Source organism: Balaenoptera musculus, chromosome 18, assembly GCF_009873245.2.
Source record: "Balaenoptera musculus isolate JJ_BM4_2016_0621 chromosome 18, mBalMus1.pri.v3, whole genome shotgun sequence".
NCBI classification, from domain to species: domain Eukaryota; kingdom Metazoa; phylum Chordata; class Mammalia; order Artiodactyla; family Balaenopteridae; genus Balaenoptera; species Balaenoptera musculus.
Window position 1 is genome coordinate 17,225,221 of NC_045802.1, and position 72,089 is coordinate 17,297,309.

The 72,089-nt window shown below is 40.5% G+C and overlaps 1 protein-coding gene across 1 annotated transcript; it reads left to right on the forward strand.

Annotated features, from left to right (window-relative positions):
* Positions 1 to 574: 574 nt before the first annotated feature.
* On the forward strand, positions 575 to 17,436 carry DLEU7 (deleted in lymphocytic leukemia 7). The gene is made up of 2 exons (XM_036831777.1): positions 575 to 1,071; positions 16,126 to 17,436. The coding sequence occupies exons 1-2, from the start codon at positions 613 to 615 to the stop codon at positions 16,330 to 16,332; spliced, it is 666 nt and encodes a 221-aa protein (XP_036687672.1). The 5' UTR covers positions 575 to 612; the 3' UTR covers positions 16,333 to 17,436.
* Positions 17,437 to 72,089: the final 54,653 nt, after the last annotated feature.

A 72,089-nucleotide genomic window follows, 5' to 3' on the forward strand; every position in this document is an offset into this window, starting at 1 on the left:
CAAAGCAGAGAAGATACCCAAGTCCCCTTCTTTCGTATGGGGGACAGGAGCCTTGAAGGCTACTCCACGAAGTTCCTGAAAATTCCCCTACGGTTGGGAAAGGGAGGGAGGAGAATCAAGCACAGTTTTCGTTTTGTGAGCTTTTCTCTGGCACTTCACACTTTCCGATTCCTGGTGGGTCTTTGACCCGTGCACCCCCATTCCCAGTCCTCAAGGCGTGAACGGTCAGCGGTAGGCATCCTTCAGAGGAGATGGGGGCGGGGTATCCCTGCGGATAGACGCATCCACACAGAGCGGCAATGCCAGCGTAAGCCCTGGAGAGGAGGAGGAACCAGCGCTCAGCATTTGGCTGATTTTCAGGTGTACGGGAAGCAGCACTTCAGGCAGCCTTGATTCCGAGCAAGCCTATTCGGACTTGAAGCGAACGCAGCGGCCAGCGTAGGTCACCGACAGCGGGCGGGGGCGGGACCGGCCCCACGCGCAGAGAGGCGAGGAGGCGGAGGAGCGGCGGCTTAGGAAGAGTGACCCCGGCGACCCCAAACGCCCCGCCTCCTTCGCTCGCTGCTGCACCTGCCCGCGGAGCGCGCCGAGCCGCGGGCGGAGGCGGAGGCGATGGCTAGCCCCGCGCCCTTAGTGGCCTCCATCAGCCACCAAATGGTGGCTCTGCACACCCTGCAGCTTCTGCAGCAGGAGTGGGGCTGGGGGGATGGTCCGGGCGCCCCCGGGAGCCCACGCGACGTGGACCACGTGTCCGCCGCCCCAGAGCGTCGCTCAGACCCACGGCTGGCCCGTGCCAGGCAGGGGCGCGGGGAGGAAGGCGGGGGCAAGGGGGCCAGGAATGTGGGGTCCGGGGCGCGGGCGAGCTCCCCCGAGGTGGAAGTGGTGCGAGGCGCCGAGGGGGGCGCGGAACTGCTGCCCTTACCCCGGGGTCGCGGGCCCTGCACCCTGGCCCAGATGGCGATGCGCAGCGCGCTGGCCCGCGTGGTGGACTCGACCTCGGAGCTGGTCAGCGTGGAGCAGACGCTGCTGGGCCCCCTCCAGCAGGAGCGGTCCATCCCCATCCACCTGAAGGTGAGTCTGGCCTCCAGCATCCATCCCCCTGCGCAGGTTCCCCCTGGGGCGGGGCAGCGCACCGGGATGGAGACGAGGCTGAGTCGCAGGATCCAAAGTCGAGCTTCCCCCAGAGATTCAGCACCTCGGAGTGGGAAGGAGGGAGGTGACATTCCGGGGATTAGGTACTTGGGACAGGGAACTCAGGGCCCACTGGGGGCACACCTGACTGCAGAACGGAGATGCAGAAAGGCTTTGCCAAAACCTTCCTCTGGCCCTTTCCACATGTGCAGCTTCTAGGGATGGAGGACAGCTCCACCTACTCCCCTTTCAAATTAAAAACCGTTTCTCCAGAGCCTTAAATATACGTATTAAGTTCCCTCTGCCTTTTGTATGACGAAATCACCTACAGTTATTTGAAGTTCCTTCACACTTATGAATCGCAGTTACTTTTGCATAAATCCAATTCCGCACAGAGCTCGGGGGCCTCACAGAGTCAACCTAAATTCTCATAAAGTAGCGTGAGAGCGGGCTGGGTCCCGGGTGTTGAGGCAGGAATACTCATGCTAAACTCCTGCTAAGTCACGCAGCTCATATTTGTAGGGCACAGTTTCCTCTTAAGGTACCAAACTGTGTTAGCCGATTTAGCCAGGGAACAGAGCAGCTGCCTCCCAGGCTGAGTGGGTTTGTGGAAATCTGGGGTTCTGGAATCCAGTCTTGGCCTTGCCATTAACCTAATTGGCTTAAGGTCACAGATCTCTCTGAGACCTTCTGGTCTTCCAATTTTGATCTGGAACATTGCTTCATTCATTCCCTGGGGAGTCTAGTGGAAGGAAATGGGGGAGGGGTAATGAAAAAAGAGCATTTCTCAAGACTTGCTATTCTTGCTCTACAAGCCAAAGTTTGGAAAACATTGATATATATTAGGTTGCACTATATACTGTAAAAGATTGATTTAAAATAAAAAAAAATAAAGCATAGCATACACCTGAATAAATATTGTTACTCTAAACTAGGGTTTCTCAACCTCCACAATATTGACATTTTTGTCTGGATGATTGCTGTGGGGTTGTCCTATGTACTGTAGGATGTTTAGGAGTATCCCTGGCCTCTACCCAGTAGATGCCAGCAGCATACCCTCCCCACCAACTGACAGAACCAAATACTGCTAAATGTGTGTGGTGGGAGGGGAAATAAGATCGCCTCCAGATGTGAAGCACTGCTTCATTCTGAAAAGTTTAAAAAACGAAGCTGCATTTCACCAGTGCTCTTGACTGTAAGAGGTACCTTATTTTGTATCACCAAGAAATTTAAAAAATCCTGCCAATTAAGCTGTGATACACATGAAGTGCGCTGTGATGCTAGGAACATATACAGGGCACAGGTAGGTTGGCAAAAGGAGAGACTGAGTGATCAGTTTTACCTTGGGTGATCCTGGAAGGCATCTTGGAGGAGGTAACCTTTAAAAAAAAAAAAGAATGTTTACTCTCCAGGCATTAAAGGGAAAAAGCATTTCAGAGGAGCTGTGGGATCCAAGGCCAAGAAGCAGTGAAAGGGCCTAGGGCTTTGGGGGAACTAAAATTAGTTCAATATGGCAGAAGGCAAAAAAAGGATGCTGGAGAGTTAGGTGGGGTCAGGTGGGAAAAGGCCTGTGGGTCATGCTGAGGACCTGGACTGTCTTGCAGGCAAAAGGCAGCCATTGATATGACTGAAGGAAGGACCCTGATAAATCACAGAGGCAAGGTCAGGTCAGAAGACCGTTGTCAGAGGGCCTGACCCAGTTGAGGAGCAATGACGCCCTCTGCTCTGGACTATAAATCATGCCACTTGAGGTTAATGCAGCTGCCACTTCTACTTGGTAATCCTTTTAACCCTCTCTACTTGACTTTTTTTTTTTTTTTTTTTTTAAATTTTATTTATTTATTTATTTATTTATGGCTGTGTTGGGTCTTCGTTTCTGTGCGAGGGCTTTCTCTAGTTGCGGCAAGTGGGGGCCACTCTTCATCGCGGTGCGCAGGCCTCTCACTATCGTGGCCTCTCCCGTTGCGGAGCACAGGCTCCAGACGCGCAGGCTCAGCAATTGTGGCTCACGGGCTTAGTCGCTCCGCGGCATGTGGGATCTTCCCAGACCAGGGCTCGAACCCGTGTCCCCTGCATTGGCAGGCAGATTCTCAACCACTGCGCCACCAGGGAAGCCCTCTACTTGACTTTTTGTCCTAAACATTTTCTACTCTCCTCAAACTTTCTTCATCCAAACCTCAACCCTCTCACTCCTTTACTGAGAAAATTGAGGCCATCTGACACAAATATCTTCCATCCTACCTAAAAAAATCTCATTTCCAATCATCTTCTTTCTTGTCTCTAATAAAGAAATACTGTTTGGTTCCCACCCCCTCTGCCTCCCAAATAAATTCTTTCTCTTAAGTGCTGCAGCAAATCTTTCATCTGCCCCTGGACTTTTTCTCTCAATTCCTTCCTCTCTCTTTGTATTTTCTAGTGCTTCCACTCTGCCAATTCCTCTTAATCTATAAATATGCTCAAATCTTCCTTCACCTACCCAGCCCCTTGAGTCTTGGTCCCCTTCTTCTCCATCACGAGCAAACGTGCAGATGTCTGGATGTATTGCTGCCAGTGTTTCTAGAGGCACCCAGAGTCCCCATTAAGAACAGGGATCTCCACGGGGAGCTCAGCTCGGTGCTCTGTGATGACCTAGGTGGGTGGGATGGGGGGTGAGGGAGGTCCAAGAGGGAGGGGATATATGTATACATATAGCTGATTCACTTCATTGTACAGCAGAAACTAACACAACATTGTAAAGCAATTATACTCCCCCCCACCAAAAGAAAAGAATATAGACAACAACAACGACAACAAAAAAAGAACAGGGATCTCAACATTCTTGCTACTGGAGTCTGCTATTCACCTACAGGGGAGTAATGAGTTTCAGGGCTCCTGAGAACAGCCAGTGCTTTCAGAATGGAGAGAAGCAGGGAGAGGTTTCTCTGGATGATTTGCCTCCTTGCCAGCATCTTGAAATTCTGCTTGGTTTGCTGTTTGGAGAAAAGGCACTATCTCCATTGGGTCTGTAAGGTAATGCTTACAAAGCATTTAGACTCAAGGACACAGCAGTCTGTCTCTCCAGGGAGGCTGGTTATACAGACTTGGCATCATCATTACTGGTGTTAATTCAAATGATTTGGATGAGTGTTCTCCATATTTTTAAATTAAGAACATGCAGATTGATTTTATACATGAGAATGGTTTCAGGAGGTTTTGTGCTAAAGGAAATAATGCTTGCATGTCACTTGGAAGTGTGTGGAAATTTCCCTAACATCAGATCTCTTCCATGGCATTCCTTGCCACAGAGAGGAGGAAGACTCACTTGAACAGCACAGCACAGGACAGCGATCCGGTCCCATGAAGCATTTCAAACCTACTCTGCCACTTCCTGCTGCAGACTCTTGGGCAAGTTATTTAGCCTTCCTGTGCTTCAGTCTCCTCACCTGTAAAGTGGGAACAGTGGTATTTAACGTTATTGAGATAATGCATATGAAGTCTTAGCTACTGGCTGCTCATGGTAAATTGCAATACCTTTGAACTTTATTATTATCATTATTATTATTATTGATTGATGCCTCAATCTTCTTCAATAGTCTTATTGACTATTATTATATTTCATTCTTGATATTGATGGATCTGACTCCTGAACTCTGTATTTACTTTCGAGACTGTTGACAAAAACAGAGTTAGGATGACCCAAAGAGACTTCCAGGAAGCCTCCACTTTCCAGAGGTCAGCTTTAGCCCATGGCTGATGACTGACTTAGAGATGTGACCATTGAGTGACTCGCTGATCAAACCACCAGAATTAAGGGAGTGAAATTTTCAGGCCTGAAGGCAGAGAAACCCTCACCACAATAATAATGCATATCTTTACAGTAGTTTACTATTTTCTTAAAGAAGCCAACACTTGATATTCCTTTTGAGCATTTAGAGATTATTGAACTCATGCAGAAAAAAACAAGCAAACCTGAAATGAGTCTTTTCATGGTGGTTAAAAATGCTTAACAAAACTGAGTCTTGTTAAATTTGGTGGAAAGGATGGAGTTAACCAGCTTGATAAAAATTTATTACGGGAAGAAACTGAGGCTCAGAGGAATTTAGAACTGCTGAAGAGCTTGCAGCTGAGAAGTAGTGGCCCATGATCCAAACATGGTTTTGTCTGACTCTTTCTACCAATCACAGTGCTAGCTCATAGGGGTGTTATGAACATTACACTGAAGTAAAGTACATGAGAGTGCACAGTTGTCAGGGCACGGTCATACATGCCATGCACTGCACACCACTTCGGCTGCAATAGTCATTCTGCACACTGAGTATCATAGTCAGCTTGGGCTGCCATAACAAAATGCCACAGACTTGGGTGGCTTAAACCACAGACATTTATTTTCTCACTGTTGTGGAGGCTGGGAAGTTCAAGAGCAAATTTGGTTTCTGGGAAGGGCTCTCTTCCTGGCTTGTGGACTGTCACCTTCTCACTGTGTCCTCACATGGCCTTTCCTCTGTGCCAGAGAGAAAGAGAGATCTTGGATGTCTCTTCCTCTTCTTGCAGGACACCAATCCTATTGGATTAGGGCCCCACCCTTATGACGTAACTTAACTTTAATTACCTCCTTAAAGATCCTATCTCCAAATACAGTCACACTGCAAGTCAGGTTTTCAACACATGAATTTTGGTGGAACGCAATTCAGTCCCTAACACTGGGTGATTTGTGTCTCCTCTAATGATGGTCACCTTACATAGTGACAAAAAGCCCCAGGTAAACGTAGGAAATCTTTATCAAACTAGTAATACTAGCAAAGATGCTATATAATACTTGCCACCCAAACGGAGCATAGAAATGTGTGGAGCACCAGAAGGAAGAGAGTCTAGGATTTTAAAAACTTCTAAAAATGACCAACCCAAAGAGATCATTAACTAAGCCAATCATGAAGTCACTCTGGTTGAGTTTTGTCTGTCTTCCTCTGATAGTTAAAAACATTTACGGTTTCCAAGAGTTCTGTTCTGAAGCAAGTTTCATGGAAACAATGGCTGATGCCAGCTTTTAGAGGCAGAAGAACTTTCCTGCCATTGCAGATAAAACTTGCCTGTGAGCTCACCCATTGCAATTAACTAATTCTGGTACCAATAATTCTCTCACGTTCAGTGGTCCATGCTGGTTTTCTCATTCCACAGAGCAAGAACAGCGGTTGTAAAACTGTTGGCTTTGGCTTCACAGTCATTGCTAAGGCTTTTTGCAAATTGCAAGTGTGGATATTGAGTTACTCAGAGGCAGACATTGATGATGAGTGCTTTTTTTCCCCATTAACATTGGTTAGTGAAGCCAGTTTCTGCAAATTTGGGATTGTGTCTTTAAAAATTGCTAATATTCTATTGAAGAAATAAATTCTCATGGTTATATTATTAGTAGCCTTAGCCAGGGGATTGCTCTTTGTCTGGGACAAAATTGTGCTTTTATGTTAGGAAAAGGCCAAGTGACAGCTCTAGAAGTAGCTTAGTTATAGCTTTGTCATTCCTTATAAAGCGAATGATATGAAAATCAGGACATAAAAGCTTTCTGAAATGAACATTTAGGGAAAGATATTTCAGGAAGGCCCTAAAACAAACCTACTTATGTTTAATGTCTTGTGGAAATGCTGCCTTGCTTTATTTTACAATTTTGGGGTTTGCCTTTTGAGCATACCTGAATCAAGTGCTTGTATCCATCACAAAGTGCTTTTCATTAGACTTTTCTGATGAAAATGGTACTGTACCCAAAGCAAATGCATAAGGAACCTTAGTTACTTGTGAGCGTTTACACTGGGTACACCACAAGTAAAAATGTTTAATTTCCTGTGGACGACAGACTTTTTATGGTGACTGGCAGATACTGCGGTTCTTCACTGGGTGTTTTATTAATACGAAGTTGCATATCTATTTGAGATTGACCTAGAGTTTAGGCAATTGGTGATTGATCTGGGCCCTGTGAATTTGTTGTTCAAAGCCAGATGTCAATGAACAAAATGCAGTTGGGGCAATTTGTAGTATACTGTTCCTGATAGTATGGTTTTCATAACGCCACTCTAAAATAGAGAAACGACACTCCCATTTTATGTGCATATCTAGCATGGAGGGTTGTGTTGGGTGTAGGGAAGAAATTTGTGTTCCCTCATAGTTCCCAGCCCTGGGAAACTTTAGTGGAGAGTGGTCTGCTGTCCAGGCCGAAGTTCATTAAGGTCAGACCTCATCACAGAAAGCTGGAGGAAAGCTCTTTCTTCCATTAATACTCTCTGTAGAGTACGTTAGGCATTCAGGGAGAGTGAGAGGGAAAAATGTGAGAAGAAACAAGTTTGTGGAGGCCATTATAAGAGAATATAGCTCAAGACATGACTGTTTTGTAAAGAACCAATTTATTTTAAAGCCAGGGGTAAAGGGAATATGAATTGATTTATAGTTTGTGTAGATCTAGAAGTGATTGTGAAGATGATGTGATAGAAAAAAACCCAAAAAACTTCTTTGTGTATTGTTTAAAATTACGTGCATTATAGAGCCTATAAAGTCATATTATATTTTTGACTTTATTATCTATTGGTGTTGGTTTCAGAAAACAAGCTTTGAAACTGACTCCTAATGCTAGATTGTTTTTGCTTTTAAGCCTTTGGTTTTGATGGGAGTGTTTATTTTCAATAAGAAGCTAAAAATGGGCTTAACTTTTCTTTCCTTTTTGGACTTCGCAGGTGAATTTTCAGTTGTTCAAAGATTCCAGAAGTGCATATTCCTAATAAACACAATGCACCATGCAGAAAAGTACAGGTGGGGTGGATTTTCTGAGACCTCTCTTACACTGGGTAGGAGAGAACAGGCCGGAGGAAGGGAGAGCTCCAACTAGGAGGTCTCTAATTAGCTAGGAGTTGGCTTTACATGGGGCGTGGAAGGTTCCATGCCTTGAATCCCTTCCAGATAACCACACCCTCTCAACTATGTTGCAGGGAAGAGGGCTGGACCAATGGGACAGTCTTCAATTTGGATATGACCATTGCCAATTTGAGCTTTGTAACACTTAGTTAACCTTAAGAAAAATAGCATGAATATAGCCAGAAAACACACATGAAACAATTCACATACAGACATTTTTGTTTCTCCCTCAAAGCTAGTTGGGTGCCTCCCAGCTTGCTTCCATGGTGTCCCTGTTCACCCCATGGTGGCATCTGCAGCTCTGTACTTCCCATTCACTAGTCTGTCCCCAGCACTGGACGGCGAGCGCTGCTCTCTCTCTGTCATCCTGGCATCTGGCCCAGTTTCTGATTTGGGGTGTCTTTGATGAATACTTGAGTTTTGAGAGAGAGAGGTTAATTCCAGCTCTGCCACTTACTTGCTGGGCGATTTAGGGGTGTCATTTAATCTCTCCAAGCAGCATTTCTTTTCATCTCTCATTCACGGACGGTTGTGAGGACTGAGTGAAATAAGGTATATTAGGAGCCTTGCTTGGAGCCTGGCGCCTAGTAGGTGCTCAGGCTCATAGGCCTGACCAGTGTTCTTCAAACACTGGTTTGCCATGTTCCTCCCATGCTCAGAAGTCCCAGGGACTTGACTGTGACATTCAAGGCTTTCTGCACTAGCTTATCCTGATAGGCAACACGAAGCTCTGTTTTTCTCAGACTGGATTCCTCCCAGTCCTAGCCCCTGCTTGGCTCCAAGCCTTTGCTGGTATCATTCATTCTTATTGTGGGGCCATCTCTTTTCCCTATGAGTTAAATACTGCTTTCTCCAACACCACCTCTCTTATAGTGTCTATAACAGTCCTTCTCACCTACCACTTTGCTGATGCCTCATCCAAATTTCCATTCCCTTCTACAAAGGCTGGCACTAATCTGATGGTCTCAACCACTTTTTTTTTAAAATTGTATTAAAAAAATACAAAACAAAATTTACCATTTTAAGGGTAGTGTTAAGTACTTCACATTTTTGGGCAAACAATCTCCATAACTTTCATCTTGCAAATCTGGAAACCCTATACCCATTAAACAAAAAGTCCCCATTTCCCCCCCTCCCTCCAGCTCCTGGAAACCACCATTCTACTTTTTATTTCTATGAGTCTGACTGCTCTAGGTACCACATATAAGAGGAATCATACAGTATTTGTCCTTTTGTGACAGGCCTATTTCATTTAGCATGATGTCCTCAAGGTTCATCCATGTTGTAGCATGTGTTAGAATTTTCTTTCTTTTTAAGGCTCAATAGTATTCCATTGCATATATAGACCACATTTTGTTTATCTATTCATGTGTCCATGGATACTTGAGCTGCTTCCACCTCTCGGCTGTTGTGAATAATGCTGCTATGAACATGGGTATGCAAATATCATTTTGAGATCCTGCTTTCAATTTTTTTGGATATGTACCCAGAAGTGGAATTGTTGGATCCTACGGCAATTCTAGTTTTAATTTTTTTGAGGAAACTCCATACTGTTTTCCAGAGTGTCTGCAGCATTTTTATGTTGCCAGCAGCAGTGCACAAGGGTTCCAATTTCTCCACATCCTCACCCACACTTGTTATTTTCAGTTTTTTTGATGGTAGACATTCTGTTGGATCTGAGGTGAACTTGGCTACTCTTTTTGAGCCTTAATCTTATTTTGTGTCACATCTCCACTGAAGGGTTTTAATAGGTTTTATCTCACCAGTTAGATTCCAAGTTTCTGTAGAGAATATTTTTCTTTTCTCTTCTACACTTCCTTCCTCTCCTCCTCTTCTTACTGACCTCCCATTTAGTGGAGTACTTTATTCACAACTTTAGATTGATGGCATGCTTTATAAATACAAAGAGCTTTCATACTCATGAGCTAATTTGACTTCTCATGGTAGCTATTATTGTTCCCATTTTACAGATGAGAAAACTGAATATTCCATAGATAAAATGACTTGTGCACGGATGGCAAACCTAAAGGATAGAACCAGGGCTCTGATGGCTATTCCGGTACTTGTGAAGGATTGAGCTTGCATTCCCAGGGGCCTTTGAAGCTGCCTGGAGTGCTGCCCTTCCTAACTGACATCTAGAAAGTCCCTTTTGCCATGTAACGTAACATACTCACAGGTCTGGGAAGAGGCCACAATTCTGCCTACCACAGGGCAGATTTCAGCTAAAAATTAGGAAGAAATGTTCTAAAAGCTAGAGTCATCTCTTCTAATGGGTTGCCTCCTAAGCACATGAGTTTCTCCAGTGTAGCCAAGCAAATTCTGGACAAGTGCACATCAGGTATGCTACTGAAAGGATTCACCCACAGAATGAGCTCTGTATGAACTCTGTGCAATGCTTAGATTGTGAGTCTATAAATGTCTGTTCTTCTATAGGATTGGGCTTTTGTGTTTTTTCCATAGCCCTCATCACATTTCACTGGACATTTGGAGATATGCTGTATGTATCTCATTTCTCCTACTAAGTTATAAGCTCTTTAGAGATCAGGTACCATGTCTTATTGTCTTTTATCTAGTGTAGTAATAAGTCATGTAGCGGAGACTAGGTACATGTTTGAAATAAATTTAACTGATTTATTAACTGAGGCAAATAGGCCGAGGCCATTACCCCAGTAGATTAGTTGAGTCACGAGACGTTATCTCAACACACTTTATTTATTTATTTATTTATTTATTTTTTAAAGTCTGTATTGAATTTGTTACAATATTGCTTCTTTTTTTTTATGTTTTGGTTTTTTGGCCATGAGGCATGTGGGATCTTAGCTCCCCGACCAGGGATCGAACCCGTACCCCCTGCATTGGAAGGCGAAGCCTTAACCACTGGAGCGCCAGGGAAGTCCCTCTACTCACTTTAAAATGTAAATGCTGGCCATCGATTTGGACCCCTGTAGCAATCAATACATTTCATGTCCAAAAATCTGAGATTACACAAGGCTTTAGAAGTTCCAAGACCTGCTTTAAGATTGCCCAGGCACCATCATGTTCTAATTCTGGCAAAGCGCTCAAAGCACAGTGTAAGATATTACATCATTTTTGGAAGCATCTGGGACTTGCTAAATAAAAGCTGCTGGGAGGATATACTCTGTCATTGAGTGGAAAGCACCATAAGTGAAATCATCACCAATATTGATCATGTGAGTTTCCACCGAAAGTCCATGAGCCATTTAATAGGCTGTTGCCTTAAGGCTGTCACTGGTGGCTCCTACCTTCTGCAGTAGAAGCTGGGTTGGAAGCCATGATTACTGGATCCATAGTTGGCTTTCAGACCTTCCAGAAAGGAAGAGAAGTGACCACCTGTTTTATTTTTCCCTTCCTTGGCTTAAGAGTCCCATGGAAAGCCTATTCCTATTAATTTGTTTTCTTTGACTGTTAATATATTTGAGAAAGGATTAAATGGAAATACTGTACTAAAATAGTAAAATAAAGAGGCTTTGCAAAGCTCGCCAGAGATCTGAAGTTTACCCAGGGCCTCAGGGACCAGTACAGCCCAGCAGTGGAATTTTATTGTATGTATAATTTCCCCCAAAGATCCCTTCTTTGCTTCTTTACAGTAAATGTGAAATTGACTTCAGATTTTAGGCCCACAAATATATTTTTAAAGGCATTTTAATCTTCTTTGGGTGATGAATGCCTTTGCAGACTGGCTAATAGGCACACGTCAGCACACATTTCAGTGGTTCCTTCTATTTCAAATTTCCTTTTGCATGTTGTCTTTGATCCTTCCACTTTGTACTTAGAGTTGGATTACTTCTATAAAGCAAGTGGACAATTTCCCTTGATGTGGATCTTGGGAAAGTAGTCCAGAGTCATTTTTTCCCCCTACTTTCTCATTCCCAAGCAACGTGCTGCAGTAATATAGGTGACCCCATAAACTGTGGGACAGATTATCTAAGTAGCCCCTTGATACCGTCTGAACAGACATGAGCAATACTCAAAGGCAGGGAAGCAAGAATGCTTTAAAGAGAAAAAAAACAGGAAGGGTGGTAGCCTGTGAATACTCGAATAAGGGGACTGTACTGTGTTAGCCCACACGGAGTCCTGCTGCTGTTGTTTGCTGAATTGAATGAATGGATATTTGTTTTGTTTCTTGGAGGATGTTTTCTAATAAACATTTTGCCAGAAACCCAGGTCCTTCTTCTTACCCAAGTGAGAGAGTTTTTTATTAGGGAAAAGAATAGCTTCTCTTTCTACACAGAAGTAGGAAGAAAACTAGTTCCTCATCAAACTTTGGTTCAACTTTTAGTTCTTCTTTTTTTTTTTGGATTATCTATTTTTCTTAAGTTTTTGAGTTGAATTCTTAGCTCAGGGATTTTCAGTGTTTAAGTGGTTTTTCTTTACTTATATAAGAATTTAAGTCTATGCTTTTCTCACTGGAGCTACATCCCACAAATTGTGATATAGTAGTTCCATAATTGTTCAGTATAGAGCATTTTAAAATTTCAATTATTTTTTCCACTGACCTATGAATTATTTAGAAGTGGATTAAGTCATACATGTTTTTGGAAGGTTATATACATTACTGATTTCTCATTTATTTGCTTTGTGATTTGAGTGATATAAACTTTGATATTAGTTGAGATTTGTGGCATTATCATAAAGTCATCTTTCATAAGTAATACATAGATGCTTGAGAATAATGTATATTTGCTTATCTCCATTAGACCAAGCTTATGATTAGAAAAGATTTTCAATCCTTTCTCTCTAGGCTGAATGTCCTGTTGTTTGATCAGTTTCTGAGAAAGATGGGTTAAAATCAGTCTTTATGTCTGGGGATTGAATGTAAATTGAGATTATCATATTAGACACACACAAATACAAAACTGTCATATCTTCTTGGGGAATAATAGTTCCTGTTATTAATTGCAGTTTATTTTATCCCTAATAATGATTTTTCTGGATTTATTTTGACTTCTCTTTGCTTGATGTATATTTAGTATATTTACATTTACTTTCCATCTTTAGGTGTTTTTAGTTTTAAACGTGTTGCTCATAAGTAGCATATAGATAGATTTTGAAAATCCAACCTGGCAACCACTGCATTTCAAAAGGTGATTTATTTGGTGCTTTCTATTCATCTGCTTTATGTTTGTATCTTTATTTCTCCATTTTTACCTTCTATCAGTAGAATCAAAAAGGTTTTGATATACCTTTTCCCTCTGCTGATTTTGAAATTTTATTATTTCTATACCTTTTTTTTTTTTTTTTCAAGTCTGTACACCAAGGAAGGTTTCCCATGGATAGAATCTCCCACGCTGTCACCTTCGGATATTCTCGCGGTCCGCTGCAACGAGCGCGGTCTCCGGAGGGTCGCAGGAAAGGGGCATCGAAGCCTGCAGAGCTTTGCTAGGTCCCGGAAGGTGCAGCCGAGCACTTGCGCTCCGTCCTGCTCGGTGCCGCCTCCCGGGCCTCGTATTCCTCTACTTTTAACGATGATCCTTACATTTCTCACATGTATACTTAACAAGCCTGAAATTTATCAGTTTTGCCACTTTTGTCTTCAATAATACAATGCCTTAGAATGCCATTGCATCCTACATGTTACTGCTACTCGGCATTTTAGAACCATCTTGCTTTTTTAAACTCCAAGTTAGTTGTTATAATTTTTGTTTTGATTAATCAAATCTTCAGATTTACACTGTGTTTTTAAGTTTCTTTGTTCACTGTTGCTTCTTACATCCTCTCTTTCTGAGTTGAATCTCCTCTTTATGAATTATATCTTTAAGAAGATCTGATAGTGAGGGTCTATTTGTGGTAATTCCTTTTGTGCTTTTAAATAAAAGTATATTTACTTGTCCCTGATGTTTAAATGGTAGTTTAGTGGGACTAAAAAAAAAAAATCTTGGTTGACAGTTATTTGAGGATATTGTTCTATTCTATTCTATCTTCAATTGTTATTGCTTAGTAGTTGGCTGTCTGGTCATCCAGACCGAACTCTGTCTTTTTCTTTTCTGGTTGCTTTTAAGAGCAGTTTTACCTTAATGAGTTTAGATTTGGATTTCGTTTAACTTTTTCTGCTCAAAGCTTGTTTTGTTTCGTGAATCTAAGGATCAATTTGGGATCATTTGAATCAATTTGGGATAATTTTTATCCAGTATTCTCTTTGACTACTGCTTCTCCCCCATTCTTTTTCTTGTCTCTCCAGGAAATGTATCTGTTGTACCTTGTCATTCTGTCAATCCATGTCACTTAACTTCTCATTCATATTTCCCATGACTTTATTTTGCATTCTGGGTAATTTTCTCAAATTTACCATCCAGTTTACTAATCTTCACTTCATATGTATTTATTCAGGTGTTTAACATTGAGTTTTTAATGTGTCCTGATAGTTGTCATTTCTACAAGTGGTACTGGCTTCTTTTTCAAGCCTGTTTTTTCTTCGGACATTTTTTTTCTGATTTCTTCTTTTATATCTTTAATCATTATAAATATATTTTATAGTTTAAATATGAAATTCTTGGAGTTTAATCCTGCCCTACATTGCATCTACTATATCATGGTGGATTGTCCTTGAAATTTCATATTCTGAGTTTGTCTTCGACAGAGCTTTATGGGACTGCTACTGAGGGCCATGGGTTGTGAACATGTTTCTGTGGAATAGGCTTTTGTTTGCTTTTGCCATGTGTCCATGGATATCTCAGACCAGTTCCAATTTTTCAATTAATTTCTTGGCATGAGTGTTCCAAGAACATGTATATGATATAGAGGACAACTACAAACTTGAACTACTGTGTAGTATAGGTCCACAGTTACAAATTCATAGGGACAACTTTACCTTCCATACCAAACCCAGCTCAAGAGAGACCAACTTTCTTTTCTTGATAGGTATTGGCAGGCAGCTAAAGTAATCTACTTTTCTTTTATACCCGGTCCTTGGGGATTTCCATTACTTTCTTGCAAGCTCAGAAAGGATGTTTGTTCTGTATTATTTAGAATATAGTAGCAAGGCATTATGGGGAAACTACATGTGCCATGTGCCAGAACCAGAAGTCTGGGGGGAGTCATTTTCATGTACATTTGAATCTTGAAGGATGGGGGGTTAGGGGTGCCAACCCCCCAAGCAGTCAAAAATCTGCATATAATTTTACAGTTGGTCCTCCATCTCCATCCTTCCAAATCCACGGATTCAGCCAACTGTGGATAGTGTAGTACTGTAGTACATATTTATTGGAAAAAATCTGCATAGAAGTGGGCCTGTGCAGTTCAAACTTGTGTTGTCTGAATCAACTGTATTTAAAATAAAACATATAGTCAACATTATCTCTGATGTGGAATAATTTCAGAGTACCATTTACGTATAATGGATTTTAGAATGTGAATATTTGAGGATTAAAAAAATCTATTTAATTAGCTCATTCTTTAAAACTACCAGTGAACTATTTCTAAATCTGCACTGGACATTTCTTGGGACCATGTTCATTAAATACCAAATCCTGTATTGGAATCTTGAAGACAGTGATTATGGAATAATAAGAACAAAGTCTATTTGTATATTCGTCAAAGCTCTTTTAGGAACAAATAAGAGAAACTCAACTCCAAATGGCTTAAGTAAAAAGAAATATTTATTGATTCAGATAGCTAAAAAATCCTGGGATTTATTGTTCAAGTACAGCTAGATTGACATGCTCAGAAAATGTAATTGGAATCAGTCTCTTTTAATCTCTTGTTTCTACTTTTTTTTCTGTGTTGGCCTCACTTTCATTTGAATTCTCTCCTTATGGTGGCAAGATGTTTTCCAACAGCTCCAGTTAAACAGAACTTCTCTTTCCCAGTCTAACAAATATCCTGGGACTGTGACTTATTGGCCTGCCTTAGGTAATCTGTCCATCCTTGGCCAGTCCAAGTGGCTGAGGTATGATGTGCTCTGATTGACCTGGTCCCTGGAGTTGTGGAGTGGAGTCAGCTTTGGTCAAACCACATAGGCTGAGAATGGAGGAGAGTAGTTCTCTGAGAGAAAAATCGAGGTTCTGTCATCAGAAGATTGGACTGGAAACTGGGTACACAAAACACAACAACTGTCTTCCATAACCTATCTAATTGATTGTTTGTGTTTGGTCTTCGTTTCAGGACAGTGTTGAGTTTAGAAACATCTGCAGTCATTTGGCTCTACAGATTGAAGGACAGCAGTTTGACAGAGATTTGAATGCTGCCCACCAGTGTTTGAAGATGATAGTCAAGAAGCTGATTCAGTCTCTTGCTAATCTTCCTTCGGATGCCCACATGGTAGCCTGTGCTTCCTTGAGACAGATCTTACAGAATCTCCCAGACATATGAGTGTTCAAGACACTGGAATTGAAACCACAGCGAGCACTGCTAAGAGAACTGGCTACCTTAAATTCCTAAGCGGATGGGCAGACAATGGATGTTTTTATTCCCAGGAAGGAGAGACTTGGTAGCATATACAGCAGTCTGACCAGTGGCACCCGTAACCCTTGGGAATTATAGCATGTTGGTAAAAAATTTTTAAAGCAGTAGTTCACATTTTTAAGTGTGTTGAAATATTTGCTGACTTTTTGATTGAAATATATTCCACTTTGTGGAACTGACTGGATTATATATGTATAGACATTAATGAATATATATTAAGTATTAATTTTAATTGAATGACACCTTAATCTACATTCATACTAATGTAGGCCTATGAGGTTTAATATGGCTATTGGATGATTAGAGCTCCATGGTTTTTAAAATTATTTTGAATAAATGGGATATTTGGTAATTGATATGTTCTACTTACTGAGCACTTCATTTTATGTTATGAGAATGATCTTTGGATGTTGTAGGACCACACCACATGTGTCAGTAATTATGAGTTCCAATCTTGGCATTAATAACTTGCTGTTGGGCAGCAAAGAGCTGCTTTTAAACCTTGTGCTTTCATCTACTGATTTGTAAATTAATGATAATGAGCTCTGAAGTACCAAGGCTATATGATATGTAAGTACAAAGTACAGTATTATTAAAGTCTCACGTGAAAACAGCTAGCGCCTCATACTCTTTCTAAATATTCCCATTGAAGTAGGAAATTCTTGGAAAAAAAAGGAGGGAGTGGACATACTGGCAGATTTCCCTAAATATTTAGAGCGAGGAGAAGAGAGAGTGACTTTTTTTGCAACAAAAATCTACACATGCTTAGGAAAAACTAAATTTCCTGTTGTTTAATGGTGACCGCGTTGAGAACCAAAGTAAATTGAAATGCTGCTTTTCCCTTAAAGTTTTAATAGAAACGGCATCAGATTTAGAATAAAAAGAGTATAATGTAGCTTGTTTTCTGAAGGAATTATAAACTGGGTCTGTATGGTAAGAGTATACCTACTGTTAAAACAATTAAGTGATGAGAATAATCAAAGCCTTTTTAATCTCACATATTCTAATCCTAGTTGGTTTCACATATTTTCTTCCACAATCTTAAGATAAATATATTGCTTCTTTTTAGATGTAACTGACCATTTCCGTAGAAGAGAAATAAATTTATGAGACTGAATTTTAAATGAAAGATGAGAGGTGTGTATTTATGGATGTGCCTGTGTGTATAGGGGAAAGGATGGGCCAGAAGGGAAGGGCATTCATTTCTTGGGAACAATCTTTAGCACGTTGTTCTCGCACTCCTAGGAAACATTGTATTCTGGGGGTACCACTGTACTTTATGGTGCAGTCTTTGCCCACGGAAATTATTCCAAGACTCTTCTCTAAAGACATAGCATTATTATAGGCTGCCTTCCCATTGTAATCAATATCCCTATCAATAAATATTAATATTACAGGTTTTTTATAACTCCTATTCCAAGAAATATTGAAGATTTTTGCTTTTCTGTCTGTACTTGTGCTTTTTCCTCACTTTGCAGTGTGTTTCCCACAGACCAGTTGAAACCCCATTCATCCTTCAAGGCCTGATTTATTCACCATTTCTTTCATGAGCCCTCCTGGATCATCCTAGTAGGACATGGGCTCTTCCTCCTCTGAACTCACATAAAAACACACTTTGTGCTACTGCACAGGCATTTATCACACACCATCTTATAGCATGGCTATTGGTATACCTGCCATCAAGATCAGCTTGCCTGAAGGCAAGGATTATTCTAGACATCTTTGTACATTGCATAGCAGCTATAATTCTAAAAGTTCTTTGACCCTACTAGAACTTCCATGGCCCCTACCACTTTTTCTCACACACACACACACACACACACACACCCATTTTTACTTCTGTGGCTTATGTTCTTTGCTCAGTCTGTATAATCATTTGGTTGTACATGCTGCTCTCTTCTTTTTTTCCCTTTGGTTGAGTGCTGCTGGCAAAACTCCATTCTTGGTCAAGACCAACTCTCCTCCTACTCCCATGTCTGCTTGTGAGTTCTGAATATGGCTTAAGAATAACACACGGCTATGCCAACTCACTTCAATTCATGGCTTGCAGTCTCAAGGGACCCTCATGTCCTCCATTAGTGCTACTTCATTTCCTAGGACTGCATTGTCCAATATGGCAACCACTGGCCACATGTGACTTTGAGCACTTGAATACAGTTAGTCTGAATTGAGATGTGCTGAAAATGTAAAATGCACATTGGCTTTTAAAACTAAAACTGTTTTTATCATTAAAAACAAAGAATGTAAAAGATCTCAATAATTTTTTTATACAGATACATGCTGAAATGATAATATTTTGAATATATTTGGTTAGATAAAATACATTCTTAAAATTAATTTTACCAGTTTTGTTTTACCTCTTTAAGGTGGCTACTAGAAAATTTGAAATTTAATTTGTGGCTTGCATTTTATTTCTATAGGGTAGTGCTGTCCTAGAAAATTCACTGGGCAATTCAGTGCTGTCCTTGACAATTACTCTCTGAAGGGTTTGCTCCATACCTTCTCAAACTTGGTTCTTCTTCATTTTTCTCATTCTCAGCTGATGACCTTGCTTCTGATTGCACAGAAAAAATAAAAGCCCTCTGAAGAGCATGGTCATCTTCACACTAACAGATCTACCATATACCCTGATTCCCTTTTGTTATAAGGAGGACTTGCCCTGCTCCTACCTGAAGCTGATCAACCACTCAGGCCCTGGACCCTGTCCTCTCTCACTTACTTGAAGATTTGCCTTTTGCACTCATTCCTTTGTCTGCATTACCAGTTTTTGCTTCTTAATGGGAGCATTTCCATCAGCATGATATTATGTTATAGAATCTCCAATCTTTTTTTTTTTTAATTTTATTTTTTTTATATTACTGATTTTTTTTTACATCTTTATTGGAGTATAATTGCTTTACAATGTCATGTTAGTTTCTGCTGTATAACAAAGTGAATCAGCTATACGTATACATAAATCCCCATATCCCCTCCCTCTTGAGCCTCCCTCCCACCCTCCAATCTTTAAACAACAATTTCTCCAGCTACGACTCTATTTTTCTCCTTCCCTTAAGAGCAAAACTGATCGCAACAGTCTAAATTAGTTGTCTACAATTTGTTTTTTTCTGATTCCCTTTTGAACTCATACCAAATGGATTTTGTACCCACAACTCCACGAAAATTGCTCTTGTTAAGATCCCTAATGACTGCCCCACTGACAAATTCAAAGGTAAATTCTCAGTGCTCATCTTATTTCATCTATCAACAGTTTTTGACACAATTGATTACGCCCTACATGAATCACTTTCTTATTCTGATTTCTGGGTCAGCAGACTTTCATGGTTTTACCTTTTTTGTAGCTCACTTCACAGAACTGTTTCCTGGTTCCTCCACATCTCCCTAACTTCTTAATTTTGGAGTGCTTCAGGGTTCAGTCTAGGTCCTCTTCTCTATCTACACTTACTCCATGGTGATTTTTAAATTACCAGCTATTCACCAATGACACCCAGGTATATGTGTTTTGCCCTGAACTCCAGACTCCTGTAGCAACTGACTACAGGATGTCTTTACTTAAATGTCTACAAGGCATTTCAAATTCCAAAATGGAATTCTTGATTCCCAACCCTGCTTCTCCCCATCCTCTAAATCTCATGTGGCAGTGGCTCATATGCGTGCAGTCACAGAGGCAAAAAAGAAAAACACTGAAGCCATCCTTGTCTCCTCCATTACTCTCACCTCTAGCCACTCAATCAGCAAAACCTTGAAAATACATCTCCAATCAGATCACTTCTGACCACTTCCGTAGCCACTATTATCTCCTGCCTGGAATATTGCAGTACTTTCCTGAATTGTCAGACTCCTTCACTGGTGTCTTCTCATTATCTATTCTCCACACATCAACCAGGGTAATATAAACCAGATCAATTATTGCTCTGCTCTAAACCCACCAATGGCTGCCTGTTTTACTCAGAATAGAATCTAAATTCTGCCTCTGATCCATCTCTTGTCACACTTCTGTTCTAACAACACTGATCTCTTTGCCACTCTCACCTCTTCAAACACAACTGGTCTCAGGGCCTTTGCACTTGCTTTTCGCTCTGCTTGAAAGACTTTTCTCTCATCTACTTTAAGTAGGTATTGACTCCAATGCCACCTCATTAAAAAGGCCTCTCTAATCCCCTTACTGAAAATACTATCCCGTCACTCTCTTATCCCTTCTCCCTGCTTTGTTTTCTTCTTAACTCTTATAATGACCTGAATTTATTTATGTGTTTATTGACTGTTGTAATTGGGTTGGCTGGCGGCCCCCAAAGATTATGTCCATGTCCTAATCAATGGAACTTGTGAATATTACCATATATGGCAAAAAAGTGAATATACTTGGATGGTGACAGATGTGATTATATTAGGGACATTGAGATGAGATTATTTGGGATTATCCGGGTGGACCCTAAATGCCATCACATGTCCTTAAAAGAGAGAGGCAAAGGGAGACAGTGTAGTCAGAAGAGGAGGTGGCAGCATGACAGAGACACAGGCTGGAGTGATGTGTCCACAAGTTAAAGAATCCTGACAGCTATCAGAACCTGGAAGAGGCAAAGATCAGATTCTCCCCTCGAGCCTTCAGAGGGAGAGCTGCCTTGCTGACACCTGGATTTGGGGCTCCTGGTCTCCAGAACTGTGAGAATAAATGTTTGTTTTTTTAAGGCACTCAGTTTGTGATAACTTGTTGTGGCAGCCGTAAGAATGGATACACCTGCTTTTCCTCCCAGGAATGTAAACACTGGGACGTCGGGCGTGGCTGTATCCCCAGTGCTGCAGCAAGGCCTGGCTCAGAGCAGCAGCCCAGTAAATATCTGATGAATGAAGACATACAAGTCATGTGGTTAGTTTTTCAGCTCTTTTGTTTGTTCTTTCTTTTGTTTGTTTTTTACTGAGGGATTTGATTCCTCCAGAAGTTTCCCAAGTCTTATATATCTTCTGGTAAATATCTAAACTCAAAGAAAAAACTAAAAGGACAGTTTTAAGGGTTAAATGAATCAGCACATTTCAGTCAGGTGTTGGGTTAAAAATAATCATGTAGCTATCATTCAATAAAAGGTTAATAATTATGATGGTCATCATTGTAACAGGGACTGGGCCAGCCTAGGCCACTCTGAAGAGTGGGGTCCTTTTTATCTCGTCCCTTACCCCAAAGACTACACAAATGTACCTTTAAAAGCAGATTTTTAAACTTTATTATCGTGGCTATTTTCTTCCACAGCCGTGTCATCACCATCATCATCATCATCAACAACCAGAATAGAAGTTCCTACATTTTTGTGGCTCAAGCAACGTCGGGAGGGGGATTTGATCATCTTGGAGCCAAGCTGTGGTTTTTTTATTTCAGACCATATAGCACCTTGAATAAGCGTGACACTTGGGTGGGTGAGGACAGTTTGTGGGTGTCTCTTGATAATGCTGAGAAAAATTTGAGTCCTCTGATAATTTCTTTGTTTTATTTCCTTAGATATTTAACCTTCACATTCTCCTGGACTCTTAGTTTTTATGCTCTTAACAATAGATTTCTGGAAGCACATTTGCTTATGGAATAAAAATAGGGGCCATACTGAGGACTTTCTAAGTAGAGCTGGACAGCCAAGTGACAAGATCATACCTATACCCCTTTCTCTTATCCTTAGATACTCTCCTCACTCTTGTCTCTACTTTTCTGGAAGCTCTGCGAGGTCCGAGATTGGCCTGATCTTACATCCTTTTGACTGCATGCCTTATTCTCATAGAGGAACTATCTTCGGGTTCCTTTGGCTGTGTTCCATGTTCTTTTGTCTCATCAGCATCAGTTCTGTTCTCTCATTTAACTGCTCTTACTCTTCTTACAGCTTCTCCCCAAAGTGGATTAGTTTCCTTGGTTTAACTTAAGGCCTTTGGAGGGTAGGAGACCATTCAGATACTTGTTCTAGGCAGAACACAAGACTACCAGGATCAAATTTTTCACGTCTAAAAATTCCCTGCAACAGTTGGCCCCGTTATCCACTGTTCTTCATGCTCTGATGCCAGATACTTATGGAGTAAATCTATCTGAGAGGAGTATAAATTCTGTGGATCCATGAGTTTCAAGACACATTTAATTCAGCAGAACTTTGAATAAGAAGTGTTCTGTGTAATCTGGGTATCCTCATCAAGGATCCCAGTGTTCCATTCTACAGCCAAAAACTTACCACAGTCCTGGTTTCACTTAGCTCATATCAGAAAGGTCTAGGTTATTATGGTCCTGGCATATGTTACTGGAGAGCCTACTTTTGTCTGATGTGACTTCTTTACTGCTATGCTCAATAGAAGTGATATTTAAAGCTGAGCCATGGTTTATAAATTTCTCTTCTTGTAGACAAGCTCATATTTGCTCCATGCTTACAGTCATAAGTCAGGAGACAATTTTAAGGCTGACAGAAATCTCTCCCAGCACAGAAGTAACACTAATTTGTTCCTCTTGCCTTGATGAAGAATTTGATATCATCATGGCTTCACTTTCTTTTTCCTTAAAAAAGCATTATGAAATGTCTGGAGCGTAGAGGGTATCTGGTGGAAAAATAAATTCACCGTGATCCAAGAAATGAGTCGCCAAAGCCAGTGTTGGCTTAAGCTGGTACAGAGAGTAGGTTCCATAAGCCCCCTTCCCCTTCCCTGCATGTGTAACTCTAGCTCTAAATGTAACTGAGGCGTACAGGGGCACAGCACATGCTTGGAACACATGTGTGTGTCTGTGTGTGTGTGTCTGGGCTGGAGGAAAGGAGGGCAGGGGAGGAAGTACACCTGAGTCAGGTGTTATAATCCCAAACATGAGGAAAGCAGTGGGATAATTTGGAAAATGAATGTCCTTGGGGATATCTGCAGACTCACCTTGAGGAGGTCATCAAATGAATTTGATTGGTTTATCGATTTGCTCAAATAAAAAATATAGGGCTTCTCACACATGAAGTTTTTCATGCCATTTGATAATTTGCTTAGTGCTGATGTGACAGCTATTTTATGTACAACCTCATTGTCCTCAAAGTCTGTCTCCATACCCTCTCATCTCTCAGCCTCAATCTTCCCAATCTTCTCTCAGCCCCTCTCCAAGTCTTGGACCATCTTGCATAGAATTTGAGGGCAAAGGTATTCATAAGGCTATTAATTGCATTATTTTTTGTATCTAAAGATTCTTTTATGTATAAATAAAGTTAACAGATATTGGTCTTTTGTTCTTTTCTCTTAATTTTTCATATGTTCCCTTGCCTCTCTTACAGTCTCAGATTACATGATAGCTTGTTAGACACCTATTTCCTGTGTAACTCAAAAGTGAACTAAATGTGCATATAGTAGGAATGCTGTTTACACGCACATAGGATGAATAGTCATACCTAGAGGGAATGTGAATAAAGCTCCTCTATCCATTTTTCTCTCATGGCAATTTTGATTGAAAGACAAAAACAGAATGAGATAAACTTTGTGGGTGTAATTTCCCTCACACTTTTGCTTAATTAAATTTGAATGGTTGAAACAATACCTATATTATTCTGTATTATGAAATTCTGTGCTTTTTTGTAGCCACTTCAAGAATATTTCCTGTTTCTGAAATTAAATTTTTGAATTTTTCATTAAAAAGGTGAGTAGCTTTGCTGTTTTTTAAGTATCAGGAGCCCTAAAGTTAATGGGGCTGGAATTATTGCCATGAGGTTGCACTGAATGTTGTTCTGCCCCTGTTCTCGGGTCTTGCTTCTTCTGGGAGAAATATTGCAAAGTCAAGTCACAAACATTCACAAAGTCAGGTGCAGCCTAAGTGGGTCCATGGGCCGATTTAATTCAAATTTACCCAAAGCATCAATAAACATACATTCTTACTCAACTTGGGCCTAACTCTAGTGCAAACCACCATCTATTCTAGATGCAAGATACAGTCGGTCCATTGTTTCCAGGTGTTTTGATGACTGAACCTGCTCAATAGTTGATCTAATTAGTATGGAAATAATGAAAAAGAGTTGACAACAAATCCAGTCAATTCAGTAGGAGTGTGTGTGTGTGTGTGTGTATGTGTATCTGTGTGTGTGTGTATCTGTGTGTGTGTGTGTAATTCCTGTATCAATAAACATGTGATTTCCAGCTGTTCCCTTTCACTTTCCTTTACTCATTTCAGTAGTTTAAAATCAACAGGTTGAAAAGATCTTTGAGTGGAGAGGTTTTTCTATTAACAATGGGTACCCATAAAAATAAATACTCTAGAATGACACCCAGTTCTAAGCAATGATTACATATCTAACATGTTCCTAAATGGGCTTTTTGAGTACTAATTATTACATCATAATTTCTCAGAGGTCTTTTAGTTATAGGTTTTAAAACTGTTCATTACAAATAAAATGAGTTCTTGGGAAAATGAAGGTGGCCCTTAGCAAAGCAGTATGACTAGTGAAGAATAGGGTTTGCCAAATAAAAGACTCAGGTGCTTTTATATTTATCCAGGTAACTTGTTATCTAGGCATCTACTTATTTTTAACCTTTTATTTTGAAATAATTATAGATTCATAGGAAGTTGCAAAATATCGTGCATGGGGTCTCATAAACTCTTCACCAGCTTTCCCCAATGATGACATCTTATATGACTATAGTACAATAGCAAAACCAGGAAACTGACATTGGTACAATAGTGCTAACTGGATTACAAACCTTATTCAGTTTTCATCAGTTTTTACCTGTACTAGTGTGTGTGTTAATAGTTTTATGCAGTTTGATTCCATGTAGAGTTTTCTGTAAGCAGCACTACAATCAAGACAGAAGTGTTCCAAGACCTGTACTCTGAAAACTATAAGATGCTGATGAAAGAAATTGAAGATGACACAAACAGATGGAAAGATATACCATGTTCTTGGATTGGAAGAATCAATATTGTCAAAATGACTATACTACCCAAGGTAATCTACAGACTCAATGCAATCCCTATCAAATTACCAATGGCATTTTTTGCAGATCTAGAACAAAAATCTTAAAATTTGTATGGAAACACAAAAGATCCCGAATAGCCAAAGCAATCTTGATAAAGAAAACTGGAGCGGGAGGAATCAGGCTCCCGGACTCAGGCTCTCTGACTTCACTGTACTATCCTTTACTGTACTATAAGGCTATGGTAATCGAAAAAGTATGGTATTGGCACAAAGACAGACTTATAAATCAATGGAACAGTATAGAAAGCCCAGAAATAAAACCATGCACCTATGGTCAATTAATCTACGACAAAGGAGGCATGAATATACAATGGAGAAAAGACGACTGTGGTGCTTCAATAAGTGGTGCTGGGAAAACTGGACAGCTACATGTAAAAGAATGAAATTAGAATATTCTCTAACACCATACACAAAAATACTCTCAAAATTGATGAAAGACCTAAATGTAAGACCAGATACTACAAAACTCCTAGAGGAAAACATAGGCAGAACACTCTTTGACATAAATCGCAGTAATATCTTTTTGGATCCACCTCCTAGAGTAATGAAAATAAAAACAAAAATAAACAAATGGGACCTAATTAAACTTAAAAGCTTTTGTACAGCAAAGGAAACGATAAACAAAATGAAAAGACAACCCACAGAATGGGAGAAACTATTTAAAAACAAAGTGACCAACAAGGGGTTAATCTGCAAAATATACAAATAGCTCATGCAGGTCAATAGCAAAAAACCAAACAACCCAATCAAAAAATGGGCACAAGGTCTAAACAGACATTTCTCCAAAGAAAGCATACAGATGGCCAAAAAAAACACATGAAAAGATGCTTAACATTGCTAATTATTAGATAAATGCAAATCAAAACTACAGTGAGGTATCCCCTCACACTGCTCAGAATGGCCATCATCAAAAAGTCTACAAACAATAAATGCTGGAGAGGGTATGGAGAAAAGGGAACCCTCCTACATTGTTGGTGGGACTGTAAATTGGTACAGCCACTATGCAAAACTGTATGGAGGTTCCTTATAAAACTAAAAATAGAGCTACCATATGATCCAGCAATCCCACTCCTGGGCATATATCCGGAAAAACCATACTTTGAAAAGATACATGCACCCCAGTGTTCAATGCAGCACTATTTACTATAGCCAAGACATGGAAGCAGCCTAAATGTCCATCGACAGATGAATAGATAATGAAGATGTGGTCCTATATACAATAGAATATTACTCAGCCATAAAAAGAATGAAATAATGCCATTTGCAGCAACATGGATGGATTTAGAGATTATCATACTAAGTGAAGTAAGTCAGAAAGAGAAAGACAAATATCATATGATGTTACTTATATGTGGAATCTAGAAAAATGATACAAATGAACTCATTTACAAAACAGACTCACAGACTTAGAAAGCAAATTTATGGTTACCAAAGGGGAAGTGGGGGGAGGGATAAATTAGGAGATTGGGATTAACATTATATACACTATTATATATAAAATAGATAATCAACAAGGACCTACTGTATAACACAGGGAACTCTACTCAATACTCTGTAATAACCTATATGGGAAAATAATCTGAAAAAGAATAGACATATGTATATGTATAACTAAATCACTTTGCTGTACACCTAAAACTAACACAACATTGTAAGTCAAATATATATATATATATATATATATATATATATATATATAATGAAGACAGAACTGTTCTATTACTCCAAGGAACATATCAATAAATATTCATTTATATGAAAAAATAAACAACATAATTTATATGAATAAGTTAAAGTTCAATTTACTTGCAGGAACTATATTATTTCTCAAAAATATGTGACTTATATATAAGGATATGGATGGATGGATGGTTGGATGGTCTAGGTTGGTCAGTGTTCCATCAATATTGGTCCTGGCTTCATCTAGACTGAGACTACATTGTTTTGTAGAGGAGAGCTAAGGGCTCATGGAGTCAACTTCTATTTGTTTCATTTTCTTGTTTTCAGAATTCTCTTTCTAAATAAAAGAGTTCTGTAAAACCCATTCAGTGTTCATATCTGGAAATTCTGCTATATTGGTAAGCTCTTGGTGACAAAAATGACTACCATGAAAATCTTCATCAAAATCATCAAAGTTAAAGTATTCTCTCACCTTGGGCTGAAAGAATAAATTTCCACTTGTGGATTCCTCTCTTAAATCCATATGACAAAATCATGAGGTAAATATTTCCAAGTGTCCCTCTGTCTCTTTAAGTGATTTCCCACATTTTCACTTCACAAGAGACCCCTTAAAATATGATAGTGGTGACAATGACCTCACTCAAATAGATGTAGAGCCAGTTTTTTCCATTTCTAATGCATTTTTCTGTAGTTTAAACTAGATTGTAAAATATTTCTCATTTGATCTTCTATCAGGTGTGGCTGGTAATACTTTGCTAATTTGAAAACTTTCCATGTTGAAGTTTAGTCTAAGTTAAAAAATACATATTGCTTAAAATGCCATTTTTGTGTTCTCCTTTTTGTTATTCTAGACATTAAATATGGGAGTTCAGGCTCTTTAACATAAATTGGTTATTTCAAAGATCAAAATACGGCATTTGCTATTTCATTTTAAAATTGATAGGAATACATTTATAGAAAGAAATATCTCCTAGAAATTCCATTTCAATCTAATTAGAGAGAAATTTGGTATAATTTATATAAAAGAAGTATATCATCGAAAATAAATAGAACTTATACAAAGTAATGCATATCTCCTAAGATGGCTGAGTCACAAAACACAGCACTTCTTTGTTTTACCATATAATTCCAGGATCATCACTTTAATATTTAAATCAAAGACCTCTGTAGTTTACTTTAAAGTGTTTATATATTGGATATAAAAATTGCGAAGAAATTATGGAGACTTTTCAGTTATTAAAGGGAGGATATTTAAACTCTGTTATCCGACTTCCCAAGGCTTACAGCATTTTTGGTCAAACTCACATGTATCAGTGTAAGTGTACATTTTACATGACATAGCTATCGTACCACCAATCTGAAGAGTTCTGATATCTGTAGATTACTCTGAGAATAAAAGAATTTATTTAGTTTTTTTTCTTTTCAGAGCATTTGGTTTTTCACATGCAACAGCTTAAATCAAACTTTGAACAGAAGTTTTAATTTTAAGGCATATATATTTTTTTCCCATTCATTCTACAGCTTTTGATATGTTCAAGATTTTCCTCCGTTACTTTAAATAATCTACTTATCTATGAACTAGATTTATACATATAAAACTACACATAACTATTCACATATATTAACAAGCTACATACACCTCAGTCTCAACTGTGAGTGATTGACAGGCATTTGCTTTTTATTCTGTAGACTAAAGTTTATGCCTTTCTGCTGACGTGGCTGATGGTAGTGGCCTGTGCTAGACCTTAGGCCCTTCGTAACTGCTTTTCTTTTGCTCAGAAGTAAGCTGTTTATCTTGCCATGGCCTTTCTTGCTCTTTACCCTACATCTCTGGTACAGACAAAAACTCATCTTTGAAAACATTAACCACATATATGCATCCAAATAGACTTTCTATAGCTCTAGCATAGAATCAGCCGCTGTGAGGGCTAGAAGGATGTCGAATCCCACCTACCCCGTGGTATCACCAGGGGCTTCTCAGAGCAGGTGGGACCCACCAGCCCAAGGGGTGTGCCTCGGCTCTGAGTTCCAGCACCCACTCACCCAGGCCCTCCTCCACATCATCAGGCCGGCTTCACATTTATTTATATCAATTTTCAAATAGTATATCTATTGAAAATACGATTCCACTGCGGGAAACAAAAGTAAAACAATAAATACTGTAAAGAAATGAATAAAAACAAAAACAAAAAACACTGATAAACAATTTTCTTCATCTTACAGATTTTTAAACATGAGGCCAGAGAATTCGGGCACCTTTTTTCCTATTACAGAGACCAGTCCAGTTCTCCTGATTCCTCATTCAGCCTTCCTTCTGTTAGCCCTTACAGCTAAAACACATCAGGCTGTTGGGATAACTAGTCTTTCCCTACTTGGCTTGGGGTTCCCAGGCCAGGTGGCTCGGGTGGTAGGGCTGGTGAAGGGTGGGAGGGCCGTTAACGCTTAACCCACCAGATGGGTTCGTTTTCTCCGTGTGCCTAACCACAGAAGTCCCTGCCCCCCGCCGGGAGCTTTTCACAGGTGAGCAGACTTCCCTCTGAGAAATGCCAATTGTTACAATCCTTTCTGGAACAGAAGGTTCCAACAAATGGCATGCATTTCTGTTAAACAGGAAGACGTCTACGAAAAGGAGAGCTTGTGAGGCGTTGCTCAGTACTGCCACATCCACAGAGGCCTGAGGGCTCGCTGTGAGAAGTCCCCTTGGTGGCCTTCCTCCTGGCACCTCTCTTGGTTGCTTCCCTTTCTAAATGCTTTCTCTGCGTCCTTAACATTCAGTTTCTGCCTGCACTCTTCTAATCTGCCTTTTTTTTTTTTCCTGTTTAGAAGCCCCCTATAAAGGACCGAAAGTGTGGAGTTTATTAGGGTCAGAGTGACAAGTTTCTGGGGCCCTGACAAACAAAAGCAGGGCTCTCCCTGGCAGGTGCTTCCAGCTGTCACACACACACACACACACACACACACACACACACACACACACACATGCACCTTCCTGTGTGAAACCACCAGGAAGTCTATGTGTTTTCATTGGTACCACACGTCATCCTGAAATTTTTCAGAACCCTTTCTACAGTAACACTACTTTAAAAAATTAATTTCTAAGGTCAAGGTCATTAAAAAGAAAACATCATTAAGCTCTTTGAAATTCCACTGGGCTTTAAAGATTTAAGACTCTTGTGGTGTTTAATATAAATTTTGCCAAATTTTTAAATAAACTAAAATATTCACAACAGTTGACTCTCCCCAGGGCCCCTTTAAAACACTTACAGATTGCTGAGATATGGGTCATGATGGATGACTACGAAAGGGTTATGCATGCGCAGCCTGCAACTAAACACCTCCCCTTTCTACAGTTCCTGGCACCAGAAGTTCTCTATGGTCTTTTCCCTAATGGAGTGATTTCCAAATGCCAGTCGTGGGCCAGGGCCAGTTTTTGACATAGTCTTCAGCTTCAGTGGTGAAACGAGAAGGAGAGGGAAAATAGACTGAATTGTCTCATACAGCTAAATGTATTCAATGTCAGGCTCTGTCCTTTATTTTGAGATTTTTATTTTTGCTTTTCTTGCCTTTCTCTTTTGGTATTAAAATGTTCATTTCTTATAGAAAGTGAGGCCCACAGTGGATGATAGACATATCCTGTTTTGTTTAAATGACCTTTATAAAATTAAAAGATGGAAACTCTGTATTGGTTTTAAAACCAATTTTAACTCTCCATGAAATTTAAAGTCAGGAAAACATTGCTCTAAGGCTGGGTCAAATCCCAAGACCAAAAGTGAATGCCTGCAACCACTGAAATTTTTAAGAGAACTTAGGTTTTCATAGTTTTTTTTTTTTAAAAAGAGAACTTCTCTTCCAGAAGTATAGAGAATAAGCATGGTAAAGGGTCCATCACCCTACTTAACTCTCTTTTCCCAACATTCATAGAAATTTAGATGGTCTGAATGCAAGGTCGTCTTGAAATGTGAAACAGAAATAGGGTAACACGATGTGAAAGCTGCCTCTGTTGTTGATCTGTTCTTGTGCCTGCTGTCTCAAAGGACCATGAAGTGTGACACCGCGTCACAAACAGAGTCCCCGATGTGCTTACTTTTTCCTGACAAATACTATAAATTTTCTTCTTGTAGTGAACAAACATTGTTTATGCAGCTGTGATTCCTTAAATGAAAACTGACTTTCTATCCTGATGTATCTTTGTTTCAAAGACACTTAAGGAGAGCTCTTTCCTGGCATTTGTGTGGGGGGGGTACTTTTCGAGTAAGACCGCCTAATTAGGAACAATCACTGTGCATTAGATCCACCAAAAAGAAAAAAACATTTGGCTTTGTTAAGTGTTTCCATCTTGGGTTATAGGCTTTATCTAAAGCAGCTTCTTCCCCAGCCTGAATGGCCTTTGCTGTGGATGTTGAAGGTAAGAGCAGATGCTGGCCAGCCCAACAGATACAGAACAAACTCAGGAAATCTCAGCCCCTCAGGCAGTTGAATTCCCACTCCTCTGAGACCAGCTGAGATTATTTTCTTACTTCATTTAACTAGCCAGATGATAGCTTGACTGATGGGGCCATTATGTCCAGAGCAAAGTAATTTTAGAATGAAAATTATGCAATAGGTTAGACCACAGCTCAATTTTTATCACCCCAAATGCATACAATGTCCCTAATGTGACTGCCTTTGGGCTAGGGCTGAAAGAAATGTTTAGTCCCAAGGTGGCTATAATTTCTGAAATAGATTGAGTGAAACCTCTCTCTCTCTCTTTTTTTCCTACTTAAACACATGGAAATGAATTTCTTAGGTTTTTACCTTTTAAATATCTGGTACAAGGTGAAAACTGCAGTGATTAATATTTCCTATGGGGCCAGTGGTTGGTGAGGAAAAGTCGCCAAGCTTTATCTGACAGTTCATCAAGTTGCTATTATCATTTTCACAGTTGGGTCCGACCCGTAGACAAGCTTCATGACAGTAAATCGCCTGGGAAACTGGGAATTGATCCAATTTTTTAAAAGTCTTTAACACAAAGATTTTGCTAGAGTGCCTTCTAAAATAAAATGCACCCCAGGACACCATAGTAGTTTCTCTTTGTGGCTTTTTTATTTCTCTGGTTATTCCTGTTGACTTTTCTATTTTTTCTTTTGAAATGAATAGAGATTTTTAATTTCATGATTTTATAGAAAAGCTCAATTTGCAAGAATATCAAGGATTTCTCATTTGAACACCTCATGCTATTCCTGATTGCTGGAACTTAACTTTTGATTCCTAAACCCATTTTGTAAATCAGTCATCCTTTTCACCCTTACCCACCCTAAACTGACTCCTCTTCCTGGAGTTTTTAATCTCATTTTTTGGCATCCCTACCTACTCAACAGCAAGGGTACAGAGGAAATCTTGCAGTCAGAGAGTTTCCTTTCCATCCATCATGCTACACACGTATATTGGGTGCCTATTACATGCCACACATTGCTCTAGGAATTGGAGATGTAGTCACGTACAAGACAGATACAGAACTGTTTTCACAGCAAATACATCCAAGTACAGTTCTTCCAAAAGACTCTCTCCTTTCATGAATTCCCCATGAAGTGCCATTTAGTGTTTGCAGAAACAGACTACTCTTAAAAATGAAAGGCAGATGGGACTTCACTGGTGGCGCAGTGGTTAAGAATCTGCCTGCCAATGCAGGGAACACAGGTTCAAGCCCTGGTCCGTGAAGATCCCACATGCCGCGGAGCAACTAAGCCCGTGTGCCACAACTGCTGAGCCTGCGCTCTAGAGCCCGTGAGCCACAACTACTGAGCCCACGCACCGCAACTACCGAAGCCCGCGCGCCTACAGCCCATGCTCCACAACAAGAGAAGCCACCGCAATGAGAAGCCCACGCACCACAACAAAGAGTAGCCCCCGCTCACCACAACTAGAGAAAGCCCGTGTGCAGCAACGAAGACCCAACACAGCCAAAAATAATAAACAAATAAAATAAAATAAAATTTATTAAAAAAATGAAAGGCAGAGAAGCAGCAGAAATAAAATATTGAATAGTATAATTATAACTAAAATTTCACTTCATTTTAAAAATTACATTTATAAGTAAAAATGAACTTAAATTTAGTGAAGATATTTGGACACAATGGTTTTGGAAAATATGCAAGTATATTAAAGTTCTAAAAAAAATTGGTTTAATTTAAAAATAAGCTCAATATGTAACTAAATAAGACCTAGATAGCAGAAGAATTTGAGGGTGAAGTTGGGAGTATTTAAATCATATTATTTCCAACTATTTTTTAATATTTATAGCAGGGTTTATTTATAGTTACTTCTGAAGTTTAAAATGCTAAATATCACTTTGAACTGTCTACTTCAATATGAGTCAGGATTTAGGGCAACAGAAAATATAAAACTGGAAAATTTCTCATTTATTTATTTTTAAATTTTGTGTTTATGTTCTCCATTGAGAACTAAATCATACTTAAGAGAATTATAAAAATCATAAAAACAATTAAATTAAAGAGAAAATACTTACATATATCTAGGACAAAGATATTTAGTATGCTAGGATCTTTCTTCAATGGCCAAAAAACCACCAACGAAAAACAAAAAACAAGTTCTTGGAATATCATCTGAGGAATTCTAATTTTAATATGCAGAGCAAAGTCAGCATTTTCTCATTCACTTCTCAGAAAACCACCCAAAAGCAGAAAGGAAAACAGGGAAAATAGTAATGCAAAGCCTATCCTTTGTAAAACTAGTAAATGACAGAGACCCCAAAACAAAAAATGAGAAAAAAGACTTCCAAAATCAGTGAAGGTCAAGCAAGGACACAAGAATCTCCACAGTGAAGATACTCCTGGGCATTGAGCTGAGAAAAAGTTGTAAGAGTCTTAAGAGACACATATTGAAATGTAAACCCAGCTTTTTACAACAGGAGCCAGCAAACTTTTTCTTAAAGAGCCAGATTGTAAATATTTTAGGTTTTGTAGACAGTATGGTCTCTTGCAACTACTCAATTCTGCCATCGTAGAGTTCTGACAGCCATAGACAATATGTCAACAAATGGGCATGGCTGTGGTTTAGCAAAACTTTATTTATAAAAACAGGCGCCTGTAGTTTGCTGACCCTTGTTTTGTAGTAATAAGGATGTACCAGCTTGAGTGAGAGCTTCTCTCGATTTCAAACTGATGAGGTTTCTAGAAAAAGGAGAGGAGACGAAGCTAAATGAAAAGTTGTACAAAAATGCCATACTTGAAGGAAGCAGTCTACTGGTGTGCCCCTGAGGAGGAAAGTGGCCTTGCTCTAAGAGTGGTCCAAAGCTACTGGTATCAAATGGCTGGAGAAAGTTAAAGGCTAACATAACCCACTTTTTCATAAGAAAAACTCCAGCTAGCTGGAAAATAGCCCGTACCTCTCTCTCACAGAGCCTTTTTAAAAAAGCTGATTGAGGAAAACTTGCCTTATTCTAATGTGATTAATCAAAAAGAAATCAACTCAGGATCTATAAAAAGTTGTTAAAAGAAGGTGAAAACAAGAATGGAAGAAAGAGGAAAACTAAGTGGTGGTCAAGAAATATTCACTGGAAAAGTGCCTAATGAGGTAGGTAAAAATTGTGACCAAATATATTCCTGAATTTTTGAAAACGAGTGAGTAATCACCTATCTGCAATTTCACAGGAAAAAATGATGAAACGACAGAAGTAGATCAAACATGTGCTGGCAGAATTAAGGGAAGATATAAAAAAAGACCCCCCAAAAATCACAGAAATGGAGGTCAAGGTGCAGATTGGAAGCTGCGCAAAGATTGAGCGCTGTTGAAAACACAGCTAGGAATGGGGAAGATGGATCAGAAAAAAGGGTGCAAAGAATAAACAGACAAGAAGCTTAAAAAGATTATAGGATAGATATGGAATACATACAAAATAAATTAAACATATACATAATTGGTGTCCCTGAAGAAGAAAACCAAAATTATAAGATATCACTGTTAGGAATATTACACAAAAATAACCAATATAAAACATCATTAAACAAAATCCAGTAGCATATTAAAAACTAACACACTGTGACCAAGTGTGATTTATTCCCAGAATGGAAGGATGGTTCAAATCTGTTAATTTATTTTCACCACACTAATAGATGAAAAGTCATGTTGTTAGATGCTGAGAGGCACTTGATAAAACTCAACAGCCATTCTTATTTTTTAACCTTATCAATAAAATGGCAGTAGATACTTTCTTAATATAATCAAATTTATTTATCTCAATCTAAAATTTAGCACCGTTTTTAAGGGGGGTATCTCAGAACTATTCATAGTAAAGTCAGGAATAAGACAAGGATGTCTTCTATCACCATTAAAATATACACTGATCTAGAGATCCCAGCCAATTCAATTAACACAAGAGAAAGAAATAAAATGTAGACAATTAAAAAAAAGACAAATCATATCTGTTTGTAGGTTAAAAGGTTTAATATTGAATTACAATAAAAAGTAATCCAACTGAAAAGTATTACAAATAATAGTGGAATTTAGTTAAGCCCTTGGTTAAGAAATTAATATATAAAATCATTAACCTTCATATATTAAAAGAAAGTATGTATTAATAGTAGAAAAGACTTCATTTTTAATAACAGTATGACTAGAAAATATTTAGAAATAAATTTATCAGATGTGATAGATGTGTATGAAGAAGCCTTTACAATGCTACTCATGGACACAAGAAAGCACTTGTATAAATGTAAAGATATACTATATTCTTGGCAACTGAAGCTCAGTATCATGCATCTTTCAATTCTCTCCAAATTAATGTAAACATTTAATAAAGACAGTTACTATGTCAGGGGAATTTTGGGGGCTATATATGATTCTAAAGTTTATATAGAAAAATAAACAAGCAAGAAAAACCAGGAAAATTCAGAAAAAAAAGAAAATATGTGGTACTAGCCCTACCAGATGTTAAAATATTTAGAATATGATAAGTACGTGTGGCATTTCAAATCAATGGAAAAAAAAGTTGAAATTAAATAATAAATGTTGCTTACTTTGGCCCAGTTATTCTATTGGATTGCCTTCTAGAAAAAAATAATATTGAATTCTATGCTCACACCTTATATCAAAATAATTTCCTGATGAATCAAAGATTTCTTTGTAAATAATACAAATATAAAAATACTAGGACACTCCATGGGAAAGTTACAAAAGTATTGCTGTGGAGAATACCTAAGTATATTGTGAAACTCAGGAGCCATAAAAAAATATTTATGAACCTGATAATATAAAAATATAACTGGCCAAAAAGTATGCAATTTATAATATAAACTAGCACAGTCCAATAGAAATACAATGCAAGACATTTGTAATTCTAAGTTTTCTGGTAGTTACATTAAAAAAGTAAAAAGAAATGGGTGAAAGTAATTTTAATAATTTATTTTATTTGACCTGACATGATCAAAATATTTTCTTTTCAGCAAGTAATTAATATAAAATATTATAGATGAGATATTTTCATTCTTTTTTTTGGTGCTAAAAAATCTGGTTTGTATTTTATACTTATTGTGCATTGCAATTTGGATGAGCCACATTTCAAGTGCTCAAAAGTGGCTGGTGGCTATCATATTTGACAGCACTTTAATGAGTTAATTTCCTTAATATAGAATATTCTAATATAGAAAGAATTCTCATAAGTCAATAAGAAAAAGTCTAACAACCCAATTAAAAAAGGACAAACATAATTCACTAAAAATTAGAGAATTTCAAGTTAAACTATAAGAAAATACCATTTCATCTCAGATTGGCAAAGATCAATAAATTATATAACATGCTGTGTCCAGGAGGAAGAGATTCAGTCATCTCATACCCTGATGATAAGAATATAAATTGGTACAGTCTCAGTGGAGGGAAATTTGGCAACATCTATCAAAGTGACCAATACACATACCTTTGACCTAGCAGCTCCAATTTCAAGATTTTTTTCCTACAGTTATACTTGCAAGTGTGAGAAATTGCTTATGAGCTAATTATTTATTGAAATATTGTTAATAAATCTGTAAAAATTTGGAAACTGCCTAAATGTTTATCAAAAGAGTACTGTTTAAATAATTTATAGAACACTATAAAATGAAATACTATGCAATAAAAACTAATAAGAAAATAGTTTATGTAATGCAATGAGAGGCTATTCAGGCTGTATTGTTATGTGGGAAAAAAAAGGCAAGGCACAAATAAGTATAAATAGTCTAGTACCACCTCTACAAAAATCATTTGTACATATATATTGCATACATGTGTATAGGCATACTGAATGTATCTGGAAGGATCCATAAGTAATTAGTAACAGAGGTTGCCTATGGGGAGAGGAACTGGTTGACTCTGGGACAAGGTATAAGAGACAGAGTTACTTTTAACTGTATATCCTTTTATGCCTTTTAGTTTAGTACCATGTATGTATTGCTTATTCAAAACTTATACGAAATGTTTAAATATATTAAAGGGCACTGAAGCAACAGGGATATCCATTGAGGCTCTTTCACTCAACTTTTTATATCTATTGCAAATGTATATTTTAAAACTTCTGCTTAAAATTTACCTCTACATAGTGGTGTTAAGGCAACATCCTGTTCCAAATGCAGGCACCAACCCAAATAACACAGGTTTGTGCTCTGAAAGTTTTGGTATGGCTCTGGTTTTCTTAACAGTCACAAACATCTGTTATATTGTTTGCTTTCTGACCTCCTCTGTTCAGTGGGACAAAATAGCAGTTATTTCCAAATCAGAATCTCCTCTTCCCATTGCTCCCTTAATCTTACTGTAAGCTCCCGAGTGGGGAAGGCTCTGTTAGGCTTCCATCAGAATCAGCAAGTGCCTGAATGTCTGAGGGGCTGCTCTGGATTTAAAGGGTATACTGTAAATATTTCCGGATGTATTTCCAGGAAAGGTAGTGGGCTTGCATTTTTTCAGGGTCCAGAGGTCCCCTTGTTGACTTTGCCTTCCATCTTTCCAGAAAACCCTGGCTGGTTACAAATTCTGACGACCCCCATGAGGATAATCACAGCTGAAACTTCGTGGCACTGATCTAAGTGGGCCTTCCTTGCCCACCTCCTGGCAGACAATGAAGGCACTGGTAACATGGTACCTGGCACAAGGTGAGTCTGTAGGTGAGGTTATTATACCTTTTGAAAATGGGGTTACAATCGCCAATGTGAGTTTAAGGCATTTAAAAGATAATAATAAATCAATTGGAAACTGAGTAGTCATTAATATCACCAGGGAAATAAACTGACCTAGATTTCTCAGATCCCTGTGAATGCAACCCTGAGCGTCCAAATCTGGCAAGCAAAATAGTGCTACAGCCTGCTTGGTGTGTGGCAGTGCGGGGGGGCCTCGAGGCCCTTCAAGATCTATGGTCCCACGGTTCAATGTTGGGCCAGAATTTTTCAGAATCTACATATGTAATCCCAGGTTACATATGAGGTAGGTTTATACTCATTTAAAATATCAATCACCATTGAAATGCTGGCGTGTCCAAGCAAGGTGCTGGCAGGCTCTCTGAGCAGCCTGTGAAATTGTACAGGGTCTGGAGAGAAAGGGATTAGGTATTTCTGCGCCAACCAATGGAGGTCAGTGTTGAGTCACTGATCTCCCGTGTTAACTGGATGCAGAAGTTACCACAGTAGACGCGTCCTTGCTCATAAAAGGGAGACAGAAAAAGGACACTCAAAGATGAAAAATGTGGGGCTGGGACACACATCAAAGTGTAAACAGCAGCTCTAGGCTGCTGAGGGATGAGTGCCTGGAGTAGCTGATAACATTTGGAGCAGCCTTGTGCGTGGGGCGCTGCAGAGTGAGAAGGTAGGTGGAGGGGTGACTGTGTGTACCTGGAGCTGGTCCTGTCTTTTAAACTGACTACTTCCCCAAAGTCCTCTCTGATGAGAGATTCTGGGATCCACAGAGAGCATGCTGGTCTCTTCATCATGTAAGGGAGTTTTAAAAGCGAGGAGAGGCTGGAAGTTGCTTCCCAAGGGTAAACTTGCAGGCAGTATGCTTCTCAGGGTCACAATCCTTATTTCTGTAAAGTTTAAAAAGCCTCCTCAAACATTCTTGCCAAACAGGGAGTCACTGCAGGCTTGCTAGTGGTCACTCTCCGGGTGGGCCACCCTTATTAACCTCTAGATACCGCACAAAGAGAAATTTAGAGTAGGAGGGAAGAGCCTGGGGTGGTGCGCTCCAAAACTAACCCGCTAACCTCAGGGGCCAGAAAACTGCAAGAGGCCATTGATAGCTCTTGTGTCGCCTCGCCTCGCCTCTCTTAATGGCTGCAAATTTTCTCTCCATAATCTGAGGATTTGAGGGCATGAAGAACTGAGTGGAGTTGTTGTTCAAATCAAATACTTAAGCTCTTGGAGTTTCACTCAGCACTATTATTTTGGTCTTCATTATTAAAATGACTTGGCTGGAGTGGTGCATGGGCAGAAGTTTTAATGGGCAAGAAAGCCCCACTTTATATGGTTTTAACATCCTTGCAGGTAGTGATTATATTTTCAGACGCTTATTTTTCTTCATCAAAGGGCCGCTAAGGGGGATGGATGGCAGCTCTCTGCGTTCGTTAATGCCTGGGGGTGTAGGTAGCAATTAGTAACTTAAAATTATACTTAACGGAGTGCTCTTCCTTCCTCAGAGAGGATGATTCCTGTACAAAGCTCCAATAAGCAAAAGACAATTTTTGAAATGGAGGCAGAAGGAGTACTTTCTTGGTTTCTGGGTTTGGTATCCTTTTTTACATTTTTGTGCTTATTTATTTATTTTGAAGATTTTCAGTTTCTTTTACACTCAGTCAACCAGGGCTGAGCACTGGCAATAGATATTTCTCTTCTGATACAAGTAGCATGTCCTTTAATTACCAGAAGCTGCCTCTGTTCTTTTCATACCACAGCATTTCATGCACCTATGCCTTCGCTCAGGGTCCTTTCTGTTTGCCACACTCCTTTGCTTGCGCTCTCTACCACCTGCCACCTCTAAGATAGGCATATTTCTTGAATGGTGCAATTCTATTCATTCTTCAAACCTAGTTCAAATGTCACCTGTTGCATAAGGCTTTCACTGCCCCCGCCGATCCTTCTTTCCCCAGGCAAAATTAATCATTCCTTGCTCCATCCTCCCCACCACCAGAGCATTACGTACATTTTGATAGTGTATACACACATATATGTGGACAGCAAATAGTTAAACAGAAAAACTTAAGTAATGCAAGAGAGATATCGTCAAAACTCCCTGTTGTTGCCATTGGGAGAACGAAGACAATGCAACACAGGCAGTAATCACAGAGTAAATGACTCCTAATAAGTGGAGAAAAGAGGAGACAGCTTTTCTAGCTGGTTTCTAAACAGAAGAATTTCCAATTGCTGTCCGCAAATCAGCGGGGCCTATAATACCACTCCCCTCCATAACAGTGCGGAGAGGAGAAGACAGTTTGTAGCAGTCATTTTGTAGACTTCATTTTAGAGGAGACCCAAACCGCCTAAGTTTCTGCATTTGCCCAGATATGTTCAGTTTCAACCAGGAATGGAAATAGCTAGTGCTACAGAAATGTAGTTGTTAAAGAATCTCACGTTTAAAATCTAAACTGTAATGTCAGAACAACTTTTTAAAATTGCAGAGTTCTCTGAGATTAATAAAATCACTCAGAGAGTAGCTAAGCGGACCAATCTTCCAGGTTAAGCTGGGACATAGACAAAGTGGGATGGAGAGCAGCAGCGTCAAATAGCACAAAGCAGTGAAACCAAATACAAGAATCCAGACAGCGTTAAGGCGCAGGTGTGTTACATGGCCACTTGTGGTGCAGATTTTATCGGTGCGTTAGTGAAGGGGGACACTGAGTGAATCCAGACCGCGGTTATCTCTGTGTAATTTGGAGGTTGGGGTATGTGTATGTGTGCACACGTGTGCAGTAGAACAATATCGTTACATCTTGACCCATCTACTGCCCTACCCCCAACCAGACAAAGCTCATTGTTTGTGGTTTACTGACTCAGGGAAAGGGTGTGTTAACCAAAAGCAGAGAAAGGGGAGTCTCTTTTGGCTTTTGAGTTTCCAAAACCAAAACCCAGAAAAAAGCAGGGAAGATGAAAATCAGAAGTTCCAACTTCCAGGAGAAAGAAAAAGCTTCCCGAGCTTGGGCAAAAGAGAAGAGCTGGAGGGGAAGTGAGAAGTGCTTAAACAAGGGGTGTATCTTTTCCGCAGGGGTGGGTAAGGTGGGAAGGATGCCCAAGTAGGTGTGTGGGATCCCAGAGCAAGGGCTTACCCAGGATCCTAGCACGCAGAAAGACTCCAGAGAAGCAACAGTGTGGCACTAGTGCTTTGTCAGTTCCATGGAGTTGATAGTACCCTTACGTAGGGAATGAGCAGTAACACTGTCTTGCTTGTGAGTTCTGTCGTGGCTTGGAGTAGAGGTGGGACCAGGACGGCCTCTGAGAGTTTTTCATGCCTTGATGCAGCCTGGGAGCGGCCACACGGTTTCACAGGGGCTCAAGAATAGCATAAGGGGGGCCCCAGGCTGGATGAGGCCCTGCACACACGATTGACGGACTATGAGCTGAGAACCAGACAGGATGGTGGCCATCACAGTGGAAGCCAGCATCGTCAGGTGATGATGAAGAACCAGATGCCCTCTGAGAGCCCTGGCACTGCACGGGAACCCCTCTCCCACTCCACGCTGTCCTGAACTTACGTGGAACCAAGAATTTCCCAGGTTTCAATTTATGTCCAATTTAGCCAAAACAGGACTTAATTTATAAAGTCAGGTGAGTAATCAAGAAAGTAAAAAGTTTTATTTTGGGCACAGTTGAGTTTGCAGTGAGGTTTGTGAATTTTTGGTGTTTTGCACAATTGCTTAATTCTTCATCTACACATCTGTTACACCGTGAACTCCTTAGTCATTGTTGTTTTCCTAAGCCCAAACAGTGTGACCCAGAAGAGGGGCTTAATAAATAGTCACTAAATAAGTTCAAGAATGTTCCTAATGGTAGGGGACAGTGGTTCATTCTTACAATTCTCTTGTGTCCCCCCCGCCTTAGATTCTGGCAGATTTGGGGGCACAGAATCAGGGCTCAATACTCATTGAGCGAATGAACTAATAATAATAATAGCTAACAACAACAATAATAATTATGAGAGATAAAATATGTGCCGTCAGAGGGATATTGTGTCCTTAGCATTTTCCAAAGGAAAATGAATCTGTATTTCTGTCCGTTTTCCTAGGTTATATGTCTAATGATCTGAGCAGGACAAGCCCCTTAATCTTTTCATTATCATTTCCTGCCCTGAGAGTAAACAATTGCTATTGAACTCGACACCTAAGATAACACATAAATAAGAAGAAACGAACACCTACTCTTTTTCCATCTTCCATCCTACTACAAAACTCTTTCTGATTCTCTTATTAAAATGCAAAAACTTGCAAAGAAAAAAATGCTTCTTTAAGTGTTGCTCAGTGATTAAAGCCTTAAAAGTATGATACAAGGCCGCTGTGTCTGAAGCCCTTATTATATTAGCATATTTCAGAAAAGGATTAGGTTTCTCTCAATATTGACTTTGGCCGAGTTTCCTCCCTCATGTCCCACTCCCCCAGTGTCTGAGCTTCCGGCCCTGGACTCCAAGTTGGGATTCTGACCTCTGAGCCCCAGTTCCTTGGAGGATGAATCCCAGCACCCTTTTGAATGCCAACTGCTTCCCTTGCGTTGAACCCAGGGTCTAGACCTACTCTCTGGACCCACTTGCCTGCCTGCTTGTCCCAGAACAACAAACTCTGTCCAGTGTGCTCCAAGTGCAGGTCTTACATCCTCTCAAACCTTAGCACGTACCAAGTCTGTTTCAAAGTCTGTAATGGATCCCTGTTTTCTATTGCAGAATTTTCCTTCTGCTTGTCAGGAGCATGTTTTGTTCAAAGTCAAGATGGGCTAACTGCTTTAACAACCCACTCCAAATTTGTAGCGGCTTAACCCGCAGAATTCGATTTATGCTCACAACACAGTTCAGTGCATGCCAGAAGGGGAGTGGCGGCTCTGCCCCAGGAGATCTCTCAGGGACCCATTTTCCTTCTGTCTGGTGACTGCCCTGCTCTAGATCTTCATAGACCCCATCATTCAACCAGAGGATGATGGAGGACAAGGGCTGGACAGAGGAGGTTCTCCTGAGCAGGCCTGGTGGTGGCACTCCTCACTTCTACTCACGGTCCACCGACCAGAACTCAGGTACATAACCACCCCCAAATGGAAGGTGTAATCTGGTAGTACGCTGAGAGAGAAGAGAGAACCAGTAAACTGAGTCATAATTGTATACCTTTCACTACCGAAGATACATAGTTCTTAAAACGTTTAGGCCAAAAGTGTCTATCATGCATAAGACAGATTATACCACCCTAACTAGATCAGGCCACAATGATCTGGCCTCACGCTTATTTGCAGTCACATTCTTTCCTAGATACAAGAATTGAGACATGAGTGAACAGAGATCAATCATCGTAATCGTACAAATTATCTTCAATTTCCAGTTTATGTACCTGATCTCAATTCTGTAGTTTGCTTTAAAATAATTTCAGTGGGGGTTAACATTTTAGATTGCTGTTAGAAACATTTAAGTTGCTGAAAGAATATTTAAATAACATTTGCTATTTATTAATGAATTCAATAGGAACCCAAGTATGTGTAACACACATGTAGTATTGAACGGTTCAAAATGGAGAATGTTAATATTTTAACTATCATTTGAGTTGAGAAATACTGAACAAAAACAGGATAAATTCCATGTTCCTTCCCAGTCTAGCCTGGGCTCACTTCAGCATCATTTTTACCACTCTCTTCCAAGGAATAGAACAGAGAGCTGGAGCACGGATAAGAAAGGGGAGGGGCCACATTTCCACTCTCCCTTTACTGTCAAGCTGCATTTGTTGACTGAGAGAGTAAGCAAGGTACTGGACAGCAGTGGGTGACCATGGTGGCATGGGCATGGGTTCAAGGTAAATTTGCTTCCTTCAAGTAACGGTGGCCCCTAGTCTCACAGCCAGGGACTCTGGGAGAAGGCCACTAAAGCCCAGGAGGATCTGTTTGGTTTAAGAAATGTATAACCCATTGACCAGAAACTGGTTTTCTCAGGTCAGCCTCCTTCTTTAGGAAAGCACGTATAGATTTCGTATAGATGATACAAGCTAACATATCTCCAGCTTTTGGCTGGTAATGGTCATTCACAAAGCAAGCCAAGGACTTCACAGCTTGGGACCATTTTGTATGGTTTTTAAAGCCAGACCATGGGTGGTAGAATACTTAATTCTTAGTTAGAGATCATATGTCACCCTTGCTTTCACCAAATAATTTTATTGTGTTTCATAACCATGTACTAGAAGAAAAGTGTTGGCATTAAATACTGCCTGTTGAAAAATTATCTTCCATAGTTAGAGCCTGGGGGGAACTTCTGTTTAAATAGGATCTACACTTCCAGGGCCCATGAAGAAATGTGACCTTTGTTTCAGGAAGGCTTCCTCCACCCCTCCCTTCCTTCCTCTGGGTCATCTGTAATGTTTAGGTGATGTGTTACCCAAGGGTACCTGCTCCATCACTTACACCACTTACATGCTAGCCAGGGACAGGTTCACCAGGAAGCCAGGGGAGCTTGCAATTCAGGGCCCTCCCACATAAGGGGCATTTCCAAGATCCTGGGAGGAGGAAATGTGTTCACATGGTTCATATGTTTTAGTAAAATTTGCAAAAGGCAGATATTTATATTGCAATCAGTTAAGATTGCTGTCTATTTCCAATCTCACTTCTCCCTGTTGTTGAGTGGTGTTAGAGTGGCTGAGGACATTCTGGGGAATAGCTAAAGGGTACTTGCATTGGGGATTTCTTTACTTTGGGTTTAATGAGGTATATACATGACACGCAGTCACTTTGTGTAGTTATTGAGCCAATACCTTTTGTGTGTAGAGATATTATCCAGGAACAAAAGTACAGGCATATCTCAGAGATATTTCAGGATTGGTTCTAGACCATTGCAATAAAGCAAGTGAGCAAGTGATACAATAAAGTGAGTCACACAAATTTTTTTGGTTTCCCAGTGCATATATAAGTTATATTTACACTATACTTTAGTCTATTAAGTGTGCAACAGCATTAGGTCTAAAAAAACACTTTACTGCTGGATAGTGCTAACTATCATCTGAGCCTTCAGTGAGGCATAGTAGTGACATTAAAGGTCACTTATCTCATGTCACCATAACAAATATAGCAATGATGAAAAAGTTTCAAATATTGCCAGAATAACCAAAATGTGACACAGAGACACAAAGCAAACAAAGGCTGTTGGGAAAATGGCGCCAATAGACTTGCTCAATGCAGGGTTGCCACAAACCTTCAATTTGTAAAAAACACAATATCTGCCAAGTACAATAAATTGAAGTTCAATAAAATGAGGTCTGCCTGTAATAGGCAGATTCTTGGATTACTTGATAAGTCAGTGAAAGAAGAGGAGTAAATCATTTCTATGATTTATTGAACACATTGAAAAAGTTTTTCATTTCCTGCTGATTTGACATAAAGTGTTGACTTTGATGAGGAAAACAGGAAACTCATATTCACCACTACAACGTGGTATGTTATGCTCTGGCTGATGAGTTTTATCAATTTAAAGAATATCTAGGATTAGTCACTGTGCAAGAAAACTCAAAATAACCTTAAATCCTACAGCTTATATATGAAAGAAACTTGACAGAGGTTTCCCCACGTTTGACAACAATTCTAAAACAAAAAGTAAAACATTGCCAATAAGAAACTGTGAAGCTGAAAGTTTTCAGCTAGAAAGCAAAGACTGAAATTGAATTATCTTTCCATTCTCTCTGCAGAAAATGGTATTACAATATTATTGTCAGAGGAAAAGTGGGTCGAAGAGTAGCCAAGAAAAGGTGGAAAACATATAAAGGTGTCAGGCTGCTAACAAAAATATGTTTCTAGACTTGGCGATGTTTCTGGTATTTGTCAGATCTTTAAAATTGTTATTTGTTGTCTTTTCTTTTCTCATTCTAAATAAATATTTATTTTCATGCAAACTGGTATTCATAATTTTGTAATTATTTTTCTTAAAGAAAGCCCAATTGTGTAAATTTTAGGCTTCACAAAACTTGAATCCAGCCCTGCAACTGGCCCACAGGGAGGTGATGGGGAGATTCAAATACTCCTGGAGTGGCCAAGAACAAGTATACACATTCACTGGCACACGCACGTGCACCTTGCTCTACCCCGTCCCAGCTACTCCCTAGGTGGCCCTGGGGTTTCTTCTTCTGGAGATGCAAGTCTCACTGTCCACATTCTCCTATCCCCACATGGTCAACTCCACTGGGGACCTGGAGTGGGGTGGGAAGCCCTGGGCATGTGCTGGGTGAGTGAGTGGGAGAGAGTGTAGGTGCTCCCGGGTATATGCACAGCCCTGCCTGGACCTTCAGATGGCTCAGGGAAGAGCCCGGCCAAGCCCAGGGGGTGCATCTATGCAACAGTAATTCTCCCCAATCCTGATGGGACTCATATGCTGAGTTAATAAAGAGTGTGGTCATGGAATCACAGGTTGGGTACATTGATGGTGAATTTCACCGCCAAAACCCCAGATCAGAGCTCTCATTGACTCTTCTTTGGTGGCCTTACACCCCTCCCCCCTCCCACTCCTCTTCCACTCACAGCCACTGTCCAGAATCACTAATTCAGATGGAGGAGGGGGTAGTCCTGGTTGCTCCTTCCAGAATGCAGTGGAACCTTGAGACAACATCCATGTCTAATCTCTACAGGGAGCCTCTCTAGCTGTTATTTCCTCATCTGTAAAATGGGGTTGATGATAGTATCCACCTCTTTGGCTGAACAGCTGAGGACAGAGTCCTCTTTGTCCCCTAGCTAGCAAGTCTGTGACCAACCACAGGCCAACCACACCAGCCTAACCATGATGGCCTGGCCATCCACGCTCCCTGCCTTCCAAATTTCCCCCAAATGTGCTTCCTCCTCACTTGTGTCTGGGAGACCAGGAATTTCTCCAAGCTGTCTCTGAACAAGAAAGATGGTCAGACATCATGGCAAATACCTCAAAGATAACAAGAAAAAGCAGCAGGGATCTCCTTAAACAGGGAGCCTTATTTTGGTTCACACAAGATCCTTGTGGGCCTAAGAGGGAATCTCAAAGTCCACATTGTGTCATGAAAAGAGTAAGAAAGGATCTGAAAGAAGAAAAACAAATTTCTCTCCCACACAACTCCTACTCTTTCCCCCTTCAGATCTTGTCTTTTTTTTTTTTTAAACAAAACAAAGAAAAAGATATACAAATAGTCATGCGAATAGATAACTTGGGAAACAAAGACTTGTGGAAATACTTGCTATTTCGTTCTGAGATGTTTCAATTTATCTGATCAGCACTTTAACTAACATTATGAAAAATTTTATACAGGCAACATATTTTGAAATATTAGAAATGGCCAGTAATTTATCTAACCGGGTTTCAATGTTCTCAGCTGCAATATGGAGAGATAGAACAGAATGATTTCCAAGGTCATTTTTTAGGGCTAAGATTCTATGGTTTTATACTAATGATGTTAACAATATTTGGATATTTAACATTTCTTTTGTTTCATATTTCTTAAGTGCCATGGGATCATGTCAACAGGCATCAGTTAAGCGGCTACAGGGCATATAACTCAGAAAAGTACTTTTCTATAGGAAACAATTGTTTCTTGAAAGTGTGAATGAAAAGTATACTTTAAAAATGAATCAACATCTATTTTATATATGTACCATGAAGTTTTCTGCCTTCAAGAATCCCATGAAACAGCTTTTAGCAGAGTTTATTTATCTAGCATGTCAAGTTCAGTTTTCTTAAAGCAGGTACAGTAACAGTGGGAGCTTGCACTGCACTGAATCTCATTTTCCGGAGGCTTGCACTGAGGCACAAGGAGGTTAAATGGGGTTGCTGAGCGGTAAGGGCAGCAGCAGGACCAAGGCAACAACTCTGCACGCTCTAGGCCCACACTTGCCCCCAGCATCGCACATGTCATCCTGTGGTTAATTCTTCCCGAGAATTAACGTGTTAACGTGCCCCCAGGATGGGTAACCACTGATCACGCTGAGCTCTGAGACACCAAGCACCCTCTGGGCAACATTTCATGAAAAACAGACAACCTTCTGGATGCCGTTGTCATGTTGTGACGAGGCTCTGTCTGTTTGGCAATACAACGACACTCCAGATATATGTTTCCCCAAATTAAAACCATTTATTTACAGACATACAAAGGGAAAATAAACCTCAGTCTGCTGCAGACTTCTTGGTAGCTGCTCTCTCCTTCGATACATCCCGGGCTCTCCCTCTCTGTTTACGGTTGGAAATAAGGCCCAGTTGGCGGGTTGGCTGCCTCCGCGAAAACCCAGGAGGGTTAAGTGGGAGGATGGTCCCCAGGACTCGGGACTTCTGCTTCCTCACGTTCTTCCCTGTGCTTCGCCCCTCGGTGAGAACCTTAGCAAACAGGGCCAGATCACCCTTCCTCACGTGACTTGCACCAGGAACAAGGGGCAAGTCTTTAGTAGGATTAGGAGTCTGAACCCATGTGAGTTTCTTATCATCCTATGTGAGGTACTTCCCCATGTATCATTTCCACATCTGAAAATCCCAGGCGAGGGCCCTTCACATTATTTTCCTCTCAGGAAATATTTCTTCCCTTATAATATTTTCACTTCTTGACCCCTTGAAAAATGATACAGTTCCGCTCTGCTTTTCACTCCAGGAAACAGAGAACAGTGTAGTAGTCCTGTGCTCTAAGGGATGTGTTAGAGCTGAAGAGGGGAAAGCAGATGGACGGTGGAGTCTAGCTATTTAAAGAGTGTACTTGACAGTGAGATTCCTTCTATTAAATGCTCAAATGCTAGGAGTTGCTTTTCTTGCCTTCATCCTTTTCTTTCATTGCTTTAGTATTATCTCAATGTTTTCTCTCTCTCTCTCTCACACACATAAACATACACTAAGGGAAGGGCCTTGGGCTGGGGCATATATGGGAGATGTCCTGGGCCAGCCTGGAATTGTGCACACCGCCTGAATTGACCGAGAAGTGTGGTGTATGTGCCTTGAGAGATGGGGAATTAGGTTTTCTAAGCATCCAGTCAGGCTCTGCCCCAGGAAAAGTGTTGGAGCAAGGCTATACCACTCGATAAATGAATATTTACTACTGGTGACCGCGTGTGCACTGGGCCAGAGGCAAAAGTACAAGGTGAAGTGAAACTCACAGTTGAGAGGCAGAGCGTGTGTCCTCTAAGGAATGTGACTCAGCCTGGCGGGGAATCCCTGGCAGTCCTGTGAACCGGGGTGGAGGTAGGGGCTGTCCTCTGGGCTTAGGGAAGGTTTCACAGCAGGGGTTGCTCTGAGTGAGTCTGTGAAGGGTGAGTACAGCTTTGTGAGGACGAGCAGGGGCAGCGGGCATGAGCAGAGGAAATCTCTGAGCCTGGCAAAGGGTGGCAGGTGGTCCTTCATGAAAGAGGGATGAGGATGCAGAGTGAGTTGGGGAGACAGGGGTGGAAATGGTCCATTGAGGATAGACGGTGGGGAATCACTCGGGAGCAGGTCATTACTGAAGGCTGGGTGGCAGGGGAGTGACACGGTTGGATCCTCGTTATAGTGAGTTCTAGTGGCTGTGGTGGAGGATGAAGGGAAGGTCAGAGAAATAGCAGGAGGGAGGGAGCCCAGCGAGGAAACTACTTCAACACTCTGGGCAAGAGACATCAGAGCGAATGGTGAGGAGGAGGTGGTCCAAGACCTCTCAAGGGATCTGACTGCCTATCGGATGTGGCGGGTCAGGGCTTGGCCCTTTGATTCTCTCTGTTTGCCCCGCCCAACACCCACTGGTGCTCCATTTTACTCCCACCCCAAATGCTAATGGGATTGTCGGTAATTACAACAGCTATTGTTACTCATTTCTCTTCTGATTTAACAGTGGGAAGTCTCTCCTTTGTGGAGAAGTGAGGGTAATGCTGCTAGTAGTAACATTTTTGATTTTTGCTCTAAATGCCTTCTGGATATTATTAAGTGGACCTGACTTAAGCGGGCAAACTCAGAGTCAAAATTACTTTAATAGCATTTATGAAATAAATGCCAGGTGCTGTTTTAAGGACTTCACATGTATTAAATCATTTAATCTTCACAATAATCCAATAACATAGATACTGTCAGAAAAATTATCCAAAATTTAGGATGAAGGCAAGAAGGTAGACGACAGACACATCCTTTCAGTGTAAGAAGGTAAAGGTTGCCCAAGGATTTTCTCAAGGAATGTCCTTGGTTTCCCTCATTGCTTAATCTTGAGTCAAGTTCTCAGTCTCAGGGAAGTCACTTGTTAATTTGAAGACTTTGATCCAGGAGATTTACAAATAATTTCTCATGAATGAAACACATAACCCCAATAATTTATGTATGTTGGATATTAACCAGGTGATATCTAACCCAACAATCTAATCCTTATAGTTCTTTGTTAAATTGTCTATAAATATCCTAGCTTCTCAGATGCTCTTTGAAAAAATCATAACATCTTACTAGTTATTTCATTAATTAATGAGTTTAAAAATTATTTTAAATTAAAAAAAATTACATTAAAAATTATTACCCTCACTTTATAGAAGAATAAACTGAGGCACAGAGAAGTTATGGGACTTGCCCAAGGTCAGAGAGATCTTTGGTATCTCTCTGTGGTAGAGCTGGGATTCAAACTAGGTAGTCTCGTTCCAGAAAAGTCTCCTTATTCACTCACCATATATTTATTGAATACTTCTCCATTCTTGACTTCTCTGGATTACTCCTCCTACTGAATCCAGGGGCTATTTGTTTAATTTAACAAACATATGCTGAGCTGTGATTATGTGACAGGTTCTGTATTAATCTACTCCACGGTAAGTTGTTTTAATGTTGTACAGTACAAGCTTACAAACAAGCTCTTGTCCATGTGTCCAGGCTCAAAAAAAAACCAGGCAAAGAGTCTTCTGGGCATTCATATAATTTGCTGTGTCCTTTCTGTTGGAGTCTTACAGTTGGCTATGCATTTGGGGAAGCGACTGTACTTCCCTCAGGCAGAGGGAGGAACCAGAAGAGGTAAAGATCAGACTCTGATGATGGGGTTAGGGCCAATGGAAATTCCAGGAGCTGGTTTTCTTCCTGAACCTTGGGCCATGGCATTCATACTTGTAAATCTGGACATGCAAAATGATGTTATATGAAGGTTCCCTTCTGCCAAATCTTCATCATCCACGGTCTGATTCAAAATCACCCCATGGCTTCCTTTAGTTTCCACACCCAATTCTCATCTTAACGGTGGTCCTTTATGCTAGAATCTTTCCAAGCAATTAGAATTGATGGTTTCCTTCTCTGCCGGCTGTCAGTATGTTCTATTGTTGTTCTACCTGTGTCTTCCTTTAGGTGATAAAATCATAGAGTAAAGGGACTGGGATAACTTTGGCCACACCAGTAACACCAGCTCTCGGTTCCCTGAGAACATTCAGCAAGTGCTAAATGTTGGTGATAAATGTTCTGCTCTTGGAGAAAACAGGTTCTTCCCTCTACTCTTGGAAGTGTTTATCTCCACTTCATGGATAGCTAGTTGAACTCCAAAGTCAGGAAATTCACCTGCATCCCAGAGAGGAAGGAAGTGATGCTCCAGGCATGCTCCCCAGCCAGTCTGTCCCCCGGTGATAAAGTTGCCTAATTTGCCATTTAATTTTGCAACCTCTTAATCTCCCAGTCATTGGCCAAGCTGCCTTAGGTGATCCTTTCTATAGTTGGCAATGGGGCTGTAATGACTATTCAGTGCTCCAATTTCCACATTCCAGTTTCCAGTGGGTTAGGCTGACTCCAGTATCTACTACCATATTTGGCTTCTAAAACTGCAAAACTCTGGGAGAAAACTTTCTTATCCACCTTCTCACCCCAAAATAATCAATAACATTTAAGGAAATGATAACATTATACTAGCTGCTATTACTATTAACTGTCACATCTTCTGATTTAAGCTAAAATGCTTCAAGATGTTAACTGACCGAAATACTAGTGAGTGTCTGGCCTCATTCCTGATTCCTGGTGCATCCATCTCTGTGTCTCACTTATTCCAACTCAAGGTGCCTGTTGAATTTGGGTTTCCTCCAAATGACTCAGTATTATGGTTATGTGAGTTAGTCTTCAGCTTGAATCAGTGAGGAGGAATGTTGATGCGGGCCGCCTGGTAGAGGACCCCTTGGCAAACTCTGGCTGCAGTGGACCAAATGGTGTCTCAGTGACATGTCATGGCACTTCTGTAGTGCATGACATAAACTGAGGGGTCATCCCTATTCCTCCTATAACTGGCCCAAGTAGAAGCACAATCATGTTAAACCTGGAGAACAAGGAGTCCTCCACTAGGGAAGTGATAATTTGAGCATTTGGATACTGCCAGTTTCAGGTTGGAGACTGACAGCTCTAGGGAGGAAGAGTTCACCCAGAGCTGCAGGACAGGTAGGAATATGAATCACTTACACAGACCCAGGGAGGGGATTACACGGCAGGGATCCAGGGAAGGAGTTTGAATGGCTAGATTGATCCCCTACTGAAGATCAGAGAACGGAGGCTCAGACAATTCAAATGGCTTGTCTGAGGTCACTGCTAGGGAGAAGCGGCAAATCAGGAATGGGGGTCCAGGCTTTCAAATGCAGTGGTGATCTAATCTATCTGTGAGGGTCTCCAGGACGGGCTGCCATTTGTGCCTATAGGAAAATGTACTCGAACACTTCTCCAGAGTGTAAAATGCTCTGTGGAAGGAAATGTCCATTACTTAGTTGGGGCACACATGCCTTTCTTGAAGAAAATGTGCTTGAAAAGTTCCATTGCTGCTCCTCCTTTGAGATGGAAACAAGTTAAGGGAGACGTGTGAAGGTGTGAAGTGGGCACCCCAGGAGAATCAAACACCAGCTAAATTAAGGCAGGTATGCAAATAGAATTTCAGTATGTTTGACTTTCATGTGAGATGCCGGGCTGCATTTTTCCATCACTCCTTATGGGCCCCTAAGGAGCTGTGAAAAGCACCTGGTCTCTAGGGACCAATATTCTAAAGTCAGCAGTTAGGAAAAATCCTTCTTTTAATGTGTCTTGAAATGAACTCGTGATTGGACCAGAAATATATCTTCACTCAACATGAGCACATCAATAAGCCAAAAAAATAGGGATGCTTCCAAAGCACTTCAAGTGGGTGTTGGATTATATCTCATAGCCCATGGCAGCTCCAGAGCATGTTTGGAAATTCTCTGCATCCAAGTTGAACAGAAACCCACGTGCAGAAGGGAATGGGTCTCTTAACTGAAGCTGGAGCTTATGGCTTTGCAAAGAGTCTTTACAGCAGCGGGTGGCAACTTCTGAAAAACATGGAGTGGTAGGCTTGTGATCCCTTTTCTGTCAGGAGCAGTCACGGCACAGGCCTAGGGGTCCTGGCAATGTCTGCACACGTGTTCACTTGGGCACAGTATGGGCCAGCGTTGGGAGGGCCCTATGGCAGAGGGATCAGGGAGGCAGCCAGTGGGAATGGGTCTGGGCCTGTGGGTACCTACGAAGTGTCTGCTGCTGGTGAACACGTTAGATTACTCACTTCTGCTCACCGGTACTTCTCCAGCATTTTTTGTAGAATTTGGTGACCGCCTATTTTCTTCCTTTTTTATCTTCCTGCTCCCTGTTTGTGGCAGACGCTACTGGCTGTCAATCCATCAGCTGTACCATTTTCTCTTGCTTACCAGACCACAGTGTAGCCACCCACCTCTGAGAGGTTCCATTCAGGGAGGCTAGACCCTTCCTTACACTAGGGAGAGAAGCTCTGTTGGTCTAAGTGAATCATAGTGATTTCACTCCATTCCTAATGAATGAAAGTGCAGAATGATTACGACTTGGAGCGCAATGGTTTGCGGACCAGTTAGGCCAGAGGGTGGAGTATGTGTAAGGAACAGATGACATAGCCTGGAAAGTTAGGGTAGCATCACGTTATGGGGTGCTTTGAATGACAGGCCAAGAAGTTAAAATTTTGTTCAGTGTCTTTGTTTGGGTTCAGATAGTTTATCTGAGAGGTGATCATAGGGATCACAAGGGAAGAAGCAAGGGAATGAGATAGGGAAAGGAGAGAAGCCAATGAAGTGTTTGTTAGTGAGTGATTTGCTTCTGTGGGCACTGGGCCCTCTGAGAAACTGGAGCCCTACTAAGGGCTGAGAAGACGGACATTCAGTCAGTGACTCCCAACCCACAGTGGTTGAGAGTTGCCCTCAGGGGTATTGACTTTTCTCAACTTCTGGGTTATACCTTTAGTAGAATAAGCTCCCCTAGCGGTGGAAACACTTTTAGGAAGAAAAGAGGATGCTGAGGACTTTGAGGTGAAAAATTGTCCTGGGACTGCACCCCATGGTTGCAAGTAAACTTGGGAGGTGAGGAGATGTGGGCCTCGGGAATCAACAGCATCCTCTACCTTTGGTAATTAATGGGAGACACAGAAAATTTTTGAACATAAAGGACATGATTAGAAGTTGCTCTGAAAAGATTTTTTCTGGAGACAGTATATATGATAGGTGGGAGTTCATGTTTTATTCAAAAGACATTTTTTGAATCCTGTGCAATATGCCAGGAGTATGGTAAGGAATAAATCTTTTGTCCTCAGGAAGCTCACTGTCTGGAAATTGGGGCTATTACTGTCAGAAGATGAGGAAGCTGTACTACTGGTCAAATGAGATAATGCAGAAGTAAAGTAAAGCTGTGGCAGGGGATGGTAGAAAGGAGACAGTGGATGTGAGAGACACTGCAGAAGTAAAAAAAGAGGTCTCAGAAGCTAATTGGTGAAAGAGTCGAGAGTTAGGAAGGATTCACAGATGACTGGAGTTTTCATAATGGCTATTTGAGAGTATATGCCACCAAGAACAGAATTTCAGATGTTAGGGAGAAGAGCTATGTTGGAAGATAGCATGGAAGTTGGGAAAATGATTACCATGGGTAATACACGTACAGGTCTGATTTCCATTAGCCATTTATTAACAAAGACTTTTAGAGTCTACTAAGTCTCAGGAACCACGTCAGTCAGTATACTGGAGCCTAGTTACAAAGATCTGTGAAAAATGGTTTATGTCTTCAAGGGGCTTACAGACTCTTTGTGAAGGAGGTGAACATCCACATATGCTAGGAGCTCATGGGAACATCTCTAAGAGGAGGGAAGGAGTGGTAAGGAAGGTATAAGATGATATTTGAGTGAAGTTTTTTTTTTTAATTTATAGATAATATACTTTTATTCTAGAAGGCAACCCCTCTGTATATAAATACAACCACTGTTTGGATATATATGGAGAAGGACTTACCAAATGTTAAAGAATATTAATATCTTACAGAGCCTTATTAAAGTGTGTTGTAGACACTTGGCATCAAATTTCAAAAATTTCTGACCACTAATATAAAATCTTTACAACAAAGCCATTACTTATCCTCAAAATATCTGTACATAAAACAATTTGGTAGAATTTTTCATTTATTCTATTTTATCCAGGCAAAATATATGTTAAAATTATCAAAATTTCCTAGTTGTCTGAGCTGAGACTAAAGGATGAATAGGAGTTTATCAGGCAAGGATACGTATGGCCCAGATCACGGATGCTTTTGTGTGCAGTACTTAGGTTTATACTTTACCCTACAGGTGATGAGAAGCTACAAAAAGGGCTCTAAGTAGAAGAATGTCCCAATCAAATGTGTGTCTAGGAAGATGGGTCAGGCAGTGATGTGGGGAACAAGGGATCCAGGGAAGGAGGCAGGAAGACCCTTTGCAGATGCTCTAGGGCAGTGATTTTCAAGGTGTCTGGGAATCCTGGGGGTCCCCAAGACCTTCCTGGAAGTCTGTGAGGTCAAAACTATTCTCATAGCAATATTAAGATTGTATTTGCCTTGATTTTCACTTTGTCACTGCTGTACAGAGGAGTTTTCCAGAAGCTAAATTATGTGTGATAACAATTTCTTCGGTGGCTAGTAAGATATGCTTTTTTTTCTTGTGTTTTAAACATTTCTATCTTATTTCTAATTAATTTCTAAAGTGGTTTATGGACAATATTGTAAATATCGTTCAGTACAACCCGCATAAACAAAAACTCTTTGGGTCCTCAAAGTTTGAGGACCACTGCTTTATAGGTATTTATTGATTTGATTTGGAAAAATAGCCAAGGAATTTGCATTAAGAAGTACAGGAAGAATTACCCCTATTATATGGATGAGAAAACTAAGGCAGATAAGTCAGAGAATGATTGATTGATTGACAAACCCAAGGATAGATAGAAAGGGGGATGGTATAGGAACTCATTTGAAGAAAGCCAGTTTTGGGTGCTGTATTAGTCAGCGTTCTCCATAGAAACAGAATCAACAGAATAGGGGAGGGGGAGAATTCTCCTTTACTCATCCTTTTTGTTCCACTCAAGGCTTCCACGGATTGGACGAGGCCACCCACACTGGGAAGACCAATCTGCTTTACTCAATCACTGATTCAAATTTAATCTCATCCAGAAACACCCTTACAGACGCACACAGAATAATGTTTAACCAAACGTTGGGACACCCTGTGGCCTAGTCAAGTTGACACATAAAATTAACCATCATAGGTGCTAACTCTGGGTAGGAGAAATGAGGATCCATCAGGAAGAAAATGAAATAACTGGAGTGGAGAGGAAGACAAGGCACTGCGTTTCCTGACTCCCTGGCTAGTCTCTGCTTGACCACAGACTCTCACCGCTCCTTCTGCAGACCAGCAGATTCCATTTCCATGAGATCAACCAAATGCCTTCTCATTCTCCCTCTGCCTTGTGGCTTATCTCATTTCTGCAGGAATCTCTTTGGGTAAGGACCAATGCTAATTCTACCTTCTGCACTGGGTTTACTTCATCTCAGCAATCATGAAGAATCAAGATGGTATTCTCTGCTGACCCCAAACCCACATAAGGCCTATAACTGCATCCTTACAGAGGCAAAGAACACATATATTTCTCCAGAAATGCAGTAAATGTTAAAGCTTGTTTTATGAGGGAATCCTTAGCCGTAATCCGATTCCCACATGATAATGTGTTGCAAATTACTAGTAAATGTTCTTTTCAGTAATCTGCAAACTAATGCTCGCTCTCAACAAGTGAGTCATTAGTAGAAGAGAAAATTACCCTTCACATTTGGGAAGGCTGTTAAATCCAGGTTTTTAAATCAAAAGATTCTTGATGTAATACGTTCGGTGGGCCCAGCTCACGAAACCACACAGAACAATAGTCTGTGGGGTGCAGACACTGCTACTTGAGGATGATGCAGACAGAGTGGTTCTTTATCCTCAGGGCATATAACTAGGTCATCCTCTCCCGAGTGGCCCAGAGTGGCTTTGGGTCCCCACCATGGCTGTACACCCAATTCTACCATCTTGAAGGCCCTGACCCCTTAGCCCTTCCGCTAGCTGTCCATCAGAATTTACCAAGACTTCAGGCATTTGCAGGGAGGGGCTTGCGACCATAAACAGACAAACTCAGGGTTGACATACTAATGGCATACTGTAGAGATCTTCAAATCGTGTTCCACAGAACACACTAGTTCTGAAAGATTAGGAAAAAGTATTTCATGGTAACGTAACTTTAAAAAACCCTCTTGGGAGAGTCAGAATAATGTTAGCATTTAAAAAGCTCTGAAAAGACTTTCAGCAAAGACAGCAGTTTAGCTTAAACTAATTTAATCAGGTGGCAGATACCGTGGGTTGGCTCACTCACCTCCTGTTCCCACCATCCCAACCCCCCTTACAGTGTGTGTGCCTCCATTTTCTAAAAATTACATTTCCCAGGACACCCTTGGAGGCTGGATGTAGGTACATGACCTAGATGCGACCATTCAGATGTGTGCCCAGGGATACCTGGTAGAGGAAGTCAGTACGTTAGGGGAAAATTGCATCTCTTGACAAGCACAGTGCTGTAGGTGTCTAGTTTTCCTGAGGAGACTGTGGTGGAGTGCCTGGTGCCCACTCGCAAGCAGTGGTGTTCCTACTAGAAAAGTGCTGCAGTGAGGTCGGGCATTGTTCTCTGCCTGTTGTTGGCCCTGGCTGCATTGTTTCTGGCTGAGTAACATACAAGTCTGGCCTCCCAGAGTATAATAATAATAACAATAACAACAACAACAAGAACAAGAATAATTCTCTTGCTACTTAAGCTAGCTAAAGTGAATCAAGGTTGCAATTAAACCCTGACTGCTACAACCACAGAAACTATTGAACACTTAAGGATATCCCATAAAACTTGTGGTTCAAGGAAGACAAGTTTGCTTGAAATGCTATTCTTCAAAAAGAGGACCTGGGGAGATTCCAAACCTCAGTCCAAGGGAATATAAAAACTCTAAGGGTGGGAATTTCAGATACTGTGCCGGGCAATGTCTGCCATGAGGATGGAGAATGGTGGCTCTCTAGGTCACCATGTTATTTGCCATCTCTGGACCAAAAGCTCTCGAGGCACTTCCTAAACCTACAATTTCATGAAAACATTGGCTGGACTAAGCATACGTTCTTTATCTCACATCCTGCTAGGTCCTCATGTGGAAATACAGATCAGTAAATGCCTTGGTTTCCCAGGGGACTAACAAGAGGCTAGGGATTTATGTATGAAATCATTAGGGAAAGTAAAATGATATAAAATTAAGTGCTACTTTTGAGGTTTACTATAGCTAACCTATTAAATGCATAAATCATAAAGCGATTTTTCCATTATTTAGAATTTCCTTCTCTAAATTAGTGGCTCATAAGCCAAATTGGGTCCATAGGTATGTTTTATTTTGCCCAAAGAGGGTTTTGTTTAAATGAATTAGTTGACAGCATTTGCAAAACTGGGAGATTTTTACCTTAAAAGTTAAAAGAAGTGGCAACTAAGAGCAGTGATAATTATGCTATTCTCTGATATGAAGACTAGTTTTTGTTTGTTTTTTAATTCCTAGAATTATTCTTCTCAAGGGACCTTGGCTATCTAGTTAGTTTTTCTGATGTTTTAAGTTCCTCCAATGCAATCATGCCCTTGAAAGAAGCATATTAAATTAACAGATGATCCATCATTAGCTTAATAGAAGTATGACCCACCATACTTATGGGATGGAAAGAAGAAAGAGGAAACAGCAGCAGATAGATGAAGAAGTCAGAGATGGAGACTGAGAGTTTAGATCTGTCACTGGGTCTTTCTGGGAGCAATGTACCCAGCTAGTAAAAGGCAGGTCTGGAAATAGAATGCAGGTGTTCTGACTGCCAGTGCAGTGTTCTGTATACACTATCATGCCCCTTCTAATGAAAGCAAATACAATATTGTTTAACACACGGGACGGAAAAGATTAGAAGGGTGAACGTAGGTCTATGGAAATGATGGAGGTTGGTTAGACTAAAGATCCCTCCTTATCCAAAACTTTGTGATACCTTATTGCTTCTTAGGGACACCTTCCATCAGACTTCTAACTCTGTTCGGTAACAAGAGGAAGAGACTACTGTAAAGAATGGATTATGGGCTTGAATTAAAAAAAAAAAAAAAAGGCTTCCTAAAAGAAGAAATTATTTGCACATAAAAACCTGATAGAGTCCTGTTAGCTCTGCGGCTGCAAACTTGAATACTTTTAGTGCCTAGGAAAATAAAACGGGCCAGTGTTTGGTCTGCCAGGTACTGTGGTGACTGTGGTGAGCTCCAGAGCATTTATTCCATCTCAAAGGGGGAGCTAATACTTAGCTGGGTCCTCCATTGCCAGGCGAGAATGTGGTCCCATATTGGCCAAGATTCAAAATTTTCAACACAAGGTGGGCATCTGGATTTTTGTGTGAAATGTCCCAGGTAAAAACCAAACAAGTAAAATCTGTAAGCCGCCAATTTTCAACCTCTGTTTAAAATCTTCACTTGATTAGGGTATTTATGAAAAAATATAGAAATAACAGAAACCCTTCTTTAACAAAACATCTAGTAATTGTAAATCAAATGTTACAGATAATGCTTGAACATATAGTTAACCTCTACAAAGAGTAAGATAAATCCCTAGAGGAGTGAGCATGTGAGCTGACAGGGTGCCTTCCCTGGGTCTGGGGGTAGTTTTCAGTCTTAGGGACTAAGGTGGTTGGGTTTTGTTTTATTTTATTTAATTCTTTTTGGGGGAAATAGAAATAACATAAAATTTACCATCTTAACCATTTTTAAGTGTACAATTCTGTAGTGTTAAGCACATTCACATTGTTGTGCAACCATCACCATTATCCACCTCTAGAACTTTTGCATCATCCCAAACTGAAACTCTGTACACACTAAACAACTCCCCATTCCTCCCTCCCCCCAAGCCCCTGGCAACCACCTTTCTACTTTCTGTCTCTGTTAATTTGACTACTCTACATACCTCATGTAAGTGGAATCATGCTGTATTTGCTCTTTTGTGCCTGGCTTATTTCACTTAGCATAACATCTTCAAGGCTCATCCATGTTGTAGCATGTATCAGAGTTTTATTCCCTTTTTGAGATTGAATAATATTATATATTTATATGTATTTTAATATTTTATATATAATAATCACATTTTATTTATAATTTATATGTAAATATATTTATATACATATAAAATAACATTTTATTTATCCATCCATTCATTCATCAATGGACGTTTGAATTGCTTCCATGTTTTGGCTATTGTGAGTATTGCTGCTATGAATGAATATGGATATACAAATTTCACTTCAACTCCCTGCTTTCAATTCTTTGGGGTATATACCCAGAACTGGAATTGCTTGATCAAACAGTAAGTCTATTTTTAATTTTTGAGGAACTGCCATTCTATTTTCCACAGCAGCTGCATTATTTTATATTCCCACCAGCAGTGCTTGAGGGTCCCAGTTTCTCCCAAATGCATGTGAACCTTTGTTTTCTGTTTTGTTCTGTTTTTTATTACAGCCACTCTAATGGATGTGAGGTGAAGAGGCTTGAGTTTTAATGCTCGTTTAGGAATAGGAATTGACATATTGAGATCTTGGACCCAGAAGAGGCTCAAAAACCTTCTGTAGAGCCAGTATTTTTAAATGGCTAATCCCTCACTAAAAGGAAGAATGATAACTATATCTACCCATGAGCATAAGGATTTGTCAAGGAAAATCATCTATTTCAATCTAGACTCTGATCGGAAAAAAGTTCGCTAGGGTACAGGAACCCTGACGTTAAGAAATTAGTTGAAAAATGTACCCAGACCAGTGACAGCACTGGAATATCTGGTAGTTCAGTATACAATCTCTTTGCAGGGCTATACACTTCACCAAGGATCATAGATCATTTCCACAGATAAAACTCAGCTGAACATAAACTTAAAATCCAAATTTGAGTCAAAAGCTCAAACACATAATGATACAATTCACCATGACTAGAAGTCAACTGACCAAATAAGTAATTTTATTTGATCCTCCAGGACATGCAGATGATACAGCTCTCAGATAGAGGTTATAAAATTAGTATGGTTGAAATGACAAGGAACTTAAGAAGGAATTAAAAACATAAGAAAAGAACAAGGCCCTTGGGGAAAAAAAGGCTGATGTGAAAAAGATAAAATTTCTATAAATGAAAAACACAGTCACTGAAATTAAAAACTCAATTGACAGATTAAATAGACACTGAAACAAAGCCAGAGAGAAATTTAATGCATGGAAAGATATATGTGATGAAATTATCCAGACCATAACACAGAGGGAAAACAGATGAAAATTATGAAAAAGAGAGTAATGGCAGAGTGGAATGTTTGGATACTCTCCTGCCAATAACAATTATAAACGCTGGGAAAAAACGAACAAACAACTGGGAGATGAACAAAAGCTGGCAGAGACTGGTGAGGATTTGATCCTTACTGAGTGAGATCCACATTTACATGTTTTTTCTCCTCCCTAAGGGTACTGCGCCCAGGCCCATCAGTGTGGCAGGTGGAGTTGAAGTGGAAAATGGCAGTCTTACAGGACTGAGGAATGAGAAGGTGGAGTTTGGGACTTCCAGAGAGGCTTAAAATTGAGAAGGGTGGGGTGGGGAATTCTAGATAGGGAAGCTCCCAAATCTGTGTAGATACTCAACTCAAATCTTCAGCTGATCCCTAGACTACACATGCATGGGATGAGACTCCAAGACGCCCAGGGAGAAACAAGAGCAAGAAAGTTGAAAGAACTGAGCAGAGATTTCAACAGTTGCCTATTACAGACATAGTTTGGAATTCAAGTCCTGCCAAGTTAAACAGATTTGAAAAAAATGCCTCAAGGTTTTAAAATTAAAACCCAGAAGCTATGCCTTAGGACTTCGGACTAGGGGATTCACCCTACCACCAGCTGCAAAACTGAAATAGAACCACCCTTACAAAGCCTAAATCCAAGCCTTCATACATCAAGGTCATCTGCTAGTAATTTAACTGCCTTCTAAAACAAATGTCAACACTTTTCAGAAGGACAGGAATTCAAAGTCTCTATAAAGTTTCATCCACAACATCTACTATAAAATAAAAATTTACTAGTCATGCAAAGATACAGGAAAATGTGCCACATAGTCAAAAGTCGATTATAGAAAGAGACCCACAGACCAACCAGATGTTGAAATTAACAGATGAGGACTTTAACATAATGATGGTAAATATGTTAATGAATTTATAGGAATGTATGGGTATAATGGGTGAAGAGATAGGGAACTGTGAAGAGTGGTATATAAATTGAAAAAAGAATCAAATTTAAATGCAAGAACTGAAAAACACAGTATCTGAAAAAGAATCATTTCCTACAACTGGCAATAGGTCCCTAGAAACAGAAAACAGGTCAATAGAAATGATCTAAGCTGAAAGACAGAGAGAAGGAGATTTTTAAAATACTGAGCTGTGGAACTGTCTCAAGGAGTCTAGGACACATGTAAGAAAGAGAGGAGAGAGAAAATGGAGCAGAAAAAATTTGCAACTATATTGGTTGAAAATATTCTAATTTGATTCAAAACACCAACCCAGACATCCATGAAGCTCAGCAAACCCCAAGCAGGATAAGTGCAAATAAAAACATAACTAACCACACTATAGTCAAACGGCGGAAAACCAAAGACTAAGAGCAAATCTTAAAAGCATCCAAAGAAAGGAGACACATTATATAATGGAGAATAATTCTATGAATGATGGCTACTTCTCATAAGAAAAAATGGGGCTAGAAGACATAGAATTATATATTTAACATGATGAAAAAAACATTGCCAACTCAAAATTCTATACACTGCACAAAAAAGAAAAAAAATTTAATGCAAGTGAAATAAAGAGATTTTTAGATAAACAAAAGCTTAAAGAATTTATTGCCAGCAGCCCTACACTATAAGAAATCCTCAAAGATGTTCTTCAGGCTGAAGAAAAATAATCCCAGATGGAAATGCAGAGCTACAGGAAGAAATGAAGAACATCAGAATGATAAATATTGGAGTAAATATAAACGATATATAGGACTTTGTCAAAATGAACATCTGTCCTTCAAAACACACCATTAGGAAAATAAAGCAAGTCATAGAATGGTAGAAAGCGTTTGCCCCTGTGGGAACTGCTGACTCAGGGCTGGGCGCCAGGGCACAGGAGGAGAGAAACAATGGGAAGATTTCCTGCAGAAGCGCCCTTTCCCACCCTCCAAGCTAGGGCCAAGGGTGTCTCCTGGAGCACCTTCTGTGCATCTGGTTCCCACTTCTGGGTTTTAGGCTGTCTTGTATCCAGGTTGGGGGACACTGGAGGAAAAAAGGGAAAGTCACCACCAGTTCAGTGGTACATATTTTGAACTCTGGTCTTCTTTCCCAGTCTACCTGCTACTTTTCAGAGTCCTCAAACCTGGTCCAGGTTTTAGAGCTGCATTCAGTGAGAGAGTCAGGGGGATGGAGCGTGCTTATGCATCTTATCCAGAATCAAAACTCGTGACTTAAGTTCTGAGCATGTTAAGCTGAAGTACTTGCGGGGTATTTCTAGGTGGGCATGTCTGTCTGGAGCTTTGAAGCAAGATCCGGGCTAGAAATAAACATTTCAGTCTTCAAGGTATAGGTGCTTCCAATCACACCAATCAGGAAGGGTGTGTAGAACAAGGGCAATGGACTGAGAATAAAACCCTGGGGCTCTTCCTGGGTTCAGGAAGAGGAGCCACTGCAGAGAGAGGGGTCAGACAGGTCAGAGGAAAAGCAGGATGTGGGTGTCAAGTCTCCACCCCGCTCTCTCCTGGGCTGTGTGTGCCGGCCACGCTGTTCGGGTGTTGCCCGTGTTTTGTCTACCCACCACCTGTGTCAGAATCACCTGAGGTGGGAGGGGTGGGAGGGGGTGGGGCTAAACATGTTGATCTTGAGGCCACACTCCTCCACACTTATTTAAGGAGAAGCATAAATGGTGGGGCTTGCCTGCCTGAGTTTTAACTAGTTTTCCAGGGATTTCTCAGGAACAGAGAACCACTGCCCTAGGCCTGAAGAGTGTGGGAACCCCTGCGCCTGTCACCAGCATAAAGAGAGGGTGCTGAAAAGGTGGAAAGGTACGAGAAAAGAAGACGAGAGTAATAAAAAAGGGAAAGAGAGATTCCCAAAGTTTGGTAAGTGATATGGGAGGAGATGGAGGAGGAAATTGACGTTTTACTCCCATTATTCCAGACCCGAGGCAGAAACTCTTGGAGCAGCTGAGTTGGGTTCATCTTGAGAGTTTCATGTTTAAAGCCCATTAAGAGCCCAGCACAGGCCTGCAGGGCTGCAGGTGGACGGAGGGGACTGCAAGCCACGCAGCTGCTTGGAATGTGATGACGACCATGACAGGTGATGAGCAATGTGGCTGACACTGTCCTTTAAACAGCACCCAGAGGTAATGCAGTCCTGTCACTTTTACAGGACCCAATCGGCAAAGGTTAATTGGTCCATTTTATGCCAAATCCAGTAGTCATGTTTTATGCTGTGCTGCTCTAGACAGACAACACCTGTTTGGATAGGGGAATGAAACTTGCTGAGATGCAGAGTTACACCTCTCGCCCCTCTTCTCCCCCAGCCTCCCTACTAAACAGTACCTTTAAGAAATCTTTTGAAAAAGTCTGAAAGCTAATGTCAATAGAAACCACGTTAGATGAAAGGGAATTCATCACCAAAAGTGCTTAGAGAAAAAGCACTTGACCCCTTCTGAGCCTCCTAATAGTCAACGCAATGCCAAGTTTTCTTGGCCTTCTCTTGCTTTCTTCCCAACCTTGATTCTGTCCTGTGAGTGCCTCAGAAATGATGACCAGGTCTCCGCCGTTGTATTCCTAGCTGCCGGCACAGTGCCTGGCACACACTAGGGGTCAATACATTTCTGAAGCTTATTAAGCTTAACTTTGAGTCTAGCATCAATTTGACATGCAATCTTCCTAATGTCTTCTACATTTCTTTTTTCTGCCTTCCAGGTTTCTCCTGTTCTTCTTTTCTATCCCTTCCTTCCCTTTTCTTCTCCTTCCCCCTTTTTGTCTGGTCTCTCCTCCAGTGCCCAATATGGCCAGAAGAGGACCAAGCTGGGAACTGGACCGTGAAGAAACTGAATTCCTCCAGTCCCTTCCCTTGTCTTCCATCTCTCCTCCTTCTTTTCGCTTTCCCTCTCTACACCCCGGGGGTTCTCCTTCTGCATCCCAAGTCCTCTATGTTGAAACATTAATGTGAAGAACCCAGTGCTATTCAAGTAATAGGAATAAAAGTTATTTATCACTTCCCATTAATTCCCCATCTTTAGTGACTCTTAGATTTGAGTGAAAAACTCCTCTACAGCCCAAAGCACAACTTCATTCTAAGAGGCAGCATCGTTCCCTTAATATACCTAATCCTTCTGTATTCTTAACTAGTGAATGCTCTAACTTTATGAAGAAATTACATCCCATCCACGTTGGTAGTCTGTCTGATGTCCTGAGGATTGAAGAGATTTGACCAAAGCCCCCTCCAAAAGCTAAATTTGCCAGATCTCCTATGGAGCAATGAACAAATGTTATAGATAACAACTGTGTCCGAAATTACTGAGATTTTGGGTTCACATATATGTATTTTAAGTAACACATGAAGACACTTGATTTACTTGAGTCCATTATTCTTTTGACTCACTGTGCTCTCATGAGCAGTCCACATGTTTCTGAATAATATAGGCCCTTGGGCCACCTGGAGATTTCACTGATTGATGTTAACCACTTCTGGCACTAGAAGGGAGAGGATGAAAATTCAGGCTAGTATATTTTCCTTTCTGAAAGCAGCTCTCATAAAAGCTGAGCTTCTCCTGAAACTACATTACTTCTTGGGAAGAAAGAAAGTAGAAGTAGAAGAAGGAAACCAACATTTTCAAACCCCTTCTGTGTACTACCTAGCTTCTAAGTGTTAACTCAATTAATTCTCATAAAAATATTGTAAGGGAGGAGATAGTATCTTTATACTACAGATAAAGTAGTGAGGGCTCAGAGAGGTTAGGTGACTTGCTCAAGGCCACAGAGCTAGCCAGCGGTGAAGCTAGGATTCAGACCCAAGCCTGGCCAAGTCTAAGGCCCATGTGCTTTCCAGTGTACTCTCCCCTGTTTGCAGTGCTTGAATCTCACTGTGGAACTAGGAGCATGGTCTGTACTTAATCCTGTGCATAGTGACCAGCTCCAGACATTGCTCCATCCACTTTTCCCTCTCTCCTCCTGCATTCCTGCCTTACTATTCCTTCCTTTTTTAATTTGGCTTTCATCATCAACACCTCACATTCGTATGGTGCTTTACAGACATTCATCAGGTACTTTCACAGACATTGTCTCATGTCCTCACAGCAAACCCAGGAAGCAGTACTATTATTGTTTACAGCTTATAGATGTGGAATCTGGGATCTGGAGTGATGATGGGATTGCTCTTTGTCAGAGAGGCAGTCAGTGTCTGAGCTGTTTCTGGAAGAAAGATGGGCCATGGGCCAGGTTACTGGGGAAACTGTAGGGCAGATTAGGGAGCTCAGATTGCTGAAAGGCAGGTTAAAGGGAATGGGGCAGGGAGGGTAGTATGGCCAGTGGAGCATTTCAATACAGAGGTTGAATTCTGTACTCTGGGAATTGCAGGTCTATTTCCCATTTTGCTGTTTGTTGTATAATCCTCTAGCTCCTGACTCTGAAAATTCTTCCTTCACCCAAAGAATTGCTTTTCTTTCGAGGTTCGTCTCCTGAAAACATCATTCATTTTCTCTTCCAACTGCACGTGTGTAATTTCCGATGTAGGCCCTCACCCCATCTTACATAAGTAAATGCAGCCGCCTTTTGATTTGTCTCCCTATCTTCAGCCAGCTCCCCCTCCCTAGCTGTTCACACTAGACTGATTTTCCTTAAATGAACATTTAATCATGTTATTTCTCTACTTAACATCTGTTGGTGCCTCCCAATCAGCTCTGGGACTAAATCCAGAGTCCTAATGACAATGCCTGGTAGCCTTCGTAACTCGACACCTTCCCATCCTTCTAGGGCCGTTTCACAGCAAGGCTGAACTGCTGCTTTGCTCTCACACTCCTCTGCATCTTTACCCATCAGTGTCCTCTGCTTGCAGTTGGCGCTCTCTCACTCTACCCCGATTAATCACCAGGAAGATGCTTCCTCACCTCCCTAGCAATGTCTCCTTTCCTACTTTCCAGGCTCCCATTACATGTGCACTTGTTGGTTGCAAGTCTCTCTCCCCCAACCAGTCTGAGACACATTTGTGGGAGGGACTTTACCTTTCCATCTTTGGTTCTATTGTTAGCCGCAGTGTCCCTTCCTGGATGTGGATCTTTCCAAGGGAAAGGGGCCTTTCTGTAAGGATGGGGAGGCAAATGATGTGTTTTTTTAGCACATAAAAGACAGAGGATTAAGCTCTACGGTGTGAGAATGTTTTCGTTTGTTTGTCTTGTGGGCGGCAGGCAGAAGGGTTCCACTCTTAAACCACCTTGGTAGCATCTTCCGTCTTTATCCTCCGCCTTCAAGATGAATATACGTCTTTTCACCTCCATTTAATACTTTAAGACTCATAAATGCTTGTGAAAAGAATGCAGGTTTCCATCAAGTTCAAAGGTATTTGAATTAGATGAAGACATTTATACGTCTTAAGAGTCAAAGAAATGCAAAGTCTAAATAAGTGACTCAGCAGCCATGACAGGTAATGACCCGGGTTCTGCCCTATTGCATGAACGCTACAGGGATATGGGCTATGTAGGTTCTGAGGACGACAAGCTTGTTTTTAAAGTATAATGCTCCAGTTACAGGCATGAATTCATACAGTAAGCATCCTTGCTAAAATCTCCAGTTGTGATACAGTCTCAGAAAGTAAATCCCCAAATAACTGTTATTGCATAGTTAGAAACCCTGGGAAGACATAGAAGTAAGTATAGAAATCTTTTAGAGAATTAAAATTGTATCATTCATATTTTCATATTAAGAAATCTCTGTCTATTTAATATTTATTTCAGGTAGAAGCAAAGTAGGCATGTCTCCTCCATCCTTCCTTTTCTTGTGAAGGTGACCTTGGAAGCATATGACCTGGCTGGTGTAGGTACTAGATGGAGGAGGGCTATGTGAATCACACTGGACCCACCTGAAGGAGAAATAAACCTGTCTTGTGTTGTGAGAGACCATGAAAGAGAATTTTTTCACTGTGACTCTCACATATTTTTGTTCCCAATAGGTATGTCCCCCTCACCCCCTTCTTGCAGATAACGTTAGCCTTCACCCCTTTTGATAAAATCCAAATTGCTGCAACCATGGCTGTTAATACACACAAAAAAATTTCTCTTCTGAAAACTCTCCTTGATTCAACTATTCCTGAAACTGGCGCAACATCAGCAGACTCCTTCTTGCTAAAGCCCTATAAAACATTCTGCCCTCCTTCTCTAAGTTAGAAATCCCATTTGGAAACTTCTCATGCCTGGAATCTTTGAATAAAGACTTCTGCTAATGGTGTCTGGTTGACTTTTTTTCATTGTGTCAAGCCGTCAAGATTTCACGTTTCATTTGTTATCACATCATAATCTAGCCTATGCTAACATATTTACTAAATTTATAAACAATATTGGAACATTTTATTGAACTTAAGATTCATCACATTTTAAAAATTGCTTGATTAGATTTTTAGGAAATACTTAGATGCATGGGAATGCTTGTCATTAGACAATTCAGGTATTTAAAAGTACATACATTAATAAGTGAATTAAAAATATTCAAAGGTATTTAATTACTTTGGTTTATAAAATGAGACAATATATTAATCAAGGGATCTTTAACAGCGATTGCTAAAACATGCTGGTCTTATAAATAAAATAATATGATTTACAGGATGTACTCAAAAGCTGAAAGATGAATTGCATTTTTAATATGACTTTAATAAGTTTAATACTGCTTTTTAGAAACCCGCCTAAACCCTGAAAAGTCTTCTGTGCATAAAATCTATACTCGAGTATATTTAAAAGGCTTCATATTTAGCAATTGGCTGTGGGAGAAGGTGGAGCTGACACTGACTCATGACCCACATTGCAGTCACCACCTAAGCGATAGCGATATCTCAGAGAGAAGGTGTCCAAAGGACAGAAGGCAGAGTAAAGAGATGGTAGAGGGAAGAGAGAATCTGCAGGAGATGGTCCAGGAGAGAAGTTCTTGCTGTGGATGAGGCAGCCAGAGAAACACACATGGAGATCAAGGGCAAGCTAGACAAGTCAGAGAGCGCCCCTGAATGCCCTGCACACTGTGAATACACTGAACTAAAAGGAGAGTCTTCAGTGTGAGGGAAGGAGGCAGGTCACTTTCCTCGCCTCTTACCCCCTTACTGAGGCTGCTGTTTCTCCACTGTGAAAAGATGGACGTATGGAGTGACACCTGAGAGCAGCTGAAGACTGTTTTCATGACTGTCTGTCCTGATCCCTTTATGATAAAGGCTAAATAATAATAAGCCTTACACATGTATGGTACTTTACAGTGTACAAACTGCTTTATAAAATCCCCAGACCTCATCCATTTAACCTTCACTGTAGCCCTCTGAAGTCCTTATTTCTGTAACGCATTTTATTTTATCCCAAGTCTGCATATGTGGAACCATAATCTCATATACTTCCAAGGATTTGAGAAACCTAAGAAATCACTGGGTTCAAACCATTTTTTTTCAACAAATAAAGGGACTGGCTGCTATAACAGTTCAATAATTTTACCAAAGCCATGCAGCTAGTTGGGACAAAGTCAGTCAGGTGTTTTGCTTGGTTGGTTGGTTGTTTTTTTACTTCCTATTAATGCTAAGCCTAGTTAACATACTGGATTTTAAATGGAAAATATGTATATGGAGGGGAAGTGAGGAAGGAGAGGAAGGGCGATGGGGAATAAATTGACCCTTGTCTAAAAGCATGTGTTTACAAGTTGGTTAAGTTCCTCTGGGACAATAAATTTCCAAAGGAACTCAGATTTGCTTGTGGCATCTAATTATTGAGTCTCAGTGCCCTAGTACAAGACATTCTCCATGACGGATTATACATTATACGTTATACATTATATAAGGACTGTGGTAGGCAGCCTCTAAGACGGTCTCCAATTATCCCTGCCTCTTCGTGTAATCTTCTTTGATTGTGGGCTGGACGTAGAGACTCACTTCCAATGAATAGAAAACAACAGAAGTGATGGAGTGTTACCTCTGAGATTAAGTTCTAAAAAGACTGTGGTTTCTGTCCTGAGTATTCTCTCTCTTTCTCTCTCGTCACTCACTCTGGAGGAAGCTAGCTGCCATGATTTTAGTCAGCTCTGTGGAGAGGTTTGTGTGGCAGGGAACTGAAGGAGGTCTTCAGTAGGAAGTAGGAAATAGCCAGTAGGAAACAGAGGCCCTTAGTCCAACTGCCCACGAGCAATTGAGGCCTAACAACCACCAGGCAAGTGGGCTTGGAACTGGACCCACTGGAGTCTGCAGGTGAGACCACAGCCTCACTGACAGCCTGACTACAGCCTCATGGAAGCACTTGAACCAAAGATTCGCTGACTCATAGGAACTGTGACAAAATAAAGGTTGTTTTAAACTGCTGAGTTTTGGGCAATTTGTTACGCAGCAATAAGTAACAAATACAAGGGTGAAACAAGGACAAAAGAAATCATAGTTAACTGATTATTTTCTCACTTTGATCAATGTGTATTACAGTGTTGAAAATCAACCTTGGAATGATTTTAACTTTTATTTAGCACTGTTAACAATAAGGTTAACAAACCTTAACAAACTGCAAACTTGAAAAACGTATCCATTTATCCTCTTAAATGTGTTGCTCACTCCCACTTGTGGTTAAAAATACACCTTGATATTGAGGAAAAACACTTGAGGACCAAGTCAGTTATAAATTACTTCAGCAACTTATATTTGGGTGCAAAGTCTAGAATTGTTTGAAGACATGGTGGGATTGTTACTTTTAAATGTGAACCACTGTCTGGGCCAGGGTACTACTCTTCTTTCCGGGGGCCCTCCCTGCAAATTGGTCAGTCCTGGAAGGTGTTCAAGGAGCTCCTGCACTTTTGCTGACATCACATTGCTTATCTGCAGGGATTTGCCTGCACAAGGCATAAAAATTCCCATTTTATAATAACTTCTAGAAAGAGAAATAGTCCCATGTTCTACCTCCCACCCACCCACCCAACGCGTGATCAAGTTCAGCCTGAAAGATGGAGGTTTAGAGGAAAATAGAAGTTGCTTGCTGTGACAAGAATAGCAAATCACAGGCCAGAAGGAAACAGAGCTAGCCTTAAAGGCATGAGCTCTCGAGTTTAGAAAGGAAAGTTCTGTGGAGGTTTGGCAGGTGGGGAAATTCCAAAGTGCCATGTAGCCTAAATGAAAGGGAGCTGTGATCAAGTTGGATGTCTATCAGTGAACGTCGTATTAGGAGAGAAGAAGTCAAGAAAAGCTGTGACCAGCAAAGATTCATTGAATTCAAGGTTCTTATGACTAAAGAACAGCTCATTTATATCTGGGTGCTGGGTTAGAAACCCATCTAGTTCCCCCACCCCTGCTTTTTTGTTGC

Bases quoted from the DNA above. Each gene is read 5' to 3' on its own strand.
- DLEU7 (XM_036831777.1), top strand. From the start codon at position 613: ATGGCTAGCCCCGCGCCCTTAGTGGCCTCCATCAGCCACCAAATGGTG. The intron at 1,072-16,125 runs GTGAGTCTGGCC...TCTTCGTTTCAG, and splicing joins CCATCCCCATCCACCTGAAG to GACAGTGTTGAGTTTAGAAA.